Here is a 71,419-nt window from a genome sequence, read left to right on the forward strand (position 1 = left end):
TGTTTTGCCTGAATTTACTGGAGACCTCATCATAACAAGGGCTCATCGAGTCGCCGCTCACCCATTACCAAATTCAATGTTTGCACATACAATTTTGATGAACTTTGCTGATTATCGCATCAAAGAAAAGATTCTAACCAAGGCAATCCAGCAGAGACAATTTGCAATTAACGAACTCTCCAGCTGCCGGATTTTTGCCGATATGTCAGTAGCAGCTGCGCATAGGCGTAAAGAGTTTGTTAAAATGCTCTATCTTTTTAAGGCTCAGGGCGCGCAGGCCTCAATAGCTCAGCAATCAAAGTTGCGAGTACTATTAGAACATTGGAATGTTGGGAGCTCCATTGATGACAATAGAGTGCTCCATGCTTTTACGGTCTGGTAAAGGCCCGCAAAGCAACATTCCAATGTTGTTTTCAAAGGCCTCCCGGAGCCCGAGGGAATTTAAACCCCTCGAACTCCGAGAGGCCTTTGTTTTATTTGTTGGAACATTCTGCCCTCTAGTGGCGGAATGTTCTAATAGCCTTATAGCCCTTCGTAGCTGGGCTATACTGGCTATTAAAGTCCTGCTCCCTTGTTAAAGTCTCTCGCCTTCAGATCTGGCCTTTAACGCTGGAGCAGGCCTTTAATAGCCGGTTTAGCCCGCTATGTGGGGCTATAAGGCTATAGTAAAAGGCAAATTTCACATGTTTACTAACATGGAGGAAGCACAGGATCTGTTGAGTGAAATCTCCTCTGGAAGTTAGAAAAGAGTAGAAGGTCAGACTGTTATGTAGGTTACTTAAGACAGGGGAAGGGGGTGGCGGGTCACCTAGAGTGCAGTACCAAGGCACCGTACAGAGCATTAGGGGCAGAAAATGTGGCCAGCGGGTTTTCCCACACTTCCTGGGGGGTTGTCAGTGGGGGGGATGGGTGGTACTGGGAGGGGTGTTTAGCAGTACAAAGAGCAGTAGCAAGTGGGGCAAGGAAAACAGGGTTTTGATTTTGAAGGACCTTCGCCGCAATTTAAATTTACATTTTAGAAATGGTTAGTAAATGTGGCATTATGTTGGTTAATGTTAATGGGATGTTAAACAAACAAAATATGGAGTGCTCATACGATGGCTGGCCTCTTTTATGCCGCACGTTCTCTTTCTCCAAGAAACGCACCGTAAAACAAGTTCACCTAAGCTCTTTCTCCCCAGAGTTTTTTCGAATGTTTTTTTTTTTTCATCAACTGGGCTGGCTAAGAGAGGAGTAGCTATTTACTTTTGTAGAAGTGTGGCATGGGCGTTTGTTCAATTCCAGAGAGATCCTCACGGAAGATGGCTATGGGTCATGGTTAAATTAAATGCGATGACATTACATTTTGTGAATTATTATGGCCCAATCATGGACGATCCCTCAGCTTTAATGAAGGTTATTGAGCAGCTTAGGAGGATTCCTGGACAGATCATTGTAGGAGGGGATTTTAACTTTATGCAAGATCTGAGAAAAGATACTTCCAATAAACACAAGAAGCAATTGAAGCCAAAGACTAAAAAAGTCCTAGATGCCATGATACAGGAATATCAGCTGATAGATCCATGGCGTAAAGCCAGTCTGACAACATGCGAATATACAAGCTACTCCGGTCAATTTCAAACAGCTTCTCGTATTGTCTTTTTAAAAATATCTCGGTCTTTGAACTACGTAGATGCAGAAATTGGGGCTAATTCATTTTCAGACCACTCCTAAATTGAAAGTGGGAAAGAGGATGAGATCCAGGTGGCAGATGGATCGTCTCCTCCTCCTAGATCCTCAATGGGTAGCAGATTTAGGAGAGTGGATACTTGACTACTTCAGGATAAATGAGGAGACGGCAAAACAATTTTCAGTTTGGGGGGGTTAAGGCAGCGGTACGTGGGCAAATGATCGTGTTTTCGGCCACTCAATCCAAAGCACGTCGCACTAAAATAGCTGAATTCCAGCAGGCAGTCGACTGTGCCTTGAACCAGAGAAATGCCCCTCTTGAGGGAGATGGGGCAGCAGGGAATCAGCTTGGAAAGGCTAAAAAGGCGCTCAGGGGAATTGTTTTAAATTGAAGAGATCAGTTAACTTTCATACACATCTTGATTGTTCTCTCAGCCAGCAAGTGAAAAATCCGTCTTGCATGCCCTTACCAGCTGCAGGCTCACGTCCGGTGCAATTTTTGTGGCATTTAATTTCCATGAGCTTGGCTCGCTAAGGTTTCCTGATGATTTAAAATGAAGACACTCCAAAAGAAAATCGGAAGGAAGGCTGGTAAGGGCATGCAAGAGGGATTTTTCACTTGCTGGCTGAGAGAACAATCATGCTGTGTATGAAAGTTAAAACCTGCAACAAGACAAGTACAAAATTAACTTTGCATTGCAGACAGTCCCCCACCAAAAGACAGATGGCAGCATGTGATTGAGGCAAGGTGGAAGCAGAGGTTTCACCCATAATCAAGCCTCTTGTGGAGGAGAAACGCGTTGGGTTTTGTGTACTTGTGCAGCTCTCTGCACGAAGTAAAAGCATTATTTTACCGTTAGCCGTGGTGTCAGTGTTCCTCACTTTGAAGAGGAGTGTGGTGTTGGATTTTTTTCCGGAGGGCATCGGTCACGCTTCACTGACTCGCCCTGCAGAATCTGCAGGCTCACATACGGTGCAATGTTTGTGGCATATATATATTAGGTTATGCACTGAGAAAAACACACTCTTCGCATCTTAAGTGGCCATGCAAAATTATTTTATTATTGTCCGTCCTTGTTCAGACACGACACAAGTTGTCTTCAACTTTGGTAGAAGTAACATTTGAAGTACAACAGATGCTCGATCACAAAATTCTCTTCACATACTAGTGGTACAGAACAGCCAAGCCAACACGTGTTTCGCGAAATTAATTTGCTTCTTCAAGGCTGTTGATAATAAGACAAACCACTTATTAGCTCCCAAAAGATACAAATGTATTATTTAAAAACCCATATTCCACATGAGCTTCCAACATACAAAGAAGCATATGTCATGGATACATAGCCTATGAAATTTCACATCTGTGTTAGCCACATTATATACCAGTCTTAACGTGGAAGGAGGAATAGGAGTAACAACATTAGAACTAGTATATTCAAAAAACAAAAAGCAAAAAGTGTTGGATACAAAAACAAACAAGGAACGTTACAAATTAAGTTACATTTTAAGTAGCATTTTTCTTTGCAGAAGTTGCAGCAACTGGAAAGAGAGTGCATAATAACACTTGGTACTTCATAGTAACCGAAAAACAGTATAGACAGTAAAAACTGTATAAAATATGATGACATTGATGCACCCTTTGTTATTGCAGTCCAGTGTTCTTATAGAATATAGGACCAGATGATCCCTTGGACAAGGCAGTATCTATTCCATATTGTCTATATAGGCAAATATAATCTAAAGTATAATCTAAAGTATATAGTCCAAATAATATAGAAAATATATATATACCTTCAGAATTTCATTTTCATCCTACTAATAGTCTTCTCAACCCTGACTGTGCCTTATCCCTGGTGGTCCAGTGGGAGAGCCTTGCTCTTTTGCTGGCCGCTGCTGTCTGTGTCTGTCTCAGTGCCACCCTTCGGCTTTCTGTCTCTCTTGTGCTTGTGTGCGTCTTTCTGCTTTTTCTGCCTTCTGTCTCTGTTTTCTGCCTTTCCGCCTTCTGTCTCCGTTTTCTGCACCCTCTCTGTCCATAATTCTATTTTTTCTGTTTTTCTTCTGTTCTCTATTGTGCCCGGTGCTGCCCTGTGCCCTCCTGAAGCTGCTGGCACCTGCTCGACACCCTCTTGCCAGACGTCGCCTTCTTCACGGAAACATGGACCAACGCCACCTCCGCCCCCGACATCGCCCGCCATCCCCGACGGATACAAGAGCCAAAGAAAGGACCACCCCCACCGCCAAGGAGGACTCGCCATCTCAAACAGGAGCTTCCTCCGACTCTCCAGTATATATTACCTACTGGCAGTCGCCAGTAGGTAGTTATAGTTAGGACCTAGTTTCCATAGGAAAAGCGTTTTTTGATTTGCTAATATATTTGGCACCGTTTGACAAATTTTATTGAAAGTTTCCAAAAAAAAGGGTCCTTCAGGTTAGCTCCTGTCTTAAACGTTTTGGGGTGATTTGTCAAGTGAGGGCCAAGAAAAAAGGGGGACTCCCAAAAAGCGTTTTCCCCATTTTAATTTCCATAGGAACTTTAGACATGGCTACAGCCCTAACTGCTGAATAGAATTACACCAAATTTTGCAGAAAGGTAGGTCTTGGTCCAGAAAGCAACCTTATTTTTAAATGGTATAAATCCGTTCAGTAGTTGCTGAGAAATTAAAAAAATAAGAATATCGATATCTCAGCACCAAGGAGGGTTAGTGAACCCTCACGAGCACAAGCTGACTTCTGATTGGCTGCCAACACTCCAAACCAGGAAGTGTTGGCAGCCATCTTGTGACTCGGTAACCGCGTCAGAAGAAAACAGAAAAAAATGCAAAAACAAGAAACGGGGCAGGGTAGAAACACCCTGACCCCCTAGGCCTGCTCAGGGAGTCCCACAAGCACCAACGGGCCAAAAAAAGCATTTAAAAAAAAAAAAAAAATTGGTCGCATTCGCGCAGGGTGCGCGAATCCGGATGAGAAAAAAAAACTAAGCACAGGCTCTAGTGCTTCATTATTCTTAAGCCCCCGGGTGGGCCAGGTCCCGGGGGCACTGTGGAATTATATAGTGGGGTCTGCTGGGGCCCCCGCGGCCCCGGGGACCACCAACTCCCAGGGCCTTTATACATAATGTGCGGGGGCACACAGCCCCCACTCAGCCCTGGGGACTGTCACCTCCCCAGGGCTTGTAAAATAATGCTTTGGGGGCTCCTTCCCCCCACGGTGCCCCAGCAGGGGGGCCTCATGGGCCCCCCTAAGCCCCGCTGCCACGCTGCCCCCTCTCACAAAATGTAACAAAGACAAAACAACGAGGTCAGGCCCCGGGGGATTCGGTCCCTGGGGCCAGAAATGGCCCACGGGAGGGGGGCCACGCAGCCCCCCTCCTCGCAATACATAAAAAAACAAGGCCAGGTCCCAGGGGAGGGGGTTTAAAAAAAAAAAAAAAAAAATGCTCAGGCCCTGTGGGATGGGGTCCCCAGGGCCCAAAAATAATTAAGGGAATGAGGCCACACAGCCCCCTTCCAAAAACACAATTTAAAAAAAGCCAGCATCTCGCCGGAGGCTCCGCCCCTCCCTGCACCACTCTGCAAACGCGCCCCCTGGCCTCTTCTAAGTTGGGGAATTAAGTCCCCTTGAATACTAAGGGTCCCTGGGGCCAACTAGCCCACCAGGTACCTCCAGTAAGTGCCACACAGCTGGATTGCAGAGAGGTGGTCCGTGGCCACGCCCCTTTTTACACCACTCTGCAAACGCACCTCTTGGCACACTGCTGGTGGGGTAATGAGGTATTCTTGTGTTCTGAGGACCTCAGGACACAAGTGGACTTCATTCCCCGAGCAGCAGTGCGCCAGGCGGGGCATTTGCGGAGTGGTGTAAAAAGGGGAAGTTGCCTCGGACCACTCTCAGCAATCCAGCTGTATGTGGCTTCCTGTAGGTAACAGGAGGGTTAGTTGGCCCCCAGCGACCCTCATGAGGAAAGGAGACTTCTTCCCCAACCAAGAGCGTGCCAGGCGGCGCCTTTGCAGAGTGGTGGAGAAAGGGGGCGTGGCCTCTGTTCACCTCTCAGCAATTACACTGTGTGGGGCTTACTGGAGGTAAGAGGTAGGCTAGTTGGCCCCTGAAGGACCCCCGGCAGTGAAGGGGACTTCAATCCCCATCCAAGAGTGTGCCAGGGAGCGCGTTTGCAAAGGGGGCATGGGCTGTTATGAGAATTTAGCAATCCTGCTGTGTGGTACTTACTGGAGGTAATAGGAGGGGTAGTTGGACCCCAAGGATGTCCATGGGGGCAAGTACCTCTTTTGTTACCTCCAGTAAGTCCAACACAGAAGGATTGCTAAGACGTATTCGGAGGACATGCCCCCTTTCTCCACTACTCTGCAAACACGCCTCCTGGCAGACTACGGAATGGCGGATGAAGTCCACTTTACTCCTGAGGGACTTTGGGGGCCAAGAAGCCCTCCTCGTACCTTTTGTAATCCTACGCAGTGGAATTTTTGAGTGCTGGTCGGAGACCCAGCACCTTTTCTCTACCACTCTCTAAATATGCGACACACTAAGTAACGAAGCATGTTTCTGCACCTCTGACTGAGATAGTTTTAATCCCCCTGCCCTATCATATACTAGTGCCTTATAGGGGAGGTCATGCCAATCACAGGGGTACCCCAACCCATAGTGTACAATAGTGTATGTAGGTGTTTTCACTGTATTCTAAGTATCTTTTAGCATAGCACTGGCTCTAGGCCTGGTTAGTCAGAGTCAGTTAACACCAGTACCCATCAGCAAAATGTTGGGGGCACAGGATGACTTTGCAACAAGGCCTCTTTCTGCACCTCTGTTGGTTCTTTCTGCATATCTTTTGCTTCTTTCTGCAACTTTTTTTGTCTTTCTGGACTTCTGTTGCTTCTTTCTGCATTTCTCTTGCTTCTTTCTATGCCTTTCTTCCTCGTTCTGCACATGTCCTACTTCTGTCGGCATAGTTAGAAATTAACAACTAAATGCTAATTTCTAACTATAACGTCCCTGAAACCTCTGAGTTTTCAGTGAATTTCTGAGGTTTTTTAAATGCTAATTTCTAAATATGGCTACATAGGTAGGACATGTGCAGAAAGATGAAGAAAGACGCAGAAAGACGCAAGAGAAGTGCAGAAAGAGGCAACAGAAGTCCAGAAAGAGGAAGAAAGGTGCAGAAAGAAGCAAGAGAAGTGCAGAAAGAACCAACAGAGGTGCAGAAAGAGGCCTACTTTGACTGTAGCTTACAACAGACTTATACAAAGTAGCCTATTCACTAATCCTTCTCCCAAGATGTCTTAAACCTCACTTTTCTCTTGAAGGTTCACTATTAATCAACTGCTCTGAATGTTAGGCCTACCTACCAAGTACAAAACAGCAATACTAAGCATTTCACTGTTGTAAGTCTGACCACGTTTGTGATGGTATGCATGCGTGTCCCTGCTTTTACCGAGTGACTTTACATAAAAATAAACATAGAAATACTTGAATACCTATGTTTCAAACAGCATACTCTGTAAATATGTGTACAAAAAGGTGTATGTATATCTTTCTGCTCATAATACAGGGCACATGGTGTGAGAAGTTGGCCTGGTATATTCTGTCCACTAGTTATAGTGGGCACCCTGTACCAGCCCAAACAACCCCTTATTAGTTATAGGTTAAAGACAACCCTTATTGAAAGCTATCCTAGTGGTAGCTATGGAGAGCAGCCTTCAGGCTAAGTCTTGAAGGAATGTAAAGCAGCTTGTCTTACCAGTCTATAATCTCTTGAGTGCCTAATTGAAAGACATCCACACCAGGTATATATATAAAATATATGTATTTATTACTAAACACATCCTCCTAGTTTCTTTATGAGACTAGAGGTCAAAACACATAAGTTACACTTCAAATATTACAGTAAAAAAGCACAAATATACGTCAGGCCCTAGGGGCGAGCCAAACCATATACTAAAATAGTGGTATAAGAACCACGACTTGACTAGACACAAGGCCTAGAGCCTATAGAATCGCTGGGACCCCAAGGAACCACCCAAGGTAGTGACACAAGGGACCCACGGGGGCCGTGTCTAGTGTGTGAACACAGCCGCACGCTCCCGTTAGCTTCTATGGGGAAAGTCATGGTTAGATTTTTAAAGATTAGGGACACTTAGAATTGAGTCAGGACCAAACCCTTTGGGACTTAGGAAGTTCTAGGGCTAACACCCACGGGAGCACCGGAATAATCATGTAACCTCACCCAGGAAAGCCGGGTGCATAGGTGTCAAATGGTGTCGGGTCGCATCGTCGATTTCAATGGGAGCTGGCGAAGAAGTGCTGCTGCCGAGAAGATGAGAAGTGTCCAAAGAGATCCAAGCCTGGATCGAAGATGAGAAGAACCTGAAAGCAGAGGGGACAGAGTCTGGGTCACTAGCCAGTGACCAGGAAGGCGATAGGCAGATGCCCACTGATGTCGGGTGATTTCAGGTGAAGAAGGTGAAGCTTGACTCTTCAGCCACGAGGACCAGGAGGCTTCGAGGACAACCAGGAGCTGGATTCAAGCTGTCCCACAAAGGATGTCGAGTGCTGCAGCATTGGTGCCCAAGCCTTGGCAACAGCAACCCACGCAGAAACGAGAAAGATGCTTTGGTGCAGACCAACAAGGTCTGTGGGACTCACCACTTGGTAGAGAGTCAGGGCACGTCTAGAGCAACTAGGGAAGCCCAAGGAAATTCAAAGTTACCCCCTCAATGACCCACCAGTTAACGGACCAGTGATCGCAAAGGGACCTCAAGACAAAACACAAAATGGCGGCCCACGGGTCACTCGGAGTGAATATGCCAACAATCTTCAACGGATTCAGTGCTCGAGGTGGGTGCTACAAGTCAGCCCAAGCATGATTTCAAGAGACGTTGAGAAGTCAATGCACTTGCAAAAGTGCCCGGTGACCAGGAGTTCCAGTTCCACACTACTCACGAGGGCTGCGGTTCTCAGCTTTGCTGGGTACTCGGGTCGGCCTGGGAGATGTCTGGTAATCCTCTTTCTTGCCTGCAAATACTTCAGAGTCCGGCGAGAGCTTTGAAAATGCAGACTGGCAGATTGCTTCGTTGGTGCCTGCCAAGCAGGAGAGTTACTCCTTGACCCCAAGGGAGATTTCTTCAGTCCTCTAGTCTTGAGTGGAGCGTCAAAGTTCCAGGATTCAGCTTCAGAGTTTCGTCCAGGGATGTCTAAAGTTCTGGTTACAGAGGTTCCTTACTTATACCTAAGGAAAGGGTTGGACTAGCTCTGGGGACCCACCTATGGGAGGGTTTGGAAAGAGGGGTGGCTACACCCATTTCCTTTGTCCAGTTTCGCACCAGAGCAGGGCCTGGAAGCCCCTGAACTGGTTTGAGCTGGATTATGCACAGGGACACCAAATGTGCCCCCAGTTCAGGACTTCAAAGCAATCAGAGAGTGCACCCACCCAGCCCCAAAACACATCAGCGTGTCTGGGAGGTGGTTACACCTCCCTGTGACAGGAAACCTATTGTCCAGGCCTCCCCTGCCGAGTTTCGGTAAGTAGTAGGCAGTCAGACTTGTGTCTATGGCTGCAGGAAACCTATTGTCCAGGCCTCCCCTGCTGGAGTTTCAGTCAGCAGTAGGAGGTCAGACTTGTGTCTGTGGCTGCAGCATCCATTTTGTGATGCCAGGGCTCTATTAAGTTTCTACCGGGTATACCAGTGCTGTCATGTCTCTCCCTCTAGAAGGATGGGATCATACTCCCACACCAGTTACTGGTGTAAGGGTATGATTCCAAGGTGTTTGACACCAAACACGACATTTTTCCGTGCAGCCAGTCCAAAGTTAGCATTTACCGTTTGGTTATAATGCACTTAAGAGTATATGGTCAGGCTGCACCACTGACAACCCCGGAGAAGAGATTCCGAAGGCTGCAGAGGGGCTCAGCTCATGCTTGGGCACCCTCTCACATATAACCCAGTACTCCGCCTTCAGGATTGTTGAGGCCTGCCAGAGGAGTGACTTATAGGTTTGTATGTGCAGTGATAGGTGAGGTATAGTGATCCTATATCTCAGTAAGGGGTGCATGCACCACCTTACCCAGGCTGAAGTAGCAGACCTGTGGTGTCATTTTGGGAGGCTTTCCAGGGGTGGCATAATACATGCTTCAGCCCCTGTTAGGGCTCGGGGGTACCTATGCCCTGGGTACATAGTATACCATATGCTAGGGAATCACAAGGGTACCTCAGGATCCAACCTGTGGCGTACCTAAAGTACATTCAATCAATTTAGAGAGGAAGCAGCTAGGTTGGGGCCCTGAATAGCAGGGTCCCAGCCAGACTAAAGTCGAAAAACAGTGAAACATCAGCAAAAAGTGGGGGTACACATGTGAAGCAGATCCTACTCTCCTACACACCCCTCCCACAAATGCAGGGACATTAAACTAACCTTGACCAGTTGAGTCTTCATGCTCTAAGTGGAAATGTCTGGAGAGTTGTGAAAAGTTGACCTGGTATATGCTGTTCACTAGTTAAAGTGGACACCTTGCACCAGTACAATTCGACTCTTATGGTAGTAGGTTTAAGACAACCTTTTAAAGAAAGCTATCCTAGTGGTAGCTGTGGAGAGCAGCCCTCAGGCTAAGTCTTTAGAGGAATGTAAAGTAGCTTGTTTTACCTTATAATCTCTTGAATTACTAAATGAAAGGATACCAAACAGGTATATATATCAAATATGTATGTATTTATTACTAACAACTCTCTGCTAATCTCTTTATGAGATTAGAAGTCAGGAACATATGCACAAATCAACATTTCACAATAAGTTAAGCACAAATATGGCTGAGGCCCTAGGGGCGTACCAGACCATATACTAAAAAAGAGACTTAGAGATAACCACTTGCAAGGGGAAAAGGCCTAGGGCCTTCAGAAGCGCTGGGGCCTCACGAAAACACCCAAGGCAGGTAAGTAAAGGACCCACGGGAGACGCATGCAGTGTGAGAACACAGCTGCGGATCCCAATTGACTTCAATGGAGCAAGTCGCGGTTGGAATTTTAGAGTTTTAGGATACTTCGGGAGAGTCTACAAGCAAGTCACTTACAGGGTAAGTAGTTCTAGAGCCAACACACACAGGAGCACCATGGTGCTGGAGTTACCTCACCCAGGGAAGCCGGGTGCATAGGTGTCTTATGGTGTCGGGTCGCGGCGTCTTTTTCAATGGGAGCCAAAGAAGGCTTGCTGCTTGTGAAGACAGGAGAAGTGTCCGGTGGAATCCAAGGCTGGATTCAGAAGAAAGAAGACCTGAAAGCAGAGGGGACAGTGTTCAAAATCACTTGGCAGTGACCCGGGGCCAGGAAGCTGGATGCCCACAGTCGTCGGGTGATTTCATGTGATCATGGGTGTCTTGACTCTTCAGCCACGAGGTCCAGGAGGCGTTGACGACAACCAGAAGCTGGATTCGGCGTGTCCCAGGAAGTCTGCAGGTTACTGCGGTGTCGGTGACCAGATTGGAGCCAACAAGCCTTGGTAACAGCAAGTCTCGTGGAAAGGACAAAAAGTCAGCGGTACAGACCAGCAAGATCTGAGGGACTCACCCAGAGAGTGTAAGTCAGGGCAGGCCTGGAGCAACCAGGGAAGCCCTTTGGAACTGTAGAAAAGTCTTCTGGGGACCCACAAGCCAACCGGCAAGGGATCGTGAAGACGCCTCGGGAGGATTCACTCAACAGGGGCCCACGGTCACTCGGGACGGGGTAGGCCACTGATCTTTGGGGGATTCCTGCTGGAGGCTTGGATGCACAGGTTCGTAGAACACCGTGAAGGGGATTCAATCGAAAATAGTGCACTGTACCCAGGGATTGCGGTTCCTCGTCACTCGTGGTGTCCACTTGCCAGGACGTCGCTGGGGACTCACGATGGCCTTGGAGAAGTTAGGAAATCCTCTTCCTGGGCTGCAGGGACTTCGGACTCCGGCGGTAGCGGGAAAGTTTGCGACCGTTGATTGCAAGATTTGGTGCCTGCCAAGCAGAGGAGTCACTGCTTGACTCCAAGGGAGATTCTTCCGTCTTCCAGAGGTAATGGAATGTCGAAGGTCCAGGATTCTACTTCAGAGCGTCATCCAGGGATATCTAGTTTGCAATGGCAAGGGTTCTCTAACTTATACTAGAAGGAAGGGAGGGACTAGCTCTATGACCCCTCCTATGGGAGGGTCAGGTTAGTGGGTAGCTACACCCACTTCCCTTTGTCCAGTTTCGCGCCAGAGCAGGGGCAGGTAGCCCCTGAGCCGGTTTGAACTGGCATATGCACAGAGGAGCCTACTGCTCCCCTAGTGCAGGACTTCAAAGCACTCTAGGAGTGCACCCACCCAGCCCCAATACACTAAACCCTGTCTGGGAGGTGGTCACACCTCCTTGTGACAGGATACCTTTTGTTGGGCCTCCTCCACTGCGATTTTCGATCATCAGCAGGAGGGCAGCCCAGTGTCTGTGACTGGTGGCATCCATTTTGTGATGCCAGGGCTCTTCGGAATTCTACAGTGTTTCCACAGTAGGTACATGTCTATCCCTCTAGAAGGGAGGGATCATACTCCCACAGCAGTTACTGGTGTGGGGGTATGATTCCTAAGCGTTTGACACCAAACACGACATGTTGATGTAGCCATTCCAAAGTTAGCATTAACCGCGAGGTTTTAATGCACTTAAAAGTATATGGTTTGACCGCATTCACAAACAGCCCCAGAGAATAGACTCTGAGAGCTGCAGAGGGACCCTGCTCAGGCAGAGGCACCCCCTCACATGGAAACCAAGCACCCTGCCCTCAGGATTGATAGGGCCTGCCTTAGGGGTGACTGATAGGTTTAAATGTGTGTGCAGGGAGAAATATATAGTGAACCTATATCTCAGTGAGGAGTGCTAGCACTACCTCACCCAGGCTGCAGTAGCAGGCCTGTGGTGTCAGATTTAGTCTGCTTCCCAGGGGTGGCATAATACATGCTTCAGCCCCTGGTAGGCCTGTGAAGTACCTATGCCCTTGGTACCTAAGGTACCATATACTAGGGGCTCATAAGGTACCACAGTATCCAATCACTAGTGCACCTAATATGCACTCCAAGTTGTTTAGAGAGAACAGAGAGGCTGGGGCCCTGATTAGCAGGGTCCCAGCCAGACTATCGCCAGAAACCAGTGTAAACATCAGGAAAAAAGTGGGGGCAACATAAGGTGCAGATCCTACTCTCCTACAAGAGTCCATCTGCATTGGCATGGTTACCCCCAGGTCTATGTTCCACTGTATAGTCCATCCCCCGTAGGAAACTGGACCACCTGAGCAGTTTGGGATTTTCACCCTTCATCTGTTTTAGCCATAAGAGGGGCTTATGGTCTGTCTGAACAATAACGTGAGTACCAAACAAGTATGGCCTCAACTTCTTCAGAGCCCAAACCACAGCAAAGGCCTCCCTCTCAATGGCTGACCAACGTTTCTCTCTGGGGGTTAACCTTCTGCTTATGAAAGCTACTGGTTGATCCTGACCTTCATCATTCAACTGTGACAGTACAGCCCCTACCCCCAACTCAGATGCATCTGTTTGGACAATGAACTTTTTGGAGTAGTCAGGACTTTGCAGAATGGGAGCAGTGCACATGGCCTGCTTCAGGTCATCAAATGCCTTTTGACAGCTAACTGTCCACTGAACCTTTTTGGGCATTTTCTTAGAGGTTAAGTCATTCAGGGGTGTCACTATTGATCCATACCCCTTGCCAAATCTTCTATAGTAGCCAGTCAGGCCTAAGAAGGCTCTCACCTGAGTCTGGGTAGTGGGAGCAACCCAGTCCATTAGGGTATGGATTTTGCTCTGAAATGGTTGAACCTGGCCTCCACCGACAAGGTGGCCCAGGTACACAACCTAACTCTGCCCTATATGGCACTTAGTAGCCTTGATAGTTAGGCCTGCCTTTTGCAGGGCCTCCAAAACATTCCTCAGGTGGACCAGGTGATCCTCCCAGGTGGAGCTAAAGACAGCAATATCATCTAGATTTGCACTATAGTCTTCAAAGCCTGTAAGGACTTGATTCACCAACATTTGGAAAGTAGCAGGTGCATTCTTCAAACCAAAGGGCATTACCACAGATTGATTGTGCCCACTAGGGGTAGAAAATGCTGTCTTTGGCTTTGCATCATCAGCTAGTCTGATCTGCCAGTAGCCAGCTGTCAGGTCAAATGTGCTTAGAAACTTGGCTGAGGCCAAATTATCTATTAGATCATCTGCCCTGGGGATGGGATGGGCATCAGTTATATTGACTGCATTGAGACCCCTGTAATCTACACAAAACTTCATCTCTCTCTTGCCATCTTTGGTGTGAGATTTAGGTACCAGGACTACAGGACTAGCCCAAGGGCTATCTGAGGGTTCAATAACTCCCAAATCCAACATCTTTTGGACTTCTGTCCTTAGACAGTCCCTGACATGGTCAGGATGCCTGTAGATCTTATTCTTCACAGGCAGACTGTCCCCAGTGTCCACTCCATGAGTGCACCAGGTGGTCTGACTTGGAGTCAGAGAAAACATATGTCTGTACTGACTGAGAAGCTTTCTGCAGTCAGTTTGCTGCTGGACAGTGCGGCTGTCTGCCAAGGCTACACTATCAACTGACCCATCATCAGGGTTCTGAGAAAGCAGGTAAGGGAGTGGTCACTCTGTTCCTCCTGTCCTTCATCAGTAGCCATGAGCAAGCCCATGTCTGCCCTGTCAACATATGGTTTTAGTCTGCTGACATGAAGTACCCTGTGGGGACTCCTAGGGGTTCCAAGGTCTACCAAGTAGGTGACCTCCCCTTTCTGTTTAACAATTGTATGGGGGGCCACTCCATTTGTCTTGTAGGGTTGCTGGGGCCAAAGGCTCCAACACCCACACTTTCTGTCCTGGCTGGTAAACCGCCAGTACAGCCTTTTGGTCATGCCAGGCTAGCCTCAAGGTTTTTGGTTGCCTTTTTCTTTTACACAGCCATCCTGGAGCGGAGACCAAGTACATAGTCCACTATGTCCTGTTTGCGGGGCTTGAGAGGTAACTCCCATCCTTCCTTAACCAGACACAACGGACCCCTGACAGGGCGACTAAACAAAAGTTAAAAAGGGCTGTAGCCAACCCCCTTTTGAGGCACCTCCCTGTATGCAAATAAAAGGCAGGGCAAGAGTATGTCCCATCTTCGCCTAAGCTTTTCTGGGAGCCCTTTAATCATGCCCTTTAAGGTTTTGTTGAACCTTTCAACTAAACCATTGCATTGTGGGTGATAGGGTGTGGTGAATTTGTAATTCACTCCACACTCCTTCCACATAGCAGTTAAGTAACTTGACATAAAGTTTGCATCTCTGTCAGATACTACCTCCTCAGGGAAGCCCACTCTTGAGAATACACCCAAGAGAGCTCTTGCCACTACAGGTGCTGTAGTGGTCCTAAGAGAATGGCTTTTGGGTGCCTTGATGCATGGTCCACCACCACCAGTATAAACCTGTGACCAGATGCTGTCTGAGGATCCATGGGACCAACAATGTCAATCCCAACCCTCTCAAAGGGAACCCCCACCACAGGTACTGGTATCAGGGGGGCCTTTGTGGTTCCACCTGCCTTGCCACTGGCTTGGCAGGTCACACAGGAGCTACAAAACTTCGTAGTGTCTTCAGACATGTGGGACCAGTGAAAGTGAGGGACAATTCTGTGCCAAGTCTTGTTCTGGCCCAGGTGTCCTTCTAGGGGAATATCATGGGCTAGTGTCAATAGGAAGCCCCTATACTTCAGAGGTATAACCAACCTCCTGGATGCACCAGGCTTGGGGTCTCTACTCTCTGAGTAAAGGAGTCCATCATCCCAATACATGTTATGGGTGCCACTAGCATTTCCAGCAGCCTCATCAGTAGCTTGCTTTCTGAGGGGTTCAAGAGAGGGGCAGGTTTTCTGCTCCTGGCTCAGATCAAACCTGGAAGGGCCCCTGTCCCCAAGAACTCAACATGGTCAGGTTCAAGCTCCTCTGGGACAGTTCCTTCTTCAGGCTCAAGATCATCTCCCTGAGAATCTGAGTCAGGTAGGAAGGCACTGCCTTAACCCTACTGCTCCTTCTCTTGGGAGGCTCCTGGTCCATTATTCCAGAATCCAGGGCCTGTCCAGTGTTAGACATTTTGGCCTGCGATCTGGTCACAGCAAAGACATGAGCAGGGATCCCTAACATTTCTGCATGTGTCCTGAGCTCCACTTCAGCCCAAGCTGAAGTTTCCAGATCATTGCCAAGCAAGCACTGTACTGGTAGGTCTGCACTTACCACAACCTTCTTAAGGCCAGTTACCTCTCCCCAGGAGAAGTTAACAACTGCCAGAGAATGGTCTGTTCTGATGTTGCTAGCATTGGTCACTAGGTACATCTCACCAAGTATAATCTGCCCAGGATCCACAAGATCTTTTGTCACCATTGTGACACTTGCTCCTGTGTCCCTGAATGCCAAAGCCTCTTTTCCATTTATTAAAGGCTGTTGTCTGTATTTGCCCAGATTACTGGGACTCACAAAGGAGGACATATCCATGCCTCCACCACAGACTAGAACAGCCTGAGTTGGAACTCTGGACTAGGCCAGAGTCCATCTCAGAACCCAGTGTCAACCCTATTACACCCTTATTCTAGACATTCTAGACATTACCACCACCAATTGTAGCTGTACTAGGGGGAACAGTTGCCTTAGGGGCAATGGTGGCTGGAGTAGATTATTTGGACTTGGTGCAATCGCTGGTCCAGTGAGTTTTCTGCTTACAGATTTTACACCATTGTTTCTTTTGGCCTTTTCCCTTGATAGACTGTGAATCCCCACCTGAAGAAGGTTTTTGGGGCCCTTGTGAAGACTTCTGGTCTTTACCTTTCTCCCCACCCTTGTCAAAGAGTTTTTAGGAACTTGCTTCTTGGGTTCACCACCTTGGTTCTGTACCTTCTGCCTCACCCTGGTTCTGACCCACTTGTCTGCCTTCTTTCCCAATTTTTGGGGAGAGGTCAAACCTGAGTCCACCAGGTACTGGTGCAACAGCTGATTTTGACAATTATTAAGGATCTGTTCCCTCATAATTAAATTGTACAATCTTTGATAGTCATGCACTTTACTGCCAAGTAACCAACCTTCAAGAGCCTTAATAGCACAATCTACAAAGTCTACCCAGTCTTGATTCTGTTCCTTTGGGTATCCCTGAGCTTTAACCTGTATTGCTCAGTGGTTAGGCCAAACCCTTCAATTAAGGCACTCTTCAGACTGTTGTAATCATGTGCCTCCTCCTCTCTAACAGTGAGGTGTTTATCTCTACCTTTGTCTGCAAAGGAGAGCCATACGATTGTTGCCCACTGCTCCTGGGGGACCCTTTGAACTTTACAGGCCCTCTCCAGTGCAGTTATCCATTTGTAATGTCATCCCCACTCTGGTAAGGAGGGAAACTCTTATTCAGGTTTCTATGGTCATAAGACCTCTCCCTACCTCTAGGGATGTTGCTGCCACCATTGGACTCTAGTCCCAACTTGTTTCTAGCTCTGTAGAGCTCTAGGGCCTCCTTATCTAGGGCTACCTGCTTTCTTCCGATTTCAAGCTGAGCTTCCTCATACTTGAGCAGTCTCTCCCTTCTCTCTTGAGAGGTTTCCCTCATATGAGAGGAGATTGAGGGCCCTATAGATGAGTAAGAATGGTTAGACTCCAATGAAGGAGATCTTGACCTTCTAGGTGCACTACCAACTCTTCCAGGAGGGACAAAGAGGGGCCAATGTGGCCCTCTCCATCACCTTCTCGGGGTATTGGGTTCTCCAGGTCCAGATGATTGTCATCTGCCTGGCCAGCATCAGAGGTCAGGTCATGGGGACTTTCACCCCTAGGCCCTTCCTCATGTGCTGCACCACCCACTCTGCCTGCCCCTTCAGACCCTATAGGTCTTCTGAGGTCATCCAGCCCGAGTACATCTATGAGATGCTGGGTGGTTGGACTTTTGCCTGTCTTCAGTTTCTTAGTTGTGCATAATGCTCTCAGTTCAAAGAATGGGAGGTTATCATACTTGGAAACTAGAAGCCTATTGGCTTCTGGCAGGGACCCACTGGTTCCTGGCCTTGAAGACATTACTAGTGGGGTGTGGTGTATTGCACTACCTACTCTAGTGTGGCCTACTAAACTCTCTTGAGTTGTAGAAAGGGTGTGCTAGGCCCTTAACACACAACTCTAAGTTCAGTAGAACTTACTGTATTCTAAAGCTTGTATTATATGTACCTAGGATACCTTTAGTGGTTTTCAGTTAGTCACTCAATTGAGATTATCTGGTAAAACAATAGCAAGCTGGAATCCCACACGCTGCACACCAATGTGAGAAGTTGGCCTGGTATATGCTGTCCACTAGTTATAGTGGGCACCCTGTACCAGTCCAAACAACCCCTTATTGGTTATAGGTTAAAGACAACCTTTATTGAAAGCTATTCTATTGGTTGCTATGGAGAGCAGCCTTCAGGCTAAGTCTTGAAGGAATGTAAAGCAGCTTGTTTTACCAGTCTATAATCTCTTGAGTGCCTAAATGAAAGACATCCACACCAGGTATATATATAAAATATATGTATGTATTACTGAACACACCCCCCTAGTCTCTTTATTGGACTAGAGGTCAAAACACACAAGTCACACTTCAAATATTACAGTAAAATAGCACAAATACACGCCGGGCCCTAGGGGCGAGCCAAACCATATACTAAAAAAGTGGTATAAGAGCCCCGACTTGACTAGACACAAGGCCTAGAGCCTGTAGAATCGCTGGGACCCCAAGGAACCACCCAAGGTAGTGACACAGGGGACCCACGGGTGCCGTGTGCAGTGTGTGAACACAGCTGTGCGCTCCCTTTAGTTTCTATGGGGAAAGATGCGGATAGATTTTTCAAGATTAGGGACACTTAGAATTGAGTCAGGACCAAACCTTTTGGGACTTAGGAAGTTCTAGGGCTAACACCCACGGGAGCACCGGAGTACTCGTGTTACCTCACCCAGGGAAGCCGGGTGCATAGGTGCCAAATGGTGTTGGGTTGCGTCGTAGATTTCCATGGGACCTGGCGAAGAAGTGCTGCTGCCGAGAAGATGAGAAGTGTCCGAAGAGATCCAAGCCTGGATCGAAGATGAGAAGCACCTGAAAGCAGAGGGGACAGAGTCTGGGTCACTCGCCAGTGACCAGGAAGACGATAGGCCGATGCCCACCGATGTCGGTGGTTTTCAGGTGAAGAAGATGAAGCTTGACTCTTCAGCCACGAGGACCAGGAGGCGTCGAGGACAACCTGTAGCTGGATTTGAGCTGTCCCATGAAGGATGTCGAGTGCTGCAGTGTTGGTGCCCAGATTGAACACAACAAGCCTTGGCAACAGCAACCCACACAGAAATGAGAAAGATGCTTCGCAGCAAGGTCTGTGGGACTCAACACGTGGTAGGGAGTCAGGGCACATCTAGAGCAACCAGGGAAGCCCAAGGAAATTCAAAGTTACCCCCTCAGGGACCCACCAGTCGACGGACCAGGGACCGCGAAGGGACCTCAAGACGAAACACAAAATGACGGGTCACTTGGAGTGACTAGGCTGACAATCTTCAGTGGATTCAGTGCTCGAGGTAGGGGCTACAAGTCAGCCCAAGCACGACTTCAAGAGATGTCGAGAAGTTAATGCACTTCCAAAAGTGCCTGGTGACCAGGAGTTCCGGTTCCACGCTATTCACGAGGGCTGTGGGTCTCAGCTTTGCTGGGGACTCGGGTCGGCCTGTGAGATGTCTGGAAATCCTCTTCCTGGGCTGAAAATACTTTGGAGTCTAGCGGGAGCTTCGGAAATGCAGACCGGCAAATTGCTTTGTTGGTGCCTGCCAAGCAGGGGAGTCACTCCTTGACCCCAAGGGAGATTTCTTCAGTCCTCTAGTCTTGAGTAGAGCATCAAAGTTCCAGGATTCAGCTTCAGAGTTTTATTCAGGGATATCTAAAGTTCTGCTTACAGAGGTTCCATACTTATACCTAAGGAAGGGGTTGGACTAGCTCTGGGGACCCACCTATGGGAGGGTTTGGAAAGAGGGGTGGCTTCACCCATTTCCTTTGTCCATTTTCACACCAGAGCAGGAGCTGGAAGCTAGACTAGACTATGCACAGGGACACCAAATGTGCCCCCAGTTCAGGACTTCAAAGCAATCAGAGAGTGCACCCACCCAGCCCCAAAACACATCAGCGTGTCTGGGAGGTGGTTACACCTCCCTGTGACAGGAAACCTATTGTCCAGGCCTCCCCTGCTGGAGTTTCAGTCAGCAGTAGGAGGTCAGACTTGTGTCTGTGGCTGCAGCATCCATTTTGTGATGCCAGGGCTCTATTAAGTTTCTACCGGGTATACCAGTGCTGCCATGCTTCTCCCTATAGAAGGGTGGGATCATACTCCCACACCAGTTACTGGTGTGGAGGTATGATTCCAAGGCGTTTGACACCAAACACAACATGTTTCCGTGAAGCCAGTCCAAAGTTAGCATTTACCGTTTGGTTATAGTGCACTTAAGAGTATATGGTCAGGCTGCACCACTGACAACCCCGGAGAAGAGATTCTGAAGGCTGCAGAGGGGCTCCTCAGCTCATGCTTGGGCACCCTCTCACATATAACCAAGCACTCTGCCTTCAGGATTGTTAAGGCCTGCCATAGGAGTGACTTATAGGTTTGTATGTGCAGTGATAGGTGAGGTATAGTGGACCTATACCTCAGTAAGGGGTGCATGCACCACCTTACCCAGAAAGGTGCAGAAAGTACCAAGAGAAGTGCAGAAAGAAGCAACAGAGACAGGGGGGAAGTGGGTGGAGAAAGAGGCAAGAGGGATACAGAATGAAACAAGAGAGGTGCAGAAAGAAACAAAAGAAGTGCAGAAAGAAGACACAGATGTGCAGAAAGAGAGGCAAGTGTGGTGCAGAAAGAGGGAAGAGGGGTGTGAAAGAGGTACGAGGGATGCAGAAAGAAGCGATAAGGGGCAGAAAGAGGCAAGAGAGTTGCAGAAAGAAACAAAAGTAGTGCAGAAAGAAGGAACAGGGGTGTAGAAAGAGGCAAAAGGGGTACAGAAAGAGGGGTGCAGAAAGAGGCACAAGGGTTGCAGAAAGAAGGGACAGAGGTGCAGAGAGGAGCAAGAGTAGTACAGAAAGAAGCAACAGAGGTTCAGAAAGAGGGATGAGGGCTGAGAAAGAGGCAAGAAAAGCGCAGAAAGAAGCAACAGAGATGCAAAAAGGGGGAACATGGGTGGATAAAGTGGCACAAGGGGTGCAGAGAGAAGGAAGAGAGGTGCAGAAAGAAACAAAAGAATAGCATAAAGAAGGAGCAGAGGTGCAGAAAGAGGCAAGAGGGGTAGAGAAAGAGGGGTGCAGAAAGAAGCACGAGTGGTGCAGATAGAAGCAAAGAGGTGTAGAAAAAAGCAAGAATAGTGTAGAAAGAAGCAACAGAGTTTCAGAAAGAGGCAAGAGGGGTGCAAAAAGAGGAAACATGGGTGCAGAAAGAGGCACGATGGTTGCAGAAAGAAGCAAGAGAGCTTCAGAAAGAAACAAAGGAAGTGCAGAAAGAAGGAACAGAGGTGCAGAAAGGAGTAGAGGTGCAGAAAGAGGCAACAGGGGTGAAGAAAGAGGGAAGAGGGGTGGAGAAAGAGACAAGGGGGTTCAGAAAGAAGCAAGAGAGGTACAGAAATAAACAAAAGAAGTGCAGAAAGAAGGAACAGAGGTGCAGAAAGAGGCATGAGGGGTGGAGAAAGAGGGAAGAGGGGTACAGAAAGAAGCACGAGTGGTGCAGAAAGAAGCAAAGAGGTGCAGAAAAAAGCAATGGTAGTGCAGAAAGAAGCAAGAGAGCTTCAGAAAGAAACAAAAGAAGTGCAGAAAGAAGGAACAGAGGTACAGAAAGAAGGAGTAGAGGTGCTGAAAGAGGCAACAGGGGTGAAGAAAGAGGGAAGAGGGGTGGAGAAAGAGGCAATGGGGTACAGAAAGAAGCAAGAGAGGTACAGAAAGAAACAAATGAAGTGCAGAAAGAAGGAACAGAGGTGCAGAAAGAGGCACAAGGGTTGCAGAAAGAAGGGACAAAGGTGCAGAAAGAAGCAAGAGAAGTACAGGAAGAAGCAATAGAGGTGCAGAAAGAGGGATGAGGGGTAGAGAAAGAGACAAGAGAAGTACAGAAAGAAGCAAAATAGATGCAAACAGAGGGAACAGGGGTAGATAAAGTGGCAAGAGGGGTGCAGAAAGAAACAAGAGATGTGCAGAAATAAACAAAAGAAGAGCAGAAAGAAGGAACAGAGGTACAGAAAGGTGCAAGTGGGGTGCAGAAAGAGGGGTACAGAAAGAAGCACAAGTGGTGCAGAAAGAAGCAAAGAAGTGCAGAAAAAAGCAAGAGATGTGCAGAAAGAAACAAAAGAAGTGCAGAAGGAAGGAACAGAGGTGCAGAAAGAGGCAACAGGGGTAAGGAACGAGGGAAGGGGTGGAGAAAGAGGCAAGGGGGTGCAGAAAGAAACAAAAGAAGTGCAGAAAGAAGGAAAAGAGGTGCAGAAAGAGGCAACAAGGGTGCAGAAAGAAACAAAATAAGTGCAAAAAGAAGCAAGAGAGGTGCAGAAAGAGGCAAAAGGAGTGCAGAGAGAGGGAAGAGGGGTGCAGAAAGAGGCACAAGGGGTGCAGAAAGAAGCAAGAGAGGTGCAGAAAGAAGGAAGAGAAGTGCATAAATAAGTAATAGAGATGCATAAAGGGGGAAGTGGGTTGGAGAAAGAGGCAAGAGGGAAACAAAAAGAAACAAGAGAGCTGCAGAAAGAAACAAAAGAAGTGCAGAAAGAAGGAACAGAGGTGCAGAAAGAGGCAAGAGGGGTGTAGAAAAAGGCATAAGGGGTGCAGAAAGAAGTGAGAGGTGCAGGAAGAAACAAAAGAAGTGCAGAAGAAAGAACAGATGTGCAGAAAGAAGCAAAAAAAGTGCAGAAAGAAGCAACAGAGGTGCAGAAAGAGGGACGAGGGGTAGAGAAAGAGGCAAGAGAAGTGCAGAAAGAAGCAACAGAGATGCACAAAAGGGGAACAGGGGTGGAGAAAGTGGCAAGAGGGGTGCAGAAAGAAGCAAAAGATATGCAGAGAGAAACAAAAGAAGAGCAGAAGTAAGGAACAGAGGTGCAGAAAGGGGCAACAGGGGTGAAGGAAGAGGGAAGAGGGACAGAGAAAGGGGCAAGGGGGTGCAGAAAGAAGGAAGAGAGCGCAGAAAGAAACAACATAAGTGCAGAAAGAAGGACCAGAGGTGCAGAAAGAGGCAAGAGGGGTGCAAAAAGAGGAAACATGGGTGCAGAAAGAGGCACCAGGGGTGCAGAAAGAAGCAAGAGAGCTTCAGAAAGAAACAACAGAAGTGCAGAAAGAAGGGACAGAGGTGCAGAAAGGAGTAGAGGTGCAGAAAGAGGCAACAGGGGTGAAGAAAGAGGGAAGAGGGGTGGAGAAAGAGACAAGGGGGTTCAGAAAGAAGCAAGAGAGGTACAGAAATAAACAAAAGAAGTGCAGAAAGAAGGAACAGTGGTGTAGAAAGAGGCAAGAGGGGTGGAGAAAGAGGGAAGATGGGTACAGAAAGAAGCACGAGTGGTGCAGAAAGAAGCAAAGAGGTGCAGAAAAAAGCAATGGTAGTGCAGAAAGAAGCAAGAGAGCTTCAGAAAGAAACAAAAGAAGTGCAGAAAGAAGGAACAGAGGTACAGAAAGAAGGAGTAGAGGTGCAGAACGCGGCAACAGGGGTGAAGAAAGAGGGAAGAGGGGTGGAGAAAGAGGCAAGGGGTACAGAAAGAAGCAAGAGAGGTGCAGAAAGAAACAAATGAAGTGCCAAAAGAAGGAACAGAGGTGCAGAAAGAGGCACAAGGGTTGCAGATATAGGGACAAAGGTGCAGAAAAAAGCAAGAGAAGTACAGGAAGAAGCAATAGAGGTGCAGAAAGAGGGGTGAGGGGTAGAGAAAGAGACAAGAGAAGTACAGAAAGAAGCAAAATAGATGCAAAAAGAGGGAACAGGGGTGGATAAAGTGGCAGGAGGGGTGCAGAAAGAAGCAAGAGATGTGCAGAAATAAACAAAAGAAGAGCAGAAAGAAGGAACAGGGGTACAGAAAGGTGCAAGTGGAGTGCAGAAAGAGGGAAGAGGGGTACAGAAAGAAGCACAAGTGGTGCAGAAAGAAGCAAAGAAGTGCAGAAAAAAGCAAGAGATGTGCAGAAAGAAACAAACGAAGTGCAGAAGGAAGGAACAGATGTGCAGAAAGAGGCAACAGGGGTAAGGAACGAGGGAAGGGGTGGAGAAAGAGGCAAGGGGGTGCAGAAAGAAACAAAAGAAGTGCAGAAAGAAGGAAAAGAGGTGCAGAAAGAGGCAACAAGGGTGCAGAAAGAAACAAAATAAGTGCAAAAAGAAGCAAGAGAGGTGCAGAAAGAGGCAAAAGGAGTGCAGAGAGAGGGAAGAGGGATGCAGAAAGAGGCACAAGGGGTGCAGAAAGAAGCAAGAGAGGTGCAGAAAGAAGGAAGAGAAGTGCATAAAGAAGTAATAGAAGTGAATAAAGAAGTAATAGAGATGCATAAAGGGGGAAGTGGGTTGGAGAAAGAGGCAAGAGGGAAACAGAAAGAAACAAGAGAGCTGCAGAAAGAAACAAAAGAAGTGCAGAAAGAAGGAACAGAGGTGCAGAAAGAGGCAAGAGGGGTGCAGAAAAAGGCATAAGGGGTGCAGAAAGAAGTGAGAGGTGCAGGAAGAAACAAAAGAAGTGCAGAAAGAAAGAACTGATGTGCAGAAAGAAGCAAAACAAGTGCAGAAAGAAGCAACAGAGGTGCAGAAAGAGGGACGAGGGGTAGAGAAAGAGGCAAGAGAAGTGCAGAAAGAAGCAACAGAGATGCACAAAGGGGGAACAGGGGTGGAGAAAGTGGCAAGAGGGGTGCAGAAAGAAGCAAAAGATATGCAGAAAGAAACAAAAGAAGAGCAGAAGGAAGGAACAGAGGTGCCGAAAGGGGCAACAGGGGTCAAGGAAGAGGGACAGAGAAAGGGGCAAGGGGGTGCAGAAAGAAGGAAGAGAGCTGCAGAAAGAAACAACATAAGTGCAGACAGAAGGACCAGAGGTGCAGAAAGAGGCAAGAGGGGTGCAAAAAGAGGAAACATGGGTGCAGAAAGAGGCACCAGGGGTGCAGAAAGAAGCAAGAGAGCTTCAGAAAGAAACAACAGAAGTGCAGAAAGAAGGAACAGAGGTGCAGAAAGGAGTAGAGGTGCAGAAAGAGGCAACAGGGGTGAAGAAAGAGGGAAGAGGGGTGGAGAAAGAGACAAGGGGGTTCAGAAAGAAGCAAGAGAGGTACAGAAATAAACAAAAGAAGTGCAGACAGAAGGAACAGAGGTGTAGAAAGAGGCAAGAGGGGTGGAGAAAGAGGGAAGATGGGTACAGAAAGAAGCATGAGTGGTGCAGAAAGAAGCAAAGAGGTGCAGAAAAAAGCAATGGTAGTGCAGAAAGAATCAAGAGAGCTTCAGAAAGAAACAAAAGAAGTGCAGAAAGAAGGAACAGAGGTACAGAAAGAAGGCGTAGAGGTGCTGAAAGAGGCAACAGGGGTGAAGAAAGAGGGAAGAGGGGTGGAGAAAGAGGCAAGGGGGTACAGAAAGAAGCAAGAGAGGTGCAGAAAGAAACAAATGAAGTGCAGAAAGAAGGAACAGAGGTGCAGAAAGAGGCACAAGGGTTGCAGATATAGGGACAAAGGTGCAGAAAGAAGCAAGAGAAGTACAGGAAGAAGCAATAGAGGTGCAGAAAGAGGGATGAGGGGTAGAGAAAGAGACAAGAGAAGTACAGAAAGAAGCAAAATAGATGCAAAAAGAGGGAACAGGGGTGGATAAAGTGGCAGGAGGGGTGCAGAAAGAAGCAAGAAATGTGCAGAACCGAGAGGAGCCTAGCGCTTGACCAAGATGGCCGCGTGAGCTTAGAGCTCCCGAGACCCTCGCGCCCTCCGTCGACTATCCTGACTCAAATCCTGATGGTATGCATGGCACCGTGTTGCTGAGTTGTCAGGGAGGCGATTGATGCTACCCGCGACCGGATCGCCCACCGGGAACCGGACTTATGACTGGCGAAAGATTGCGGCCTAACTCCCGGAGATGCCAGGGGCTAGAGTTGGCAGGATGCCCGACTCCTAGTTGATCAACAACGGCCTGGTGAGGTGTGAACTACCGGACGGAAGCCCTCGCTCTTTCACTTTCGGTTTCGTTCCCTTTGTCTGCCCGGACACTGTAGTGCTCTGGGTGGTTCTATAACCCCAGGGACGCTCGGTGGGCTATTTTGGAAGAACAAGGCGGACCTGCTCGCTCCTTATACCTCTCTCTGAGAGGGGACGGTCCTCACTGCATTGGACTGCTTGGAGTCCATTATGTCGGGCAAGGCAGAAGGAGACAGGCTGAAGACTAAGTCCACCAGGCGGGGAACGTACTCCCAAGTCAATAGTATGGACCGCTACGCCCTCCCGAAGACATCGCCGAGTGGATCGAGCCAGGCGCCGGATGCCCAGAAGGAGGACTCGCCTGGGACCCCGGAGCTCTCCCTGCAGGATGTCATGGGCGCGCTTGATGGGATGCAGACCTCGATGGGGAGGCAATTCGAGGCCCTGGCGCATAAGGTGGATGCCATCCTGGTGGATGTCAACTTGATCCGCTCGGACCTGGGCAAGACAAACGAGCGCGTTAAGGACCTGGACCACAAGACCACGGGCCTCACTGATGAGGTCGCGGACCTGCAGAACGAGGTCCGGAAGCTGAGGGCCGAGAGTGACCTCGCCGCCCGCCGGCTGGAGGACTTCGAGAGCCGGTCCAGGCGCAACAACGTGCGCGTAATCGGGGTCCCGGAGTCCTCGGATGAGGCTTCGGCGGACCTGCTTGTGGAAGATTTGGTCCTCAATCATCTGAAGCCTAAGGGCCTTGGGAAGTTTTTTGCGGTGGAAAGGGCCCATAGGGTGCCAGGCGGACGGCCCAAGGCGGGTGCCCCGCCGCGGCCGATTGTCGCCCGGCTCTTTCATTTCCGAGATCGGGACGCTATCCTGCAAGCCTCGAGGGTGACGGGCCCGGTCCCCTTCCAGAATGCGTCGGTGAATTTTTACCCGGACTTTACCCAGCAGGTGCAGAGACAGCGACAGAGCTTCCTGGGGGTGAAGCGAAGGCTTCGGGAGCGGGACCTAAAGTATGCCATGCTTTTCCCCGCCAGACTACGGGTGGTGCATGAAGATCGGACATTCTTTTTTGACTCTCCTGTTATGGCCGATGAATGGCTGGACGCTTTGCCCCGGCGACGGACCGGGGACGACACAGCTGAGCATGGAGACAGTGGCCGGGATGGACAGGGCTGATAACTCAAAGCCGGCCTGTCTTGATTTGACCATATTTGTAGATTTGAATAGAGTGCAGTAACTGTGGAGGGTTGCGGGAGGACGAGGGGTGCTCTTTTCCTCCCTTGGGGTACTTTTTGTAGATTTTTGTTTTTGTAGGGCGACAGGCACACTGCAAGTTGGGGGGGCTTTTTAAGCTGCAGCAGGGGTGCAGGGTGGGGGGAGTTATGGGGAGTTTGAGTTTGTTGTTGGGGGGTTTATTTCTGCAAGGCATGATGATTATCCTCAGGGCTGTTCCATGGTGGCGCCTCGGGTGTGGGGTGGGCCTCTTTCCGTTTGAGGATGGGGGGTAGAGGCCTAAGTGTTATAAGCTGGAATGTTAATGGTTTGAGGGATCGCATTAAGAGGGGGATTGTTTTGCAATTTCTGAAACGCTCAATGCCAGACGTTGTACTGCTGCAGGAGACGCACCTCATAGGCAATACGTGCTATGCCCTGAATAGGAAGGGGTATAAATTCATTGCACACTCGGGATTCTCTTCTGGGTCCAGGGGGGTGGGCATCCTCGTTAGAGCATCGCTGCCTTTTGAGGTGGACTCCATCATTGTTGACGATAGGGGGAGGTTTGCGGCGGTGGCGGGGCGGTGGGAAGGAAGGACTTTGGTTTTGGTTTCGGTTTATGTCCCGCCGGCCCTGCAGGCCGCCACATTTGCTGAATTGGGCAGGGCTTTGCTGACTCTCCCGGGGGGCATGCTGGTAGTGGGAGGGGATTTCAACGCTGTGGGTTCCGGACTGCTGGATAGATACCCGCCCAGGGACACAGGGGGGGCTCAGAAATGGCTTCCAGACCTCCTAGACACGTTTGGCCTGATAGACTGCTGGAGGCTCCGGCACCCCACACAGAGTCAATACACGTTTCACTCCGGGGCGCATGGTAGCCTCTCCAGGATTGACTACCTGCTCACTTTGGCCGCACATGCCTCGTTGATATCCGAGGCGAGGCACATGGCACGTGGTATCTCTGATCACTCGCCAGTGTGGATCCGGCTGGATCTCGGTCGGGAGGGAGGAGGGAGGGTGGCCCCCATTAACCCTTGGTATTTCCGAGACCCCAAGATGCGCAGCGCCCTGGTAAAGAAGGTAGATAATTACTTTAAGGACAATCTGGGATCCGTGGACTCGGCGATCTCGCTGTGGGAAGCTTTTAAGACCGTGCTTCGGGGGGAGGCCCTCTCCCTGGTGGTGACTGCCAAGAATCGGAGGGATTGCGCAGTGCGGCAAGTAGAGGAGGAGATTGCGGCCCTTGAAGGGGATATGGAGGAGGAGGTCACAGAGTCCTCATTGCATGAGCTTTGCTTGAAGCAGGCGGAGTATAGGGACCTGGTGACGGACGCCGCCAAGACCCTCAGCAGGGAACAACAGGGCCGTCTGTATGATGTTGGAGATAAGGCAGGGAAACTCCTGGCGTGGCTGGACAGGAAGGAACGGGTCAATAGAGTGGTGCCAGAGTTGATTGGAGAAGGGGGAGAGGTGATTGTGGAACCTGAAGGGATTGTGGAGTGTTTCGCGGAGTATTTTCATAGGGTTTATTCCTCTGTGTCGGACAGGCCGCCCGAGGACTCGTCTGATCTCCTTCGTGATATCGAGTTGCCCTGCCTTTCTGACATAGATAGGGACGATTTGGATGGTGACATCACGGTTGACGAGGTGGCGGGGGCGATTCGCGCGTTGAATTCGGGTAAGGCCTCTGGACCGAACGGACTGCCGATCGATCTGTACAAACTGTTCCCGGATAGGGTCGCCCCTCACCTGCGCGCCATGTTCTTGGAGGCGCGGGGAGATGGGATCCTTCCGTTGGATCAGCGGCTGGCGTCGATCGTGGTCATACACAAAGAGGGTAAGCCCCGAGATAGATGCGCCTCCTATCGGCCCATTTCACTCCTCAACGCTGAGCCGAAAATTCTGGCCAAACTCCTGGCAACCCGTCTGATTAGAGTACTTGGCGATCTGGTCCACCCGGATCAATCTGGCTTTATCCCGCACCGAAACACAGCACTGAACCTTAGGCGTCTTCATGGCGTCATTGCCAGGGCGGGCACGCTGCGTGAACCGGCTGTTGTGGCATCTCTCGATGCCACAATGGCCTTTGACACGGTGGAGTGGGCATATTTATGGGCCGTGCTGGCCAAGTTTGGTTTCGGTCGCGGGTTTGTGAGTTGGGTCCGGTTGCTGTACGAGGGGCCACTAGCGAATGTTGTGGTGAATGGTCGGGCATCTGCTCCGTTTCAGCTTGGAAGGGGTACTCGGCAGGGCTGCCCCCTGTCGCCTCTGTTGTTCGCCCTCGCCCTTGAACCGTTGGCTGCGTGGATACGTTGGCACCCGGATATACGGGGCCTTCGGTGGTCGCCTGATCACGAGGACCGTATTTCACTTTATGCCGATGATATCCTGCTGTATCTTGCCTCACCTAAGAAGTCACTTATAGTGGTCTGTGACGTACTCGCATCGTTCGGTAGGAACTCGGGGCTTGTGATTAATTGGGGCAAATCGTACTTGTACGTTCTTAGTGGCGAGGTCCCACCGATCCCTAGAACATGTTCGATACAGGTTGCCCAGCAAGGTTTTGTGTATTTGGGGATTTTTATATCCATGGATCCTGCTGTGCGCTATGAGAGGAACCTGCTCCCCCCCTTGGCACGCTTGAGGCGAGATGTTGAGGGTTGGCGGAGGCTGCCGCTCTCCCTTGTTGGGCGTGCGGCCCTGTTCAAAATGATGTCTCTTCCCCGCTTCCTCTACGCCCTCCAGAACACCTTGGACTGGGTACCGGCTAAATACTTTCGGGAGGTCGAAAGCCTCCAAAGGACGTTGCTGTGGGATGGGCGGCCGCGAATAGCTATTTCAAAGTTGACGCTCCCATGGTACGATGGGGGCATTGCGCTCCCAGACATCCGACGGTACTACTGGGCCACGCAGTTGAGCGCGATCAACCATGGGTTTTACGGCCCTGCCCTCAGCCCTGGGTATGCCATGGATAGGTGGCTGCTGCGCGGCGGCAACTACTACAGGGCGTTATATTCGCGGTCCCTAGACTCGTCCCTCACGGGGCCCACAGGCGTGGCGGTGCGCGTATGGAAGATGGCGACCGACTCGCTGGGCTGGAAGGACAGGCTAACCCTCGCTACCCCATTGTTTGAATCGGAACGGCTGGGAAGACTCTGGCATACGAAGGGCTTTGATAAGTGGGATCTGATAGGGATATCCAAGGTGGGGGATGTGCTGCATAAGGGGAGGGTGAAGTCTTTCGAGGAGTTGCAGACTGAGTTTGAGCTAGGGCCTTCAGAGTATTTTCGGTATATCCAGCTGCGTCACGCCCTCCGATCAGTCCTAGTGGAGGGTGAGAAGGTGCCGGAGTCCTCTCCCCTTGAGGACCGAGTCCTTGATGGTCATATGCCCGAGAGCACGATTTCGCTCATATATAAGAAGTTGATAAACGTCCGGGCAGACTTGCTATTGGGGCTGAGAGAACAGTGGACCAGGGATGGCCTCGAGTTGGATAATGAGGACTGGCAGTCAGCGGTTTCTTCGCCTAAGGAGGTTGCGATCCCGTCACGTCTGAGGCTGGTGCAGCTCAAAATACTGCACCGGGTGTATGTTACGGGGCCACGGCTGGTCCACATGGGATTCTCGGAGGATGGCCTGTGCAGAAGGGGATGTGGTATGGTGGGTACTTTCCTGCACATCATTTGGGAATGTGGGGTCATTGTGGAGTTCTGGAGGAGAGTCCAGGCAGTTATGGGGGAGGTGACGGGCATTGTGGTACAGCCGGAGGCGCGGTGTTGCCTCCTGAACGTTTGGGGGCCCACTGATCTCGATGAGGCACAGACCCAATGGGTGACTCTGGGTAACATGGTGGCTAAGAGGGATATCGCGCGATTATGGGGCTCCTCGGGTCCCCCTACACTGACCGCGTGGAAGGAGAACATGGATTGGAGCATGTTTAGGGAGAAGACGGTCTACTGCTCTAGAGGTCGCCCCCGGAAGTGGCACGCCATCTGGGGGCGGTGGAACCAATATAGGGGGGGAATATGTCTTGCCCCGGATCTGGAACCTCCCGAGGAACAGCTTTCCCCCTGACCTACCTTCCAGCACAGTTTGGTTTAGGTACCCGTTCTGAGCCTCTGCTGTTCCCCTTCTTCCTCCGCACACAGTCTTATAATTAGTAGATGAGTGGGGTCCTGCCTCCCCTGGGGGCTTTCGCCATGGGATTTCAATGTTCTGCCTTGCTGGGGTTTGTTGTGTGTTTTTTCTGTGTTTATTTAAAATTGGACCTTTGCATTACTCTTCGTACTGTATCCGGGACGCATTACTGTATCTAACTTGCAATGCTGCCGAACCTTCGGGCTGTCGGCTGAATAGCTGTGTCCTGAATTTCGAAATAAAGGTTTTCAAAAAAAAAAAAAAAAAAAAAGAAATGTGCAGAAATAAACAAAAGAAGAGCAGAAAGAAGAAACAGAGGTACAGAAAGGTGCAAGTGGGGTGCAGAAAGAGGGAAGAGGGGTACAGAAAGAAGCACAAGTGGTGCAGAAAGAAGCAAAGAAGTGCAGAAAAAAGCAAGAGATGTGCAGAAAGAAACAAACGAAGTGCAGAAGGAAGGAACAGATGTGCAGAAAGAGGCAACAGGGGTAAGGAACGAGGGAAGGGGTGGAGAAAGAGGCAAGGGGGTACAGAAAGAAGCAAGAGAGCTGCAGAAAAAAACAAAAGAAGTGCCGAAAGAAGGAAAAGAGGTGCAGAAAGAGGCAACAAGGGTGCAGAAAGAAACAAAAGAAGTGCAAAAGAAGCAAGAGAGGTTCAGAAAGAGGCAAAAGGAGTGCAGAGAGAGGGAAGAGGGGTGCAGAAAGAGGCACGAGGGTTGTAGAAAGAAGCAAGAGAGGTACAGAAAGAAGCAAGAGAAGTGCATAAAGAAGTAATAGAGATGCATAAAGGGGGAAGTGGGTTGGAGAAAGAGGCGAGAGGGATACAGAAAGAAACAAGAGAGCTGCAGAAAGAAACAAAAGAAGTGCAGAAAGAAGGAACAGAGGTGCAGAAAGAGGCAAGAGGGGTGCAGAAAAAGGCATAAGGGGTGCAGAAAGAAGTGAGAGGTGCAGGAAGAAACAAAAGAAGTGCAGAAAGAAAGAACAGATGTCCAGAAAGAAGCAAGAGAAGTGCAGAAAGAAGCAACAGAGATGCACAAAGGGGGAACAGGGGTGGAGAAAGTGGCAAGAGGGGTGCAGAAAGAAGCAAACGATGTGCAGAAAGAAACAAAAGAAGAGCAGAAGGAAGGAACAGAGGTGCAGAAAGGGGCAACAGGGGTGAAGGAAAAGGGAAGAGGGACAGAGAAAGGGGCAAGGGGGTGCAGAAAGAAGGAAGAGAGCTGCAGAAAGAAACAACATAAGTGCAGAAAGAAGGACCAGAGGTGCAGAAAGAGGCAAGAGGGGTACAGAAAGAAGCAATAGGTACAGAAAGAAACTAAAGAAGAGCAGAAAGAAGGAAGAGAGGTGCAGAAAGAGGCAAGAGGGGAGAGGGTGTGAAAGAGGCACGAGGGGTGCAGAAAAAAGCAAGAGGTGTGCGTAAAGACGCAAGAGAAGTGCAGAAAGAAGCAACAGAGGTGCAGAAAGAGGCAAGAGAAGTTCATAGAGACATTCGCAGCTGTTGAAGATATATGAAGAGGCAATTGAAGGTGCTGCCCTTCCAGTTGCACTTACCGAAGCTACCCTGATATTTCTCCCAAAGCCGGATAGAGATCCCACCCATACTGGTACATATCGCCCTTTAGCGCTGTTCAATAGGGATTATAAAATATGAGCGGGAGTTCTAGCAGGTAGATTGGCCCCGATTACCCAGCGATTGGGTCACCATGACCAAAATGGTTTTGTTCCAGAGCGTAACACATCCCTTAATATCCGCAGACTTTTTCGGTTGATGAGGGGTGTCATAGAGGCCTGGCAAGCATCAGGATGCTTGGTGCTGGATTTAGAGAAGGCCTTCAACACTGAAGAATGCCAGTTTATGTTTGCAGTGCAAAGCCGCTTCGGGTTCGGTCCGAACTTTCTTAATCTAGTTTAACTGCTATACGATTCGCCCACTGTGAGAGTCAGGCTGGGAAACCTGTTCTCGAAACCCATTCTGATTGGAAGGGGAACTCGACAGGGATGTCCACTCTCCCCATGAATATTCTCACTAGCTATAGAACCGTTGGCAATGTCCCTGTGCCCCTCTGCGACTCAATGGGGTATACCACTGGGGATGGAATTCCATGCCATGTCATTATATCAAGACGACATCCTACTTTTTAAACAAGACATACAGCAGACACCCGGTAATACAAAAAACTTTTATATCATTTGCTAAAGTATCAGGATTAAGGGTGAGCTGAGGAACGTCCTGTTTGTTTCCTTTTACTTCTTATGCATGTACATCCCAATTGATGGTGGATGGCACACTGGTGACTTGGCAACTAGCCATGTTTAGATATATCACACTGATAAAGACCTACTGGATGGGAATTTAACCATAACCATCGCAACATTGAGGCCCCAAATAGAATTTTGGAAGACACTGCACCTCTCTGTTGCAGGCAGAGTGGCGATCATTAAAATGGTGATGCTGCCTCGCCTGCTGTACTATTTCGCGAACCTCCCACTGTACCTACCGGGGTTATTTTTTAGGCCACTGGAAAAGATGATGAAAAAACTCATTTGGAACAACTCGAGAAGCAGAGTGGCACTCGCCAAACTGTACCTACCCCAGGTGCAAGGTGGCTTAGCCTTGCCCAATATGGAGCATTATTATTATCTGGCATCCCAGATACAGTGGATTGCAAAATGGATGGAGGAACTACATCTTGAAGACACAATGGAGGGAGGGACCCCATACACGCTGGACAAACTCCTTTTCGTCTTCCATCTGTGTGCCAGGCCAAGGGCGCCTCTTGTACTTCTGGTTCAGGTAGCTCAGAATGTTTTCACTTGTTCCTGTACTTTACCAGGCGTGTCACAACTTATGCACCAGTGATACCGATTTTAGGAATGCCAAGAGGGGGAGACAGAACTACTGCGGCGTCCCTTGATGCTTGGCGTGATGCCATGCACACACTTTAGGAGACTTATTTGCATAGGGTGAACTGAGGCCGTTCCTATCTTTCACTGAGAAAGAAGGTGCCCCCTGGGCAATTTCTTAATCACACCTCCCGGATTGTTAATTTGAAGCATCAATTGGGTGATATCACACAGGATCCCCCAACACATCTCTTACTGCTATATTTTTATGTACTGGGTACGGGACGTCATCTAATAAAATGGTTCACTGACTCCATCCACTCACCTGCTGGCACTGACTTAACCCCCCTACGCAATAAGAGGGAGATAGACTTGACTAAACCCTACACACAGAAATAATGGGAAGGGTTGTTAGATAGCCCTAGGCAGATCCCCAGAAATGCTAAGTTTAGGCTTATTCAATTTTATAAAATCCACAGAGCTTATTTGACCCCAGATAAAATTAACAGATATTTCACAAGAACAGATGCATGCTGTCCGCGCTGTAACCTGGTAGACTCTGATCTACTACATATGTTGTGGTCGTGTCCCAGGCTGCTGGGTTATTGGCATGGTGTAATTAACTTACTGACCGTCAGCACAGACAGACCGCTGCCGATCATGTGGGAGGCCTGCATAACAGGTATATTTTCTAGGCAGATGGACCAAAGGGCGACCTCTACATTCCTCGATCTGAGCCTGGTGGTGGCCAAAAGATTTATCACACGCCGCTGGAAATCAGCTGACCCCCCTCCCCTTGACCAATGGACTAACTCTGTTAAATTGGGCCAAAGCTGAAGCGGTTTCCTTGCTGAGGGAGGACACGCTGGGGCTGCGTAAATATCCCATCTCGGCGGCCTGGGGTGCGATCTTGACGGCATTATAGGTGTTATCAGCCTCAGATGTCCCACCGGATGCTCCTGGTATAGATTGATTTGGATTAATAATAGCTGTGGAATGACTTGTTGTTATCATGTATAATACTATGCTTACTACTTACACTCAGTGGATTGGTGTATCACAATTCATTATTGTAATGATGCAGATGAGACGTAATTTCCTCCTAACCTCCCCTCTTCCTATTTTGGTTATTTTCCCCTGTTACTAGTATATATTTATTTAATAGTTACAGTCTTGGATTTGTATCCCCCAGTAGAAGCCAAACGAAATTGTCGGAAGGGGACATTAGATCATTGCCTAGGAGGATCTATTCTTTATCCGTACCGTGTGGGCACACTGGTTGAATGTAATAATCCAGTGAGTAGCTCTGATAATAGTTGTTTAATGCGGAGTTTAAATGGAAGCTGAACTGATATACGATTACCGTTGACATAAATAATGTTAATGTACCCATTGACCTCGTACACTGTACAATCTGTGATTTTACTTTAACTGATTCTACTGTTAACAGTATATCTGTACTGTAACATGTATAACTGAAAAATGACAATAAACAGTTTTAAAAAAAAGAGAAGTGCAGAAAGAAGCAACAGAGGTGCAGAAAGAGGGATGAGGGTTGGAGAAAGAGGCAAGAGAAGTACAGAAAGAAGCAACAGATGCAAAAAGAGGGAACGGGGTGGAGAAAGTGGCAAGCGGGGTGCAGAAAGAAGCAAGAGACGTGCAGAAATAAGCAAAAGAAGAGCAGAAAGAAGGAACAGAGATGCAGAACAAGGCAAGAGGGATGCGGGAAGAGAGGTACAGAAAGAAGCACAGAGGTAAAGAAAAAAGCAAGAGTAGTGCAGAAAAAAGCAACAGAGGTGCAGAAAGAGGCAAGAGGGGTGCAAAAAGAGGGAAGAGGGGTATAGAAAGATGCACGAGGGGTGCAGAAAGAAGCAAGAGAGCTGCAGGAAGAAACAAAAGAAGTGCAGAAAGAAGGAACGGAGGTGCAGAAAGAGGCAAGAGGGTTTCAGAAAAGGCAAAAGGGGCGCAGAAAAAATCAAGAGGTGCAGAAAGAAACAAAAGAAGAGCAGAAAGAAGGAACAGAGGTGCAGAAAGAGGCACAAGGGTTGCAGAAAGAAGGAACAGTAGGGCAGAAAGAAGCAAGAGAGGTGCAAAAAGTTACAAAAGAAGAGCAGAAAGAAGGAACAGAGTTGCAGAAAGAAGCAAAAGGTGCAAAAAGAAACAATAGAAGTGCAGAAAGAAGGAACAGAGGTACAAAAAGAAGCAAGAGGGGTGCAGAAAGAAACAAAAGAAGTTCAGAAAGAAGCAACAGAGGTGTAAAAAGAAGCAAGACAAGTGTATAAAGAAGTGACAGAGATGCAGAAAGAGGGAAGTGGGTTAGAGATAAAAGGAAGAGGGGTTCGGAAAGAGGCACACGAGTTGCAGAAAGAAGGGACAGAGGTGCATAAAGGGGGAACAGGAGTGGAGAAGGTGGCAAGAGGGGTGCAGAAAGAAGCTAGAGAGGTGCAGAAAGAAACAAAAGAAGAGCAGAAAGAAGGAACAGAGGTGGAGAAAGAGGCAAGAGGGGTGCAGAAAGAGGGACGAGAGGTGCAGAAAGAAGCAAGAGAGGTGGAGAAAGAAGCAAACAGGTGCAGAAAAAAGCAAGAGTAGTGTAGAAAGAAGCAAGAGGGGTGCAAAAAGAAGGGTGCAGAAAGAGGCACAAGGGGTGCAGAAAGAAGCAAAAGGGCTGCAGAACAAAACAAAAGAAGAGTAGAAAGAAGGAACGGAGGCACAGAAAGAGGCAAGAGGGGTGCAGAAAGAGGAAAGAGGGGTAAAGAAAGAAGCACGAGTAGTGCAGAAAGAAGCAACAGAAGTGCAGAATGAAGCAGCAAGAGGGTTGCAAAATGAGGGAAGAGGGGTCCAGAAAGCAGCACAAGGGGTGCACAAAGAAGCAAAAGAGCTGCAGAAAGATACAGAAGAACTGCAGAAAGAAGGAATAGAGGTGCAGAAGAAAGGAGCAGAGGTGCTGAAAGAGGCAATGGGGTAAAGAAAGAGGGAAGAGAGGTGGAGAAAGAGGCAAGTGGGTGCAGAAAGAAACAAGAGAGCTGCAGAAAGAAACAAAAGAAGTGCAGAAAGAAAGAACAGAGGTGCAAAAAGAGGCAACAGGGTGCAGAAAGAGGCAAAAGGGGTGCAGAAAGAAGGAAGAAGTGCAGGAAGTGCAGAAAGAAGGAACAGAGGTGCAGAAAGAGGCAAGAGGGGTGCTGCAAGAAACAAAAGAAGTCCTGAAAGAAGCAAGAGAAGTGCATAAAGAAGCAACAAAAAAGCAGAAAGGGGCAAGTGGGGTGGAGAAAGAGACAAGAGGGGTGCAGAAAGAAACACAAGAAGGACAGAAAGAAAGAGCAGAGGTGCAGAAAGAGGGAAGAAGGGTGTGAAAGAGGCATGAGGGGTCCAGAAAGAAGCAAGAGGGGTGCAATGAGAAGCAAGAGAGTTGCAGAAAGAAACAAAAAAGAGCAGAAAGAAGGGACAGAGGTGCAGAAAGAGGCAAGAGGGGTGCAGAAAGAGGCACAAGGTTTGCAGAAAGAAGGGACAGTGGTGCAGAAAGAAGCAAGAGAAGTGCAGAAAGAAGCAACAGAGGTGCAGAATGAGGGATGAGGGATGGAGAAAGGCAAGAGAAGTGCAGAAAAAAGCAACAGAAGTGCAGAAAGAGGGATGAGGGGTGGAGAAAATGCAACAGAAGTGCAGAAAGAAGCAACAGAGATGCAAAAAGGGAGAACAGGGGTAGAGAAAGTGGCAAGAGGAGTGCAGAAAGAAGCAAGAGAGTTACAAAAAGAAACAAAAGAAGAGGAGAAAGAAGGAACAGAGGTGCAGAAAGAGGCAAGAGAGTTGCAGAAAGAGGTACGAGTGGTGCAGAAAGAAGATAAAGGTGCAGAAAGAGGCAAGAAGGGTGCCAAAAGATGGAAGAGGCATGTGAAAGAGGCATGAGGGATGCATAAAGAAGCGAGAGGGATGCAGAAAGAAGCAGGAGAGTTGCAGAAAGAAACAAAAGAAGAGCAGAAAGAAGGAACAGAGGTGCAGAAAGAGGCAAGAGGGGTGCAGAAAGAGGGAAGAGGGGTGCAGAAAGAAGCACAAGTAGTGCAGAAAGAAGCAAACAGGTGCAGAAAAAAGCAAGAGTAGTGCATAAAGAAGCAACAAGGTGCAGAAAGAAGCAAGCGGGGAGCAAGAAGAGGGGTGCAGAAAGAGGCACTGGGGTGCAGAAAGAAGCAAGAGAGCTGCACAAAGAAATGAAAGAAGAGCAGAAAGAAGGAACAGAGGTGTAGAAAGAGGCAGGAGGGGTGCAGAAAGAGGGAAGGGGGTAAAGAAAGAAGAACGAGCGGTGCAGAAAGAAGCAAAGAGGTGCAGAAAAAAGCAACAGAGGTGCAGAAATAAGGAGCAAGAGGGGTGCAAAAAGAGGGAAGAGGGGTACAGAAAGAGGCACAAGGGGTGCAGAAGGAAGCAAAAGAGCTACAGAAAGGAACAAAAGCAGTGCAGGAAGAAGGAATAGAGAAGCAGAACAAAGGAGCAGATGTGCAGAAAGAGGCAACAGGGGTAAAGAAAGAGAGAAGGGGTGGAGAAAGAGGCAATGGGTGCAGAAAGAAGCAAGAGAGCTACAGAAAGACACAAAAGAAGTGTAGAAAGAAGGAACAGAGGTGCTGAAAGAGGCAACAGGGGTGCAAAAAGAGGCAAAAGGGGTGCAGAAAGAAGCAAGAAGTGCAGAAAGAAACACAAGAAGTACAGAAAGAGGCAAGAGGGTTGCATAAAGGGGGGAGGGGGTACAGAGAGAGGCACAAGCGGTGCAGAAAGAACCAAGAGAGGTGCAGAAAGAAGCAAGATAAGTGCATAAAGAAGCAACAAAGATGCAGAAAGGGGGAAGTGGGGTGGAGAGAGAGGCAAGAGGGATACAGAAAGAAACAGGAGAGGTGCAGAAAAAAAACAAAAGAAGTGCAGAAAGAAGGAACAGATGTGCAGAAAGAGGCAAGAGGGGTGCAGAAAGAGGCACACGGGTTGCAGAAAGAAGCAAGAGGGGTGCAATAAGAAGTAAGAGAGTTGCAGAAAGAAACAAAAGAAGTGCAGAACGAACGAACAGAGATGCAGAAGAGGGGTGCAGAAAGAGCCTCAAGGGTTGCAGAAAGAAGAGACAGTGGTGCAGAAAGAAGCAAGAGAAGTGCAGAAAGAAGCAACTGGGATGCAAAATGGGGAACAGGGGTGGAGAAAGTGGCAAGAGGGGTGCAAAAAGAAACAAAAGAAGAGCAGAAAGAAGGAACAGAGGTGCAGAAAGAGGCAAGAAGGGTGCAGAAAGAGGGATTAGGGATAAAAAAAGAAGCACAAGCGGTACAGAAAAAAAGCAAGAGTAGTGTAGAAAGAAGCAGCAGAGGTGCAGAAATAAGGAGCAAGAGGGTGCAGAAAGAGGGAAGAGGTGTACAGAAAGAGACACGAGGGGTGCAGAAGGAAGCAAGAGAGCTGCAGAAAGAAACAAAAGAAGTGCAGAAAGAAGGAATAGAGAAGCAGAACGAAGGAGCAGAGGTGCAGAAAGAGGCAACAGGGGTAAAGAAAGAGGGAAGGGGTGGAGAAAGAGTCAAGGAGTACAGAAAGAAGCAAGAGAACTACAGAAAGACACAAAAGAAGTGCAGAAAGAGACAACAGGGGTGCAGAAAGAGGCAAAAGGGGTGCAGAAAGACGCAAGAAGTGCAAAAAGAGGCAAGAGGGTTGCAGAAAGAGGAAAGAGGGGTGCAGAAAGAGGCACAAGCGGTGCAGAAAGAACCAAGAGAGGTGCAGAAAGAAGCAAGAGAAGTGCATAAAGAAGAAATAAAGATGCAGAATGGGGGAAGTGGGGTAGAGAAAGTGGCAAGAGGGATACAGAAATAAACAGGAGAGGTGCAGAAAGAAACAAAAGAAGTTCAGAAAGAAGGAACAGAGGTGCAGAAAGAGGCAGGAGGGGTGCAGAAAGAGCCACAAGGGTTGCAGAAAGAAGAGACAGTGGTGCAGAAAGAAGCAACAGAGGTGCAGAAATAAGGAGCAAGAGTGGTGCAAAAAGAGTAAAGAGGGGTACAGAAAGAGGCACAAGGGGTGCAGAAGGAAGCAAGAGAGCTGCCGAAAGGAACAAAAGCAGAGCAGGAAGAAGGAATAGAGAAGCAGAACAAAGGAGCAGATGTGCAGAAAGAGTCAACAGGGGTAAAGAAAGAGGGAAGGGGTGGAGAAAGAGGCAAGGGGGTGCAGAAAGAAGCAAGAGAGCTACAGAAAGACACAAAAGAAGTATAGAAAGAAGGAACAGAGGTGCTGAAAGAGGCAACAGGGGTGCAAAAAGAGGCAAAAGGGGTGCAGAAAGAAGCAAGAAGTGCAGAAAGAAACACAAGAAGTGCAGAAAGAGGCAAGAGGGTTGCAAAAAGAGGGAAGGGGTGCAGAGAGAGGCACAAGTGAAGCAAGAGAAGTGCATAAAGAAGAAATAAAGATGCAGAATGGGGGAAGTGGGGTGGAGAAAGTGGCAAGAGGGATACAGAAAGAAACAGGAGAGGTGCAGAAAGAAACAAAAGAAGTGCAGAAAGAAGGAACAGAGGTGCAGAAAGAGGCAAGAGGGGTGCAGAAAGAGCCACAAGGGTTTCAGAAAGAAGAGACAGTGGTGCAGAAAGAAGCAAGAGAAGTGCAGAAAGAAGCAACAGAGGTGAGGAAAGAGGGAAGAGGGGTGCACACAGAGGTACGAGGGGTGCAGGAAGAAGCAAGAAAGGTGCAGAAAGTACCAAAAGAAGTGCATAAAGTAGCAACAGAGATGCAAAAAGGGGGAACGGGGTGGGGAAGGTAGCAAGAGGGATACAAAAAGAAACAAGAGATGTGCAGAAAGAAACAAAAGAAGTGCAGAAAGAGGGAACAGAGGTGCCGAAAGAGGCAAGAAGGGTGCAGAAACATGTACTGCGCTACACAAACAGAGCATTATAGTGATCTCCTTCCACCCGCCTAAGAACCTTTGGGGTCTATATCAAACCTATCTATCTTCCAAGAAAGAAGGGACTAGAACAGTGGAGGGCGTGAATATGTAATTTCTATGAGATTACCACATTGGATGCATAAGCAAAGAGGGGGCGCTACAAGACATGGTGGGTCACTAATTTAGGACTGGGGGATGCGCTTGCTTAAAGAGTTAAAGGCGGCGCTCAAAGGTTAGATCTGAGCTTGGACTTGTATTGCTTTTGGACTGCTTCACAAGACAACTGGCTAAGAATTGTATGGTATTGTCATAAGTTGTATAATACGAAGTGTACCTAATGCTCTGTTGTTTGAGAAGATGTATATTATGAGCATTGCTGCAGGAAAGATGTGTCTTTGCTTTTTGTTATTAATAAAACGTTTATAAATTTAAAACTCAACACATAAGCTACCGAGGCTCCTTTCTGCTAAGGTCTACAGCGGTGGATGCCTGACTTTGCTGCGAGATTCCGGGACAGGCCGCCAAGCTCCAGGACTTCGTAGGTGTGGTCTAAATCGGTCACATAATTAGATGAAAGTAATTGTTTTAACAAAGTCGGGCTTGTAGAGAGGCAAATGGTGCTTGTTTGGACATGCCACACTCAGAAGAAACATGCTAAGTCACGCCCATAGGAGGGAAGGAGCGCGCTGTTGGAGGCTGCTCCGGACACCCTACCTGAAAGTACTGGCTGGTAGCGTGGGTGGGTAGGGCGGATGCACCGGAGAAAGGACGGGCCACAACACTAGAGAGGGGAAAGCACAAGTCTGCTCGTCAACTTTCATCAGGTAACCGTGGTTCTCGCTTAGTGATTTCCACGCTCTCACGTGTTTTTTTTTTTAACGGCGAATTGAAGTACCCCCTCAAAATTCCGGGTATTTTCTGTGCAACCGCTAGTTTCGTTTCCAGTTAATTAAAGCACCTAAAAGCCGCAGGGGCGGGGCAGTGCGGCGCTGTACACATCGATGTGGCTTTTCTGTTGAATATATGCGTGACGGCCCCTGTATGTGTCAGTATCGTCTGCTCGCCTAGTGTCGAGTTCTCAGCCATCGAATCACTTTCTTTACCGCACTAGTGTGCACAACACGCTGATTTACACTTCAAACAAACAGCTTTTTTTTTTTTTTAACGAAATCCTTTACTTAGTGGTACCTGGAGTTGCCGTTTCTCTTTGACTACAATGGCCAGAATGCAGTGTTGGGGGTGGAGGGGGTGGGGGGGCTGGATTAAGGGAGTTGCACATACTGGACGCTTGTGCACCGTTTCAGAGTTTGTGGTTTCTTTAAAATACTTTTTTTAAAACTATTTTGTGTCGACTGATAATCCGTAGCTTTAGTGTTCACTAGAACAAGACAGCCAATGGGAGACAGCTTGGAAAGGAGCTCTCGTCAAATAAGGGTAAATTAATGTAGAAAAGAAGGTGAACCTCCAGCCGCTGGCTGTGAGTTTGCTCCACGTGGATAAAATGACAGCTGTACATTCTGTACTGCACAAGATTACACCGCGTCTTCAGCGAAATGAAGACCCGGGATCACAACGTCGGTATTCAAACGCAATTTCTTCACCGTTCCAGTGCCTGCACCCCCACCTGTGGTGTGTGTTTTTGCGGGGAGAGGCAAGGGGCGAGTGTGGGTGGTGGTGGTAGGAAATCGCCTCAGACTGTTCGTTCATAAGAGTTCTTCCGCTTCCAAGCATCAAACGCAGCAACACATCTGCTGCATTCCGAAACAAACTAGATCTCAATTTTACCTACGAGCGATGCCCTAAATGGAGAAACATAAACTGTTAATATTTAAACATAAAGGTAACCTTTAAAAATGTGAATGTAAAGCTGGATACTTATTTTGTGCTGTTAAAATATTAGCTATTTCCCCTGATCTGTTAACCAGTAGTTTAGTATTAATAGATTTTGATCGTGCATGAACAATTAATTTGATATTTCCTGTAATTATTGTATTTTTTTTCTGTATGCGAAAGGCGTTCTTGTACTGACAGCAATAAAAACTCAATCCTCGTTCCCTTCCCAGCTTGGTGCTACTCTGCCCGTTCTGCAGCTTCACGGCGGGTCCGAGGGTGGTCTTTATGGCCTATATAGTTATTTTGTGTGCTCTCCTCACAGTTCGTGGAGCGAGAACGTATTCTTTGCCTCCTGCCACCGCCCATCTGAGGCAGACAAGTTTCTATTCTTGAAGCACCTCCAGTGCTCTGATCCAAAACATTCTTTTTTAAATAATGAATTTCACTCTTCTTTGTGAAATCTCTTCTTCTGAATAATTCTGTAACGTGCTAGGTGTTTCTGTGCTCTTTTACTATACAGTACATCTGTGGCAAAATCAAGTGTTTTTTTTCCATTCCAAAATTGCACCCCTTCCCCCCCCCCCCCCCCCCCCCCCCACGGCGTAGAGTCCAGATCTGCCATGGGAAAGCTAAAGTCTGAAGGTGTGTAGAACCTTCTCCCCACGGTCACTTACCTGAAAGTCTGTGCCAACAAGCACGAACCAAATTCCCCCTCTTTACTGAAATTACTTGGGCTTCTTCTTTGTAGTCACTTTGATTGTTCCGTATTTTATTTTTGTTGTTAAAGCTCTTGCACTTGTTTCACATGTGCTGCTGTTGACCTGAGAGGCATTGATTTGTATTCTGGTTTCACCAATTCTCTCCCCTTTCAATCACAATTCACTACTTTTTCGTTGACCTCTGGCTGGCATTCAGCTCCCTGACTTCCATTCACTCACTCACTCTCACTCTGATTCAGGCCGCCTCGAGTTTGAACTGGTTCATGGTGAGTGATGCCGCATTGTAGTGGTACAGAGTTTTTTTTAAAGCTGGCTCAGTTTTTGGAGGTGTTCTCACAGTGGCTTATACTGCAGGAGACACTGGGGCACAGCAGACCATAATGAGTCTTACGAGCAGGCGAAGGTAGCAGAAAGGCAGGACATACAGAGAAAGAAGTTCTAGAATAGTGACCCTGCCAGTAAGCAGGACTTCTGCCATTACCAACCCCCCAGCTCCCAGGTGTTTTTAGGTCTCGGCTAGATTTAATGTTTTTAGGTATGGGGCTTGAACCCGCCCCTCTTCTCCATTGGCTGGCTTCCTAAACGAAGGCCAGCCATTGGAGGAGAGGGGCGCCTGTCCATTTAAGCCCCGTCTTTTTCGGATTCGGGTGCGTGTTTTTTACTTTCTTTCTCTCCTCTGGAATGTAAACATTCCAGCCAATGGCAAGAGGAGAGAAAGAAAAACACGCCCCTGAATCCGAGAATGCCGCTGCGTTTCTCCGAGGCATTTCTGCTTGACCTCGGAGAAAGGCGGTGTTGTTCATGGCGTCATGAACATCACCCTAACTCAAAACATAAGCTACCAAGGCTCCTTCCTGCTAAGGTCTACAGCGGTGGATGCCTGACTTTGCTGCGAGATTCCGGGACAGGCCACCAAGCTCCAGAGCTTCATGTTCACTTTTCTTTAGTGCTCGGCGCTTGATGATGTTTGCCTTAGTCATTGTTAGCCACTTGGAGGTGCGCAGATAAGACCAGGCGTGTGCTTCCTCGCCGGCCGGCCAAGTCACTGGTGCAGCTTCCCTTTTATGCAGAATAACACCACGACCGTTAAAACGTGCATTTGGGCTCAAAATGCATGCTTGCGTGTTGCACGGACTGCACTGCTCACCTCTAAGTCACCCCATACAGAGTCCTGGTTGCACATGTCCCACGCCATCCAGTCCCCGAATGACGGCTGCACGGCGTTCAAACTCCAGTGCACGGATCCACCAGGCGCCTGGCACACACTCATGCAGGAAAGAGGCCCCTCACTGAGGCCGAGCGGCGATCTCCTGCTCCTGTTCTTTTACTGCAGCATGTCTCTGCTCATACCCCCGTAACATCACGCCTCCACTGCTGCTTTTTCTGTCTCTCCCTCCCCAGCTGCCCCCTGCACACACTCCTCCCCTCGCTCCACCACTCCAGCCCTCCATAACCCCCTCCCTGGCTGGCCGCCTCCTTGCTCCAGTTGCTTGCCCGGGCTCCTGTGTGTGTGTATTTCATAGTGTGTCTGAGTTTGTGTGTGTGTATTTCCTAGTTTGTCTGAGTTTGTGTGAGTGTATTTCTTAGTGTGTGCGGTTGTGTGCGTTAGTTACACGTGCAAGTAGCATGGCCTATGAGACGTTCAGGACACTGTAGGCAGCTGCCTTGTGGCGACCACTCGTGGCCACAAAGTGCCCCAGATGGCAAGAAATGACCTGAAGTGTCCTTGCGTAGGGCCCCGAGCACCCTTGGGCCCCATCTCCTCTGGCACCTTTCTTCAGACGAGTGGCAGATGCGCGTGCTCAGAGCGCGTGGACGGGGGTCGGGGGAGCGTGCACGTACGTGCGAGCCTGCATCCTGCGAGAGCTCACTACACTAACACGTCTGTCGGTGTGACCTGAAGGCCAGCATTTCAGCCTTCCGAGGGCGATGAAATGAGTCCCTGTGAGTTGGTTAGCAGCGCCTCCATACTGTTTGCACCACGTCCAGCAGTGTACGAGCCCGCCTAGCCGCTTGAAGTCAGCACAGTAGGCGCTATGTTAAATAGGGCAGCGTTTTTCAACCTTTTTTGGGCAAAGGCACACTTGTTTCATGAAAAAAATCACGAGGCACACCACCATTAGAAAATGTTAAAAAATTTAACTCTGTGCCTATATTGACTATATATAAAGTAATTTTCTTGAATAGGAATCAAATAAACACAAAGAAAGTATTTTATAATTACTTTATTATGAAATGGTAAGTAAACAGAAATATGAAAAATTATAAAACACTGGTCTTATTGATCAGTGCGCAACCTGGGCCTGTTTGGCAGAACACAAAGCTGATATTCTGGCTGGAATCGAAGAAAGACACACACGTAGCTCTTCGTCAACAGCTCTCAGTCTCTCTCTGTATTTAGTTTTTATAGCAATCATGCTTGAAAAGCTCATCTCACACAGATATGTAGTGGAAAATGGGAGCAATGTCAAAATAGCTTTGTTTGCCAGAAGGGGGAACTCCTTGGCAGTATCCAACCAAAAACTATCCAAAGGTAGATCAGCAAATCTTAGCTTGAAACCACGATTTTGCCTCAGTTCAGTTAGTTCCTCCTGCTCCTGTAAAGTCATGTCCTTTCCACCAACTGATGCTGAGCTAAAAGGGTCCCTAACCCAGTCAAGGCATTCAGTGGAGACTGAAGAGAAATAAAATGACAACCTCTCCTCGAGAGTTTTTAAATGTTTAACTATTATCTCACACAGTGCAGCAGTGTGAACACCTTGCCATTGCTTGGTGAGTGTGAACATTTCAAGATTGCCACTTTCCACGTGTTGATGCCAGAGTTGCACCTTTGAACGGAATCCATTTATTTTATCTGTACTTGTAAGCAGGTTTTCATTTCGGCCTTGCATTCGTGTGTTCAGTTCATTCAGATGATGAAATATATCTGCCAGGTATGCCAGCCTTGCACACCACTCATCACTTGCAAGCAGCTTTGCGTAATCTGGCCTCTCATTTGTCAGAAACACTTTAAGTTCCTCCCGCAGCTCATACACACGAACCAAGACCTTGCCACGCGACAACCACCGGACCTCCGTATGAAACAGCAAGGTTTTATGCTTCGCTCCCATCTCCTCACACAAAGCTGCAAATATGCAACTTTTTAGGGGTCGTGACTTTACAAAGTTTACCATGCGCACAACATCATCCAACACATGAACTAGGTCTGCTGGTAAAGTCTTGGCTACGAGGGCCTCACGGTGTAAAAAACAATGCGTAACAATCACATCTGGATTTCTTTCCTTCACTCTGCTTACAAAGCCTTTGGTGCGCCCGACCATGGCTGCAGCTCCATCGGTGCAGACACTTGTGCAGTTTTCCCACTTAAGTCCTCCTTGTTCAAGGTATGCTGATGTGACACGAAAAATTTCTTCTCCTGTTGTTTTTTCTGGCAATGCCTTGCAAAAAAAGAAGTTTTCTCTAATTGCATCACCATCAACAAAACGCACATTGGCCAAGAGTTGAGCATGTCCACTGATATCAGTAGACTCGTCAAGTTGCAATGCAAATTTCTCACTGATACGGATCTTTTCCAAAACCACACTTTCGATGTCTGCAGACATGTCATTAATACGTCTGGAAATTGTGTTGTCTGAGAGAGGGACTTTGGCTATTTCCTTAGCTGCTTCAGGTCCGAGCATCTCCTCTACAATAGCTTTGCAGGCGGGAAGTATTAATGTCTCTGCCACAGTGTGCGACTTTTTTGACTTGGCTATAAGTTCAGCAACTTGATAGCTAGCTTTAAGAGCTCTTTCATTTACCTTTGTGGTTTTTCTCATGAAAGTTGCCTGTTTCTCCGTGTTTTCACGCAGGCGAACAAAATAGTCCGCATTCTTGTTTTGAAGCGAAGGGTGTTTCGTTTGGAGATGGCGTTTAAGTTTGCTTGGGACCATAGCACTGTTAGCTAGCTTTTCACCACACACCACGCACAGTGGAGTTGGTTTGTTTGCATCTCCGGTGACAGTAAATCCAAATGAAATATAGCTTTCGCTATATTGCCTTGTGCCAGAGAATTTGCTTGAGCTAACCATCTTTGCTTTCTTTTGATCCCCACTCATACTTGGGCTCTCATCTGGCTCCAAATTTTGTTCAGAGTCCAGTTGTTTCCTTTTCAAAAACGTGTCCATCACTGCAGTATCTCACTGTCACTCAGTACTAGGCATACACAAGGACGCTGCACCTGCAAGTTACCTATAAAAGAAATTTAAGATTTGTATCTATAAGGAGCAAATTGTGACTGGATGGTTTCTCAGAGAGAGCCCTTGATGCCAAGTACAAAGCTAACCCAGAGAGTAAAGTATTCATAAAAGCTGTAATAATGTGTTATCACTGTCTTAAATAAAGCAAAAAGGGAGCTAGGATAATCGGCTTAAGCACAGCTAAAAGGGACAAAAGAACATGAAAGTGAACGAAATTACAAGCCATGGGACCTTTCTCAGTACTTTTATTTCCCCCTCGTTGGAAGGCAACATTTCCAAATCATGTGAATGTGAACAAATGAAGGAGCAGCTGTAGAGTCGAGCCTGCATGTGGATTATTATGTAAAATGTCTTAATGTTTTAATAAACACACTCCGAATTCAATAATTTTCAGCGCTGTAGGTAGGAGATCGCCCGGGGCCAAGTGTCGCCTACAATGGAACAGTAGGGCCGATATCCTTCCCTTGATTAAAAGAATGTAAGAAATGGATAGAGCATCAGATAAGAGAACTGGCACCGAGGTGCAGAGTGCGCGCACACAATGCATTCACTTTCACACGTGCTCTTCTGCTGCAGCCTGAGTCAGGAACGAGGAATGTGCAGAGTTGTGTTTTGGGAGACTGCCTCGGGTTTTGTGGCGCAGGTGCAGAGATCTGAATATCCACAGAAGTCAGCCTGGTGTTATTGAGCTGTTCAATGTAGCGTTGCAAGAGAGAAACAAAGAACCCCTGGTATAAAGTCTGTGAGTCTTATGGAATGACTCACAATCAGTTTATATAACTTTATATAACTTCGACACCTCGTCAGGGGTCTAAGCGCTATATAAATGCATTTAAACATTTCTAAACAGTGCAAACAACGGGTGTGTGTGCTAGAGAGGTTGCGTGCCATTATTAAAGTTGTACTTCTGCCTTGGTGTCAATTTGTGATCTGTGGGCCTTCCTCTTATTATATCTTCCTGTGCCATTCACTTCAGTGCTAGGGTTACCACCGCCCTCATTAAAAAGTACAAACCATATGTTTACATTTTGCTATGCTGGAAGGGCCAAGAAGAATATTCAACTGTGGAAAATCCTCAGTATACTTTTGTAATGTGGCAATAATCCCTCGGTTTGCTTGAACAATCAGAGATGATTTATATTCATACAGCTGTCAAATACCGCTAAGTGTTTTTCTCATCAATTGAAATGGAAAAATATACATGACTTCACCGCTTTTCCCAATATTGTTACTGGCACGAACATGAAAGTATTGGCCAAACCAGCAAAATACCAGCGGAGAGCTCAAATACCACCCGTTTAATGTCAGGTGACCACCATGACAAGTCTGAGAGGTTGAGAACTAGATATGTTACGACGTTACGTCACCGTCTTAAGTTTCAAAGGCAGCACAACTAGCTAATTCTGGGCACAAACTCCCTCCACCACAATCCGTGCTGGCATGCCAAGTTTACACGAACTTACGTCAAGAGTAAATGCGGGTTTCTATGCTGCAACTAGACTAGAGACGAAGCGGCACAGTGCTCACACCCAACAACCAGATGCCAGCAGCGGGGGCCAGCTCATATCTCCCTTCATACACGAGGCTGCCTAGGTCTAGAGGTGAAAGGCATGAAACCCAAATACAATGAGGGTGCAAATGAGTGAGACTCACCTCACGCTGCACCTGCGGCCTGGTCTGGATCCGGATGCGGTCTCTCTGAGTCTGCAGTGCCGACTCCCGCCGAGTCCTGGTCTCCGTCCGTCTCCTCCTGCTCTGGTCCTCCTGGGAGTCCTGGTGACTCGAGTCGCGACGTCTTCTTCTCTCCGCCTTCTCTCCGCTGCTGCGCACACTGCGCTCGGGCGGGAAGGAAGTCGGGAGATACTGCTCTGTGATAGGTCCAGGCTGGAGTCTGGACCAATCACAGCCCGGACAGGAGCGCCAATCAAAAACCCCACCCCCCCCCATACCCAGGATACAGTCCGGCGCCGCCTGGCCTAGTGGGGGAAAATTTGACATTTTAAAAAAAAAAATCTTTCGATTGCTTCATTTTTCCCACGTTTTCCCACGGCACACCAGGCAACATCTCGCGGCTCACTAGTGTGCCGCGGAACAGTGGTTGAAAAACGCTGAAATAGGGAATCTCTGAGATGAGGGGGGGCTCCCACCTGCTGCGGTCCCCTCACGTGAAGAAGGGCTTCGGGCAAAGAGAACTTCATTGTTGTCATTTCCTCACTACAACGAATCCACGTTTCCATCTAGTTCACGTTACGTTGCGAATATGTGTACTTTTTAAACCCCAAAAGCATACTTTCACTAGATAGTTCCAAAGCTCAAGTCGTGAAATGCTCCCTCTTTTAATCTGGGGCCCCTTGTTCCAGCGCTGGGTGCGCGTGAGCACGTGCGCGTGTGCTTGTGCTGTTCGTGACCGCCCTTCCCCCGGGGGTGACACTGTGTGTAGTTGTTGGCTCGGATGAGGGGTGAGGGCTCCCCGCCCTTTCCGTCCTCCACCCATTTGGCTCCAGGCCCAGACGCTCGAAGAGCCGCGGCTCAGGCCCGGAGCCCAGTATTAATGCTCGGAACCCACCTGCCTTTAGGAACCCTATGCGGGGTCAAGGGGACCCCTGCACTTGCCTATGGGAACCTTGCACGGGCCTTCATCTACGGCGGGGGCACGGAGCTCAGTGGGCGAATGCATCCACCGGGAATTGAAATCCTGACTGGGCCTCTCAGCCGCTCATCCTTCCGGGCTCTGGGTAGCAATGAAGTTCTATAGCGCCGTGAGGTCCCAGCGCTCTTTATATGGTTTACACATACACCAATTGGGTAGTAAGTAGCGGCGTGGAACATTTTTATTACGTGTATGTGAAGTTGCATTTCGGAAGAGTTGACTGTGGCCCTTTTTAGATCTCGGCTAGCGTAGGTGGCTCTGTGTGGGTGGCTTTGTGTGTGTGGGTGGCTTTGTGTGTGGCTCTGTGTGTGGGTGCAAATGCAATAGGTCTCGCATTTGAGAGCGATTAAGCTATTGACATTGTAAATAACAATGCTGTTTCTTTAAATGTTTTAAAAACAAAAACAAAAACAAAAATAATGTCATGAGCAATGTCAATAGCTCTAACTTTAACAATGCCAAGACCATTGCATTGTAAATGCTTGTTTCTTAATGCTGTTTACACTTTCAGTGTTCACTTGTGATATTATTATGTACTGAACAGTATTTACATTTATTATTTACTCTAAAGAGTGTTTCCCCTTTCATTCTCAGCTTTCCTTTCAGTGGGTATGGCAGTCTGAGGGGATTATCCTGCCTGCAGGAGCTGTCATCGAGCTTTGTTTACTCTTTTAACTGATGTGTTCTCCCAACAGGACGGCTTCCGACGGCTGCATTAATTCCTCACTCGCCTGCAAGAGAAAGTAATTATCCTCTCAGCGGGGGTCTAGCTGAGAGGATTCCCTTTTGGTCAGGAGTGCGTTTCCGATTAACCTATTTTGTCCACTAGAGGGAGCCATACTCGGCCTATGCTGTGCCTAACAGCTGTTCCTCTCCTCACCTACGCTCCTGTCAGATGGTTCAGGATCACTGGCAGATGCCTGGTTTTCGTTATTGCCCCTTTTCACACACACATTTTAGCAATTGTTTGGTAAGGAGTTACTGCCGATTTAGTTTAGCCTTTTCGTTCATAATGTAGGTAGGCTAAGGATTTCTTTTTCTTAAAGAAAAAAGTTATATAGATTTAATTAAAACTGGAAATAATTATCATTTATATTAAATCTCTTAATAATACAATTTGTAAAATGGAGGGCACCGAGCGAAGTAGATTGAAAAGCTGAAGCTATCTGAGAAGGTGGCTCAAAAGATAGAGAGGTCTGACTCTTCTTCAGAAGGGGAGGCTCAATTTCAAGATAGCAAGCAGGAGTCTGCTATGGAGAATTCACATCTGAGTGTGCATGAGGTGGTACAGTCAGCGGTGACTGCTGAAATTAAATCGATGCATGAGGCGATGAGTACATCCATCTTCGCCTGTTTCAATCTTTTAATCTCTCCCCTAGCCCCATGTTCCAGGGTGTGCTCAATATCTCACAGACTGATGGCACCTTCCCTTCTGCGGTCAGCTAAGAGATAACATGCTCAATAAAGCACAATCACTCTTTTGAGGCTTCAGAGAGGTGATGGCATGGTGCCTTCATAACCTAGGTCTGGGTCCCTTTTCTCAAAGATCCCAACAAAGAAAGGGAGAATAGTAAGTTCCTGGATGACCCTTTCTGGTGAAAACAGACTGCAGGAACAGTTCTTGCAGAGCCCGACATGGAGGGACCGTTGGATCCCTCAACGTTGTGTGATTCACCCAATATTGATTCTGCAGAAAGCCTTCCTTTCCCCATGGATTACCCTGCCACCATTAGTGGGAGTAACGGGGAGAATTTAGATTTGTTTGGTGATGCAGCGGAGTTTACTAGCTCTACACATTCATACACACAACACTCTTTTAGGCCCATATACATTCATACACTCAATGAGCTGGCAAATATCCACGGGTCATCAATTTTGTGAGCAAGTACTGAGCATTTACCCTACAGCTATATTTACCTAGAAATGGTGTGAGGACCCCGACATCAGAGTGTCAAAGATTCAGGATCAGCTCAGGACAGGGAAGGTGACCTCTTCTAGTGTTACGCCAGCGTTACACCTCTCTCTGGTGCTACTCTCTGCGGCTGGGGCCCGTCCGGAACCCTTCCTAGATGTTCCTCCTCGGTTGTTCCATGAATTTCCCTAGTGTTGGATTCTTCAGTCAGATTGCAGCAAAATCGGGCAGCATCTCAGCATAGCATCAGCATCTCAGCATCAAGTGTGTCTAACTATCTTTAACTTATCTCTGTTATACCAAATTCAAGTGCATGATCCACCCCCAAATGTTTCCATTCCATGTTCACCCGCAATTTGATTGGGCCAAGCAGTGGGGTGAGGGCATCACACCATCCTAAGTGCAATAATTTTCTTTAGTCTATTGTCTAGTTCCCCGCCCCCTAATTTTAATACCCACAAGCTTTATTCCCACAAGCATTTCATATGTGGATCGATAAGTCTCTTTTACAATGTTGCTTCTCTTTCCTCTCGTAGCGTCAAGAGTTGGTTTCCCATGTCCTTGCTGGGCTTAAGGTTTGGCAGCCAGTCAATTTAGTTCACTTGTTCAGAACAAGCAGATGTTTGCGCATGCGTGGAAGCCATAAGGAAACAGAGATGCGGTCACCCTTCAGGCCCAAATGTGAACTATTAATAAAAAGTCAAAGAAAAACACGTTAGAATACAAACTTAAATGCATTCACTGTATACCACTTACTTCTACTCTAACCCCATTTATTTAATAAATCTTTTGCATTAATGGCTTGGTAAAACTTGCATAGGTTAGCTTCAGCACAGCATGTGCGTTAGTGTGTTACTTTGAAGCAGCCATATTAGAAGCTATTGCGCAGCTGCAGAGTTTTCGTCCCCAAGCGACAGAAAACGGCATACTACGTAGTTGTAGTAGACGCATGCGCAGAAGAGTTCCCTCGTTTTAGCGGCTATTTTAGGACACTCTGGTTATTCATTAGTAATATGTTGAATGTGGTGCACTGTTAGTACTCACGGACAGGTTGATTATAGAGTTACAGGTTATTCGAGAGGTTTGCATGCGAGCAAGTTTCTTTTTATGCGAAACCTAGCTCCATCATTGGTCAACCCCTTTTTAACGCTAATTTAATAGTTCACCTGAGATCAGGTGAATGAGTGCCCTCTCCTACTATAGCAGAGTTCCTGACAGGGCAAAAGAAATAAGTTGAGGTCGGAGTGCCCTAGGCCTGTTTAGTCTGAACAACTGCCCTCTATCTATCCCAAAGGTTGACCCCCACAATTGTAGCTTTTTTATCCAAAAAAGGAGAAAGACTCTAAGAAGGGTGTTGATAAAGCTTTAACGGTCTTCCAAGACAAGCTTTTAGATTTGTTAGGTCCCCTATCACAGATTATGGAGGTGACAGAGGAGGCTCCGTCATCTAACGGATCCCTGGATGTTCCTACTGTCCAAGGCTGAATTCAAAGATCTATCTGTCTCCTACGAAAACATTAATGCTGCTTTCTCTGAGGAGCGTAGAAAGACTCTCCTAATTAGCAATGACCCAAAGTTCGCTGAGATGGCTAACAAGGAACTAGGAGTGGCAGCTAAGGGGAATCTCTTTGGGGAACAATTTGTTTAAGAGATCACTGCCTAGGTTCAAACTTTCACTTCGCTGGAGAAGGCGCAGCAGATTTGAAGTAAAGCTTTTTCATCCAATCGTCTTTTTGCCAGATCCGGAAAAGGCAGAGCTTGCTCTTCCGGGTTCACCCAGCGGATGTATGACGTTACAACGCACACTTTTACAACGCATGCACTTACAACGCATTTTTTACAACGCATAATCCATTACAACGCATGACATTACAACGCATGACACTACAACGCATTTTTAAAAACTACCTTTACAACGCATTTCCATTACAACGCATAATACCTTTACAACGCATACCATTACAACGCATAATATTAAATTGCATTTAAGGTAAGTATTAGATAGTATAGGGGTAAAAGTTACTTTTCTAACTCCAGGGGGTGCAACAGTAGGGTAAGTGTTGGATAGTATAGGGGTAAAAATTACTATTCTAACTCCAGGGGGTGCAACAGTAGGGTAAGTGTTGGATAGTATAGGGGTAAAAATTACTATTCTAACTCCAGGGGGTGCAACAGTGGGGTAAGTGTTGGATAGTATAGGGGTAAAAATTACTATTCTAACTCCATGGGGTGCATCAGTAGGGTAAGTGTTGGATAGTATAGGGGTAAAAATTACTATTCTAACTCCAGGGGGTGCAACAGTAGGGTAAGTGTTGGATAGTATCGGGGTAAACATTACTATTCTAACTCCAGGGGGTGCAACAGTAGGGTAAGTGTTGGATAGTATAGGGGTAAAAATTACTATTCTAACTCCAGGGGGTGCAACGGTAGGGTAAGTGTTGGATAGTATAGGGGTAAAAATTACTATTCTAACTCCAGGGGGTGCAACAGTAGGGTAAGTGTTGGATAGTATAGGGGTAAAAATTACTATTCTAACTCCAGGGGGTGCAACAGTAGGGTAATTGTTGGATAGTATAGGGGTAAAAATTACTATTCTAACTCCAGGGGGTGCAACAGTAGGGTAAGTGTTGGATAGAATAGGGGTAAAAATTACTATTCTAACTCCAGGGGGTGCAACAGTAGGGTAAGTGTTGGTATAGTATAGGGGTAAAAATTACTATTCTAACTCCAGGGGGTGCAACAGTAGGGTAAGTGTTGGATAGTGTAGTGTAATATTATGCGTTGTAATGGTATGCGTTGTAATGGTAGTATGCGTTGTAATGGAATGCGTTGTAAAGGTAGTTTTTAAAAATGCGTTGTAGTGTCATGCGTTGTAATGTCATGCGTTGTAATGGATTATGCGTTGTAAAAAATGCGTTGTAAAGGTAGTGCGTTGTAAAAGTTGCGTTGTAAAGGTTGTTCCCCTCACCCAGCAGAAGAGCTCCAATTTCAAGCCTACATTCTATGCCCGCAGAGAAGGCTATGGGTCCTTGGTGGTTGACAAAGGTGATTTTACACTTTTTTATCGCCAGAGGGGGGGACAGTGTAGTGCAAGAGGCCAGAGACCCAGAGGAGGATCCCGCCAGTTCATTGGTAAGTCAGCAACATTAATTCTTTTTTCCCCAAGAAAGTTGGGAGGCCAACTCACCCTCTTTCTTTTTCATTGGTGGCAAACAACTTCAGATTCTTGGGTTTTGCATACTGTACAGGGTTATCAGATAAAGTCGTATTCGCATCCTGTCCAGTTGGTGTCCTATCATCCGATAGTCAGAGCGGGCTCTAGTTTCAGGGGAAATCAAAGAACTACTGAGGAAGGTAGGGATAGAAAGAGTCTAGAGCATCTCATAAGGTTTCCTAAGAAATGTGTTTTTGGTAAAGAGAGGAGACAAGGGTGTTTGCCCAGTAATAAACGATTATTGCCGAACAGTTTTGTGCTGTACCGACATTTCAATATGGACAGGATACATTTCTTGAAAGACCCTCTTCTACCTGGGGATTGGATGGTAAAAATAGATTTGAAAAATGCTTATCTATCACTTCCTGTTCAAATCAGTCACAGATGTTTCCTACAGTTCCTTTGGAATTGAGAAAGATTCCAGTTCACAGCTGTTTTACAAAACTGATGAAGCCAGTGATAGCCTTACTACAATCTTGGGGGATTCGAATAATAGTTTACTTGGACGATATACTGATTATGTCTCAAGACAAAGCTTGGTTACAAGTTCAGATTGTTTGGATAGTCTATCTCTTACCGGATCTGGATTTTGTGATAAACCAGAAAAAATCTTTTTTGGCACTGACTCATATTATGCAATCTCTGGGTTTTGTGATAAATTCTGTCTAAACCTCTCTTTTTCTTCTAAAACAGAATGTCAAGATTATAAAGAAGAAAATACCATTGATCTTGAAGATAGACAGGATCCCCCATCTCCTACGAATAGTGGGTTTGTTGTCAGCACCCATCTAGGTAATTTTCAATGCCCCTGTTACTACAGGACTCTACAACGTCACAAGGACATGCAGTCAAGGTCTTCAATACTCCTCCTTAATTTCGCTATTAGAAGACACAAGAGGGGAGGTGGGTTGGTAGCTCTCCCAAATGGATGCTTGGAATGGAAGATCTATTTTTTGCACAACTCGGAATATCATTTCAGACGGCGACATAATCAAGATAGGTTGAGGGCTCGATGCAGACAGGTTGTTACAGGAAAAAAATGGTCTCAAGCAGAAACTCAGTGCCATATTAATTACTTAGACCTTCTTCCAAACTCTTTTGCCATCAAAAGTTTAGTTGAGAGCAGGGCAAACTGTTGCATCTGTCTATGGAAGATAGCATTTCAGATGTTCGCTACATAATCAAATTGTGAGGGGTGAGATCAAAAGGTTTGGCAGATCTGGCTGGGGACTTTTGGCATTTTTGCCTAGATAGAAACATTACAGTTCAGGCAGAGTGTCTCCCAGATCTAGTGAACTAGCGATTGGTTGCTCCACAAATCTGTATTCCGATATCTCAATAATTTTTGGGGTCCCCTTCAGGTGGATGTATGTGCCTCTCATCTAAACACCAAACTTCCCTGGTTCTACAGTTGGAGACCAGATCCAGAGGCGGAATCAGTGGATGCCTACCTTCAACTTTGGTCCCTCTGCAAGGGTTACACCATCCCCCCTTTTTTGATGATTTTCAGAACGCTACTTCAGATCAGGAAAGGGCAAAGTAATCCTGATCCAGGTAACTCCATTTTGGTCAGCCCAAGTATAGTTCCTCAACTTCTTAAACTGTCTGTAGATTTCCCCATACTCCTTCCACTTTTTCCCCACATCCTGCCAGATTTTTTAGGTTACCCACACAAATTGGTTCGTCAAGGGCATCTGCTTCTAATGGCTTGTCAGGATCAGGGAAACTTGGAACATCCCAGGCCTTCTTCAGGAGGTTTTGTCTATTATTAAGGACTAGTGGGCTCCTACCAATAGAACAAGTTATGAGAATGCATGGTCAGTCTGGGTCAGCTAGTGTTTGGAATGGTAAATTGATCCCGTTTGGGCATCTCCCATTCAGGTTGCCAATTTATTGGTAAATATTTTTTGGGAACGAAAGGCTTGTAGGACTATACATTCATATTGTTCTGCTCCTTAAGGAAGCCTTAGTCTGATTCAGAGGGAGCCAATAGGTAAGCACTTTCTGGTTTTTAGAGCCTTATGCTTTATTCCTCTTGAAATTCCCCCTAGACCAAAGTATTCCTAACTCTGGGATGTATTGCAATGTCCAGAAAACACACATTTATCTTTAAAGCAGCTTGCAGCAAAACTCACTATGCTTTTCTGTCTAATATCTTTCATAAGAGTATCAGATGTTAAAGCCTTAGATGTTTCTAACAAAATATGTTTCTCCAGAGGGTGTCTCCTTACATATCACAAGGGGAACTAACATAATGTTTACTTCACCATTATCATCAAATATGTTAATTTTGGATTACAAACACATAGAACACATACACAAACATCATCAACAATTCAGTAGTACAACAATCCCATAAAAGAATAAATTAATTAAAAAAGATTCTAAATCAGCTAAGAGTAAAAATATAAATTGAAACTACAACACTGTTTACAGACATGTTTCTTAAGTAATAACCAGCTAGGACTCAGTTACAATTGATCAAATGGCATCTACAGGTTACACGCCCGTAAGAGCTGGTTCGAGCACTGATTCAACACGATTACATTTTATCCAAGCTGCATGCAGGTACTTGGCTACAGTAATCACTACCATGTCCCTGGTGTCGTATGTTAGTATCCTTAATGCTTGCTGGGAGAATGTTAGCCCCAGCAAATAACACACAGGGAAAATCCATGTCTTCCAAGACAATCTAAGGCAGTGCACATGAATACAAGATGGATGATGGAGTCACAGTCGGCATTACACACTGGACAGTTTGAATTCCCCCATTTCCCTATGAATTCAGCCAATGGAAGAGTTCCACAACGGAACTTGAAGTAAAGCTGGCTTGGAAAAGAGCCTTGTATAGAATGTAAAGACTCTTCATAGAGGGAGGATGATCTTATGCTCTAGAAACTTGACAGTTAAGCTTCATGAAGAACATATCCAAATCTGTTCGCCCCAAAGATAAGCCCTGCACTTATCTTTGATTAGCTGCTTCGGAATCTGGGCAGTTTCGTCAGGGTTAGCCCACAAAGCTTCTAGAGAGAGAGAGCTTTAAACATCCTCTTTAGATATGGCAACCATGCGATTCTCAGATGGTCTGGAGAGGTTAGTAAATCTCTAATTGAGGACCTACAGGAGTCTAATTCAGGTATTGTCCAAAGCCTATGCCAAAATAAAAAGGGCCTGGCCTGAATTGAAAAAGATATTAGTTACAGGTCCAGGTGCAGCAGCAAGAGGAGTGTTGGAGTACTTTGTTGGAGGTTAATTAGATGTCTAATAGAATAATTCTCTGGCACAATTAACTCCTTGATATGTGAGTAAACCCACAATTCCACCCCATATAATGGTAGTGCACTTTGTCTTTATTTTATAAAGTTCTAAAGCTAGAGTTAGATTCCTAGACTTTATTTTTTTTTGCCATACTAAGAATTGTCCCTGTCTCTTGCTGGAGTTTAGGTGCACTCTTACTAACCTCCACCTTCCAGCTAGAGTTTTGGGACAAAGACACCCCAAGTAGACAAAGTAATACAGATGCTCAAGGGGAGAATTGTTAACCACAATTCACACATGGGGAGGCCCTCAAGAATTCAATACCATGAATGTTGTCTTGGAAATGTTTAGCTCAAGGCCTTGATCAGAGTAAAATAGCAAGAAACGACTTAAAATTGCTTGCAAACCGCTTGGGGTTTTAGAAATAAGCAAAGTGTTGTCTGCAAATAGCAGGATAGGCATTTTAGTGGGGTCAATTTTTGCAAAATCATTGTTTGTGAAGTTTACAGCTTCAGCCAGGTCATTAATGTACAGAACAAAGAGAGATGGAGCTAATACGCACCCCTGGCGCACTCCCTTCTCTATCCCAAACGCTTCCATCAATTCACCGTTCGTTCGACCCGTATCTAACACTAGCAGAATTATTCTCATGGCCCCTTATAATAATATTGAGGATATTGGCTGGGACTCCCATTCTATCTTAAACTTCCAACAGTGTCATCACAAGTCACATAGCTGGGAGCTTTGGAACATGGTGGCGAGTGGTGAGTAACTGTTCGCAGGCTCCCATCACTCTGCTGTTGTTTCGCATTCCCTTCCTGGAATTTGACTGCGGTGTTAATCACAGCATATTTCGTGGAGGAGTGCAAGGGCTTCAGGGGGTTCCAGTTAGATGACTCTACAGCTGGAATTGCTGGAAACGACTCAATCGATCCCCTCTTTGGTTGCGTCCTCCCCGTGCTAATACTGGACCCGGGCTGCGGTCTCGGGAGAGGCGTGCTTCACAGTGGAGTTAGAGAAGGAGCTGGAGTGGCAGAGTCAGCACAAGTGCAACTCTGTCAGTTTTGACAAGATAAAAAGAGAGGAAGATTACGGTCGGTTCATCAGTGCCTGCTTTGATACACGGGTGTTATGTCCTGCGAGATACGTTCTAGTGTCTCGACAGGCATAGAGTTGGTAGCCACTCCCGAATGGGAGTGGGCACACTTGCACCCCCATATGCATCTCTCACAGGCGTCACGAGTGACGTGAGCCTGTTAATAAAAGGGCCCAGGTGCACGTGCTCGTGGCCAGTTGATTAACCATAGCCACCGTGTCTACGTCAGTCATTTAGCATCATGTGGGCCTAGAGCCCACAACACAACATTGGCGACAAGGTGGGTCTGACCCCGCGTGCTTGCGGTAGGGGACTCTAATGTCCCTAGAAAGGAAAGATTAGCCTGCTTCAACCTTACCCCACAGGCCGCATCATCGGCGGACATCGGTCATCGCAAAAGGGGAGTACACATCCTAGATCAGCTTTGATATCGCCTGCTGGAAGGAGGAGATCGAGGCCCCGTGGAAGCGACATAGAGCCCCCACATAATAGGTGACCCCTGGCATCCCTACCGCGGCCCGCTTCCTGAGGTTTGGGGTGAAGGCAGTGCTGAGAAGAGAACTGGCGAGAAGCAGCGCCAGTGACAGGAAGAACATGCCGTACCCATCGAGTGTGACCAGGCGCCAGCCATGCCATGCCCTGTTGATGAGGCATCCGTAAGTGGCCCCAGCCTGACACCAGGTGTCCCAGCATAAAAAGCGCACAGTAAGGCCGCAAGAAACTGGCACGGCCGTGTCGCAACATCTGCAGAAAGCAAACAAAGGCTGCACCCCGCTAGCAAGGGGGAAAGAAGCCCGCGCCATATGACACTGCCTGTCCTGGTAAAAAGGGTAACACTTACCAGGGAGGAGCACATGCGGCAGGCCGGACCAAGATCAAGACGGGCGGAAGACAAGTGGTTTGACCGCACTGTCGTGAAGTGGCAACTGGTTCCAGTGGGGTGTGCGTGCGTGAGAAGGCTGCGACCCACAAGCGTGAGAGAAGACAGGGGCTGCACAGGGCAGAGAGCGGAGCCTGGCGCGAACAGCCCCAACGCCCGCAGCACAGCTGTGGGTCTTACTCCCAACACCAGTAGTGGAGGCCAGTGCCTGCATGAAGACAACAGCGCCAAGAGCCTTGCACCGGTATATTCAGCAGCAGGAGAAAAGACTGCAGAGACCCGGGTAGAAAAGACCACAGCGCCACCTAGCTGCAGCTTTACCACACCGGGCCATCAGCCTGCTGAGGCAGCTAGCGCTGCGAATCGAAAAAGCAGAACAGAGCCAGGTATGCAGGGGGTGGTGCACACCAAGCTATACTCCTACACAACAGGGTAAATACAAGCCCTTCATTCTGGCGCGGACAACCTCGGAACTCCTGCAGCCTCTGCCCCGTTCCCGGTAACGAGCAGACTGTAAAGAGCAGATGCAGGGCTGCTTAGTGAGAGGCACTAATTGGGACAGCAGCAACCCCGCTAACAGAGTGCTGAAGCTCAGTGGGAGGACACTCCAGCACCTGAGAAAGTCCTGGTTCTGCCCTCCTACTGCCGCCAGCCCGCTACACCATCGGGACAGCCGAAGCCTGCAAGGAAAATAAGCGACAGTGCCACCTAGTAGCCATCGAGAGGTAACGGGCTGAGAAAGTCAACAGCACTGTTAAACTGCCTGCAGTGGCAGAAGTAGCAAGATGGACAACTGATCATGCCGGGAGGATGCCTAAGACACCCAGACACACACACACACACACACTAGTGTATGGTGCAGCTACCCTTATCCCAGGACAAACTGCAGAACAGTGTTTCCAGTTCCCAGGCTGCAGCAAAAGACGGTCAATCCCTGCAAGGACCCTGCTACAGGGGCCACCAGCCAGCAGGATAAAAACAACCACAACACCAAAGAAAGTGCTGCATGGACTCATGGACGAATGTCTCACCAGTTCAACATCCCTGAACTCTATCGGTGTAAAAAAAAAGAGCACTGCCAGCCACCTGTGCAAAGCTAGGGGAGAGACTGACAAACCCCGCTGGGAGGCGATAGAACTCAGAGCTAAACACAAGCAGAAACGCCAACAATCACCATCGTCAGCAAGGATAGACGATCGAGCATCAGCTCAAGGTAGATTTACCTGCCAAAAGCACGACACAGACTGGTGCAGAGCGCGTGCCACCAGCGGCTGCCCACCGTCACCACAAGTGACGCCACACGCCCCTTGCGGTGAACGACCACCACTGCAAGGGGGAAGAACAGGCATGCCTGGTGCCAGAAGAGGGCGCCCAAGAAAAGATGAAGCAGGTGCAGTCCGAGATGCGTGACACAGGCACCCAGAAGTGCGTCAACATAGGCAAATGCCCAGGAGGAAAAGAGACCTCTCCAAAGAAAAGAAGCACTGCTGGAGTCAGCAGGGAGATCCTCTACATCTCCACAGCAGCAATGGAGCCCCGAGTGGGCCAAACGCAGCACAGTGTCCTCCCTCACACTGCCTCACACTGCATCAAGACTGAGTCATCGGTGACCCAAGACAGGCAAGAGGAGAGTCGCACACTACAAGTAAACAGCCTACCACTGCCTGTGGAAGCCACTCTCTGGAGAGGGAACGCCCGGAGTAGGAGCGTCAAGAAGCTGCCTGAAGAAGGAGCACCCAAGATGAGTGGCTGCTCGCCATGCAGCCAAGAAGAGCGACTGAAGTTTCGCCTCAGTGGTCCGGAGACCATTGAAGTTCAACGGCCCGGTTGGCCTTGTTTGAACATGGTGCATGTCATTGCACCCAGAGAAGCAGAAGAAGAGTGGAAATTGTATCACCCAGAAGAGCTGTACAAACGCAGGTGTGTCAAAGACAATGAGAGGAGAAGCATGAGAACTCGTAGCACCACAAGCCAAGAACATCTCCAAAGACACCAGACAGCCACCAAGGCGGACTGACGGCCCTGGCGACAGCACCAAGGGAGAACCACACGTAAGCCGCAGCAACCGCGTTGCTCCCATTGCTTCACAGTGAGACCATCCAGCCCCGAGTGTCGGCAGTTGGAGTCGAACGGCATCCCTGCCCAGGACCGCAAATGCCAGAGGTGCAAGAGAAGATTCAGAAGAGGCAGTCATGTGGCTACGACGTCCATCCAGAAACCTCCTCTCCTAGCTGACCATTGCCACCTGTCGTGAAGGCCCAATGGCAGCTATGTCATCAGTGCCATGTGCATGACACCGCACTCAGCAAGACACGTGGAAGTGTGACCAGAGGGTCTGCACCAAGAATCAGACAACCAGCTGATGTCAGAAGAGGAAGTCGTGAGTGGCATGGCCGGACGATGAAGTAAACCCAAGCTACAACAGGATTGAGTCCTGACACAGCGATAGGAAGGGAAGAGGGGGATAACCCGAGAAGGAACTGGCAACCGCACAGCGGGAGTCCGAGAGTAAGCCGCACAGCCTGCGTGAACCGAGTCTCAAGCCTTATGTTTCTCAGTGTGTTCATCACTCCTCCGTTATCAAAGTCCCAACTGCCCAAGAAGTACAAGTACATGAATGCAAGTGCCTCCCCAGAGAACATGGAGGTACCTCGCCACTCCCTGCCTCAGGTGATCGACTCCAGACTAGACGTCTGCTTCCATCAAGGCAAGTCGTCACCCGCCATCGTCCAGATTCACCAAACAGCTGGCAATGCCACCATGCCAGTCCTCATCAAGTGTGTCAACCGACACTATCTTGAATACACATGGAGTGGAGTCCTACGCGATTGCCAAACTAGCCAACAAGAAAACTCAGAGGCTACCTGCTAACCTGGTCTGCACCTGAACAGCGGCAGTGAGAGCATGTCCTGACCAAGACCCATACACCCTTGAGGTTTGTGCGAGAGACTGGCTACTGGCGCCTCGGCAGTTTGCAGCTGCCCCCAGCCGGCACACACGCAGCCCCATCGCAGCCTCCCAGCAGTTCCATGGCAAGCCCAACAAAGGGCCTCCCCAGGCGGGAGAGCTGGAAGAGACATTGCCCCACCGACAGGTCACCGGACACAGCAAGAAAGCCTAATAGAGACTTTAGGGGATCCTGGAATAATTCAGTGAACTCTCACCATGGACTCCCACTATGATCTTGATGCAAAATTGAAGGGACAGTGGTATACTTTTTAGGGGAACGGCGCTACAAAGGTGATGTAACCCACTATCTATGCGTATATATCAGTAAGTGGTGCTGTAAGGAGGGGAGAACCATCAGCCTCCCCCAAACTCGTGCAGCCTGTGCTACACTTGTAGTACAAGAAAAACAATAGCCCCAGCACACAAGAAATACAAGGGTTTGACGGCTGTAGCCACAGTAAGTCAAGACAGTGCAACAAATATATTGGCTGGGGCTATTGTTTTTCATGATCTTGACGCACCCAGTTAATGAATTATTGTTACACACCACATATCTTCATCCAGGTCAGCGGACGGAAGTTACATGGGAATAAAGGACATGCTTACACTGGCACGTTCCCAGTGCGCAGATGACATCTTCAAGCAAGAGTTTGTGTCCTGAACCGATCAGGTTAAATGATGAATACCTGCTGAGAGTGTCCTGCCACGGTCAAATTCACCAGCCCTTGTCTGCCGTCTTCCTGATGCCGGACCCGAGAAACTGATGGACCCTGTGGTGTATATTTTATTACTGTTTATCCATACAGGTTGAACTATAGAGCTTTTGTTTTATTAAAATTTGGGAGGAATGTTATGTCCTACGAGACATGTTCTAGTGTCTTGACAGGCATAGAGTTTGTAGCCACTCCCCAATGGGAGTGGGCACACTTGCACCCCCACACGCATCCCTCACAGGCATCACGAGTGACGTGAGTCTGTTAATAAAAGGCCTCCGGTGCACGTGCTCGTGGCCAGTTGATTAACCATAGCCACCGTGTCTGCGTCAGTCATTTAGCATCATGTGGGCCTAGAGCCCACAACACAACAACGGGGAAGATAGTGTCCCCACCTCGTAAAGGTTTGATTGCAAGTGATTTACTTATCATAGGGATAGACACTGTGTTGAGCATGGAGGGAAGCAAAGACTGCCCACTGACTCTGCCCTCGTTCATGGAAGCAAGGGTTCATAATCAAGACGTGCAGGGAGGAAGGAGAGTGAAAGGTGTCCTGGGGATCACGCAGGGAGGAGCTGACCAGTTATTTTCGGGTAGGGGTACTGAAACCTTGTAAGAGAAAAGTGACCAGCTGGGAAAGAGGTATGCCTTAAGGTCCGCTCTTTTTTCAGGGGTTCACTCTAATGCGAAAAGCCCCAGTTAATATCCCTGGGCAGGGTGACAATGCCCCTGTGGGTAAGCATATCCAAAGTCTAGCCGCTAAAGCTCAGCAGGCTCACAAGCAGAGCAACTGGGAGTAGGAAGATGCTTGAAGTCTGCAAAACAAGAGAAAAGCGTGAGCGTGAGGTTTACCCCCGCCCTAAAGTTATATTTTAAACTGAAGTCTGGAGTTAGTGCTAAGCCCCATACCCAAAAGGTTAACCTGATAGGAAGGTATCAGCAGGGCTTTAAGTGGGCTGGGTCTCACCAGTGCTTAGCACCGGCAGTGTTTTAAAGGGGGCCTCGAAACGGGTCTCTACCGGGATCTGTTTTGTGCCCTGGCACAGGCGGTCCGTTTTTTCCGAACTGCAATGACAGCAGGCACATCGATGTGCGTGTGCTCACACTGCTCACTTCTCACTAGTAGAGAAGTAATGGCATGATGTCATGCCAGGTGAGCGTTGTAAGGGAAGGGAAATGCTTTAAAGAGAGTCATTTTCTCTCTGGATTTCCCTTCTCTTTTTGAAACTCAGGAGCAGCAACATCGTCGTGGTGTCACCAGGGTTTTAAGGGAAGCTTTTTCAATATTATATACTAGCCATAGTTGCTGCTTATTTATCTAATGCAACTAACAACCATTGACAAAGCCAATAGTCCTGGCTTTTTGTAGGTATGATCTTACTTGTTGTATCATATATCTAGATGCAATGACAGAAACAACAAAATACAAGTCATGGGGCACACTATGCTAAGCACAGATTTTTAGCTTACGTGTTTTTAAGCCACGCCTTAAAGTCCTGGGTATCAGAAGTAAGGGAGGATTGTGTCGGGGGAGAAGAGATGGAAGGTCCCAGAAGGTCTAACTCAGGGGAGGTGGTGGATATGATAGCATCCAAGATCCCCTTATCAAATCGGTTTGGTCCCCATGCGGACGTTGATGATATAGAGCAGGGAGGCGAATTGCAGTACCTCAGAGTTAGTGCTGGAGTAGTATTGAGGAAGAAGGAGGGGTCTATTCTATACCTGGGAGACCCGTAGATGCACCCTCGGGAATCATCTAAGGCGGAGATTGGGGGAGAACTGCAGACTGTACAGGAGATGTTAGCTGCATTAATGGCAGATATTAAGGGCATTTTGGAGTGTCAGAAGCTAATCAAAAGGACATTCAAGACCTATGTATTAAACTTGAAAGTAATATTGATGGGTTAGGAAGGCGCACTGAAGCATTAGAAAATTCAGTACAGAACCTTAACCTGGGAAGCAGATTGAACACAAAGGAAACCCAAGAGTTGAAATTGAGGGGGAAAGACTTAGATTACAAATGAGAAAAGCTATAGGATAAAGCTAGGAGGAATAATATCAGACATTTGAATATTGTTGAGGGACCAAAGTAAGTGATTTGAAATTCTTTGTGGTCAAGGTATTAAGAGAGGCTTTACCTCAGGCCACTGAAACAGTAGATTTAGTCTCTGAAATACATAAGGTACACTGAGATCCTTTTAAAGTGAATCCTGGGAGGACGAAACCAGGTACAATTCTGGTCAACTTTTTTTCTTACACAGTCATGGAGAATATATTAGTGGCCGCAATAGGCACAAGATATTTCATTTTCTATCAGGTCTGATATCTCCCGTACCACCCTAGACAGGCAGTGGAAACTGGGAAAGCGGCTGGGTGGAACTTAAGAAATCGGGTGTTAGTGCCCAGCTCAAATTTCCCACACTCTTGGTAGTTATGATGTATAATTTCACAGACCCTGTGGAGGTTGATGATTTTTTACAAAATCATAATGCAGGAAAGGAAGGGATGTTAAGTATGTAATAATTGGAGGTGATAAACTGACCGCAGGTGTAAGGGAGCTCATATAGGCATACTTTATGCCTAAGCAGTCAGTAGGGATTGTTCCCATGGGTGGGTTGGGATTGAGGGGGGTTACACTGGGTGGGGTGCATGAGGGAGAAAAAAAATGTAGTCCTCTTTTTAAGAAGTCACAGGTGGGGTGGAAATCTAAAGTAATTTTCTCAGTCTTGCCAGATAGGATGGGATGGGGATAGATGGAGGAAGGGGGGACTGCCAGAGATCTGTACTTCAGTTGTTGTGTTGGAATGTGAACGGCCTCAGGATTAGAAGGAGGCAACGCCAAATTTTTAATTATTTGAAAGATAGTGGTGCTATGGTCATATTGCTACAAGAGACCCACTTGCTGAGATCAGAGTGTAGGGAGTTGGCTGTTGTCAAGGCAGAAATGGGTGGGTTGCGACAAATCAGCCGCAGTGCACTAAGGAGGTGGCGGCCATGAGAAGGGTGAATGTGGGTGGTGACATTTTTGGAAGTAGGGCAGAAGAAGGAGGCGTTCAGTTATTGTAGAGATTAGGGCACAGAAAGAACGGTTTACAGTAACTAGTTACTACGGGCCCAACATAGATGACAAATTGCCCTTATAGCAGCTGTTCTCCGGTCTTTCAGACTTCCCCGTTAATCTTAGGGGGAGTTAATATTGAGCTAGTGTTCTAGATAGGTCTTCAGTGCGTTCTCAGATTTACTCACCGAGAACACAATCTCTGCTCCTTTCTATGATGGAGGATCTGAATATTTGTGATATATGGTGAAAAAGAGAGGTGAAGCGCAGAGATGACACCTTTCTGAGTAAAATATATGGTCACTACTCGAGGTTGGATTTCTTTTTGCTGGAGTGATGTAGAATGGATAAAGTGCAGAAGGTAGAACACCTCCCCATTCACCTCTCGGATCATGCCGCTATAGTTATGCCTGTTGAATTGCTGGGCAAAGCGAAGTCTTTAAGATGGACACTCAATATAAAGGTTTTACTCCCTATGGATTCTTTCAGAGATTGCAAGGAGAACAGATGAGTTATTTGAGCTTAATGAAGGGACAGCAAAGGTAGAGGTTGTTTGGGAAACATATCAAGCTTACTTAAGGGGTGCTTTTTTAAATTTAGTGGTGTTCATAAATAGAGAAGAGCGAAGTAAGTGACAGGAGTTCGAAAAAGATACTTAGATTGGAAGGTAAGTCGAAATTTACTGACCCGAAATCCAACAATTAGCATAAGATAGAATAAGAGTTACACCAGCGACAGGTAAAGTTTAAGGCAAAAATAGAGAATGTGGAAAGGGAGAGATGGGAAGCTAGCAGAAATAGGTATTTTGCATTTGAAGAGGTTTGTGGGAAGATGTTAGCATGCATGACTAAAAAAGATAGAAATAGGAATCGTATTACAGGGATAGAAGAGTGAAACAGGGTCTTGTTTTTACCATATAGTGCCCCAGGCCAATTCTGTCCACATCTGAAGCATAAGAGTCTCAATTGTCCCTGCCAGCCCCCAGACAGGGTTGTGTTAAAATTGTCCACACTGCATTGAGCGTCTAGGAGGCAATAGGCCCCTTGCCCTCCTGTATACTCAGATGTACATCTTTCTAAACATCAAGATGTAGCAATAACAGGATGTGTCTGTCATTTAGGAGAACAAAATTGGCCAAGTGTAGGAGTGGGGACCAACCGGGACTTTCCACAGCTTTAGAAATTACAAGTGACGTCTAACATTTTGTATTCTTCTGCTTTCTTATAAAAGTTTCCGAGAAGTGATTCAAATCCTTTTTGATAAATGTTCAATTTCATTATGATTTACAGTCAAACATCAAGTGACCTTTTGGTAAACTTTTGTAATGTAGTGTCACTTCTGCTTTCCTAAAATGTCTGAGAAGTGACCAAAGAGCGTCATGTTCTGCTGTCAAAGCACCTGATAATGTTATGATTCTGTAGTCAATGGTTCCTCATTAAAAGAGTATACATTTTCTGCTCTTCAGTCCATTCGACGGACTACCTCGCACAATTGATCCCATGGGTCATGAAGCATGTGTGTGTCCTTTTCGGTTTGGGGTATGACCAGAAAGGTGGCATTGTATGCTTACGATATAATGTTGTACACCTCTGATAATTTCCGTTCTGTACCACATATAGAGCAGGAGCTGGGTCATTGTGGGAATTTCGCGGGATATCAAGTGACTAAGGCCATGTCTGAAATAATGGTGTGGCACACGGATTGGAAGGGTGGGGATGGTAAGGAAGTCATCAAATATCTGGGAAGAAGTATGGAGAATAACTTAGATAAGCTTGCCAGTAGAAACCTGGAGAAGGTGAAGAAGGAAGTGGATAAATAGCAAACTTTACCTCTCACTGTATATGGGTGAGTTAATCTTGTGAAGATGGTAATCCTGCCTAGGTTTGCCTTCCTATTCGATAGTATTGCACTTACTTTTGATAGGAATACCCTAAACAAGATAAAGGGGTGAATGTCTTCCTTTGTTTGGGACTGAAAGGGGGTTTGGTTATCTTGGAAGAAACTGCGAAGGAAGTTAGGTGAAGGTGGCTTAGTTCTTCCTGATTTTTAGCTCTTTAGCTGGGCATTCCAACTTAAAAACTAGAGGATGCTTTTCTCCACCCGGGACGAGTCATGTTTGGGGACTCCATATAAGGCCATGGTAGGTGAAGGGTTCATCCACAAATTCAGGGCTCAAAAATACTTTAGAAAGTAAGACTGAAGTGTTTGAGGTCAGCAGCCAGGCGTGGGCTCACTCGATGGTGTTATTGTCGATCCCGTATTATAATAAATTGTTGCTAATCTGGGATTCTCCAGGGACCCCGGAATGGTTAAAAGATTTTTCTGAGGCAATCTTGTGAAAAGCAGGAATCATGAATTGGGGATAATTGACTGTGGATGACAAGTCAATGCCATGGGAAAAATGGAAAACATTTGTAAGGATTGGCATGTCCAGATTTAAATATTTTCAGATGACTAATTTGTTTAAAACAAAGGATTGGACAAATTACGAATTTACTGGAATCCTCAATATGGAATTGCATGTTGCTTTCCTCTATCCCTAAATGAGCCCCTCACACTAATAGTTTAATTCAGTGATGCCTTGAGATTTGCAATTCTCTGGAATCCCTGATTTGTATTTGAGAATAAACTCACCACTGGAAAGCTACACGTCAAATCCCTTTGTGTGGCTCTTGGGAACCCCATTCAGACAAGGTTTTTTAAGAAAAAGCACTTTTGCAGACTGGAGACGTTAATTTCCTGGGAAACCAGATGTTGCCAGATCAGAGAAGCTCAGCATTTTCACTATTTGAGGATATTGTTGTCCGAAAGCTAGTCAATCTTACGCGATAATAGGAATCCACACTCTGAATGAGTGTAGAAAAGTACCTGCAGTCCATTCACTTCAGGTTGGAAAAATGTTCCTGGTAGATACAGTTTCATCCATAATGGAGCCTACTGGCAACTCCTGGATGCTCTGCAGCTGGGAGTGAAAAATTGACCTGAGTCACATGCTGATGTGAATGATGCCAAGGAAGCCGAAGTCGTTTTATAAACTCGGTCCAAATTTAGAACAAAAGCTTTACCACCCACAAGAAAGGGAAAAAGCCTTCAACACAGTATGGAGCTTAACCACATATAGATAAATCCACATGTATTCAAAGGCAAAAATAGGTATAGCTCCCAGTCCAAGACATAACTACTAACCCACTGGGAGACCATTACTAACCAGAAGCCAACAAATGCAGAATGTTCCCTGACCAACCTCGACTGACAGCCACTGAGGTTCCTTCCCTTCCAAACTAACAAACATTGTGCACCACTTACTTAGAATATTATTTTTAAGTATTACGATGTACTAATCCATCTCTGCCCTTCTGCCCTGTTTGATACCCAAGTCAAACAGGATTACTTTAGAAGCCATCCTAGAGTCATCTGATGATTATCCAGCTATGTTAGAAGTTATTTTCCCCTCATCAGACATCATCAAGCTCTTGAAGCCATCAGCAAAGCTTAAAAGCTCAGCCTGATGATTTTAGGATGACTTGAAAATGAGTATCTGATAACTTCACAAGGTGTCATTATTCTGATTATTTAAGGAGGACTTGAAAATGAGTATGCGATTACTTTACAAGATTTGATCGTTCCTGATGACTTTAGGGTGATTTAAAGATGAGTATCTGATTACTTCCAAGGTACCATTTTGTTTTCAAGAAGATAATTTTCTTCTGGTGATTTTAACGTGAATTGCTGGTTATTCCAAGAGCATGCCCACCGCTTTGGTTTCAGTTTTGCTAGAAAAATTCAAACTGTTGGATGATTGCACGATTAATTGTAGATAACGCAAAATGACATACAAGTTTTCTATTATACACGACTGAGCATACGATGTGCTTCCGAGTCATTCGTTATTATTTTAACACTTTTTTTTATTTTTGCAACTTTCTTTTTATTTTTTACAAAACAGGTGAAACAAGCATCCACTGTTAAAATGATCAATGCCAAACATTAATAAAGATGATCATCGGCATTT

The 71,419-nt window shown here is 47.3% G+C and overlaps 1 protein-coding gene across 1 annotated transcript; it reads right to left on the bottom strand.

The window, feature by feature from the left end:
* Positions 1–2,283: 2,283 nt before the first annotated feature.
* On the bottom strand, positions 2,284–47,605 carry LOC146865748 (zinc finger BED domain-containing protein 5-like). The gene is made up of 2 exons (XM_085640192.1): positions 46,736–47,605; positions 2,284–2,331 (listed from the first exon to the last, which is right to left on the bottom strand). Exons 1-2 carry the CDS (start codon positions 47,603–47,605, stop codon positions 2,284–2,286), a joined length of 918 nt encoding a protein of 305 aa, XP_085496318.1.
* Positions 47,606–71,419: the final 23,814 nt, after the last annotated feature.

Source organism: Triturus cristatus, chromosome 2_1 (genome assembly GCF_964204655.1).
Source record: "Triturus cristatus chromosome 2_1, aTriCri1.1, whole genome shotgun sequence".
Taxonomy (NCBI): Eukaryota; Metazoa; Chordata; class Amphibia; order Caudata; family Salamandridae; genus Triturus; species Triturus cristatus.

Bases quoted from the DNA above. Each gene is read 5' to 3' on its own strand.
- LOC146865748 (XM_085640192.1), bottom strand. From the start codon at position 47,605: ATGGACACGTTTTTGAAAAGGAAACAACTGGACTCTGAACAAAATTTG. The intron at 2,332-46,735 runs GTAAGCAGAGTG...GTCTTGTTGCAG, and splicing joins TCGGGCGCACCAAAGGCTTT to GTTTTAACTTTCATACACAG.